A 72,089-nucleotide genomic window follows, 5' to 3' on the forward strand; every position below is an offset into this window, starting at 1 on the left:
CTAAAATTCTTCTTGTCATGTCTTTTGGTCACAGTGGTGGGAAATCTGACTAAAACACCCATATTTGTAACATTCCTTTGTCACACCTCATGGGTGTTTTGTTTTGTTTGAGGTTTATATTTGGTTGTAATGAATCAACATCATAAAACATCATTGCTCTCATAGAAACAGAGCTCTGTACACGCCAACTTTCTTTGCGGTGGTATTTTCTCACCCAGCTAGCTGTACACTCCACGCCTCTGTTCCCAGCTGTTTCGCTGATAAAATGGAGAGAAAGAGCTAGCATTAAGCCGACAGCTTGACTTCTGGCAGTGGCTGGACCTCAGAGCATAATTTCCTCCCTGGTGGGTTATCAAAATCAAATACCCTCAACTAATCAGAATTTCAAAGGAGGCTGATACCCAGTTTAAGAGGATTATTCTGAAATAGCTCTGAGTAGGACATTTGGACTTCTGGCCCCCTAACTATATGTTCAATCAGGCACCAGAAGCAGCTAAAGTCTTGAATTTTTTCCAAGAAAGAAAAGAAATTTTATTATAGTAAAAAGAGCCTCTGATGCTGCTAGACAGTCTTAGCCCCTTAGTCTGGGCTCCTTGGGCTTGATTTCCTCCTACTCTGAAAAGAAGAGGATTTGGCCAGATGACCTCTTATTGTCTTATAGCTATGAAATTCTCCAACTATGATTTCTAAGGCCTCTTTTTTACTCTCAAATTATGAAACTGAAGGAATCAGGTTTCTCTAGACCACAGACTTCAAGAATGCAAAGGAGCTCAGTACCTCAATCTGCTGTTGAAGAGGTGGCAAAGTTTGTGCTTAAATAAAGAACTCTCCATTTGCTGCTCATTGAGTGTAAACTGTCTTCTCCAAGGTCCATAGTCTCGTGCTTATTTCATGCTAGGTATTGTGAAAATGAATGTGTTCACAAAATCCCATGACTCAGAGATATAACTTTAATTCCACAAATGCAAAGTGTAAATATTAATATTATCCAATTCAATTACAGCTCTGATGTCATGTTTGATAGAATACACAGTGATCTTCTCCACGTGTCTCTGGATTAAGCCTAGTGCAAAATCCAAGGACAGAACCAGAAAGGACATGGTGAGCCTGAAAAGTTTGAATTTCCACTTAATATTTGTCCTTCTATTTTCTCTGAAGATGAACAAGGTCAAGGCAATCACTTGACTAAATTGTTGTGCTTGAACAGCTTATCTGGCATAAACACAAATCACTGAGGTTCATATCTCAGGTTACTGGAACTCTGACCCAACACCAAGAAGTATTTAATCTCTTGAATCCAGCATTAATTCTGATAGCCAAACACTGTCATGTTGCTTATCTCCTGTAAAATGCCAGGTGGTATATACCTTAAGGCAAACATCTCTTCTTCCCCATGCAAATCTAAGGCTTCTAGGCAGCCCTGAGACATGTACCTGAGGCTGAATAGTGAAGGAGAGAAAAGGGTATCTTAAATTTTTGAACACTTAATACTTGCCAAGCTCCACTCAGGCATCTTGTAGGTTATGTCAAGCAATCTTTACAGCAATCCTAAGAGATTCTTTTCCCTGTCCATTCTTTTTCTGTCTCTTTAAACTAAGGATCAGAAATGAAATGCCTTTTAGAACAAACAGGGATGCCAAGTAAAGGGAGAAAGGGGAAAAAACAATAATACTATGGTCTGAATCATTGTGTTCCTTCAAAACTCATAGAGTGAAACCTTAGCCCCCATGTGGTGGTACTAAGAGGTGAGACTTTGGGGAAGAGAAATTAGGTCATGAGGATGAATGAGGTTACCAGTCTCAGGAAAGAGGACCAAGGGAACTCGTTCACCCCTTCCTCCATGTGAGGAAGAGGCATCTTGGAGGCAAAGAGAAAGCCCTGACTAGACACTGAATTTTCTGGTAACTTAATCTTGGACTTTCTGGCCTCCAGAACAGTAAGCAGTAAATTTCTATTGTTAACAAGGTATCCAGTCCATGGTATTTTTATCTAGATGGACTAAGACAAGGAGAAACACAGCTCCAACTGATAACTCATCAGTAGAGGTCAGTCAGGAATGGCAGAAACTGATGAAATAAAAGGTATTAAACCCATCCAAAGAGCCCACCCTTTAGTTGCTTTGTGAGATTAAAGGTTCCATGGATGATCTTTTAAAATAAACTGAATTTGATGTGGTTGGGTGTGTTGGAGACTCCCCCTTCTCTGGAGGACATCATGGAATCTCTTACCCGTCCCGCTTCTCTCCAAAGGGCACCAAACTGAACAGTGCCAAATTCAAAGGTTTTCTTGACCAATCCCCACAGTACATAGTGTCCACTGGCCATTCCTGAGTCACCCTGCCAATCAGCACTCACCATGTCCCCTACATGGGACATACATGGGACATTCCCCTTCTTAAACAGAAGCTTGGAAGCTCACGCTCTCTGCCCTCTTCCTCTCTGCCCTCTGCTCTCTTTCTCTCTGCTCTCTTCCCTCTTCCTCTCTGCTCTCTTTCTCTCTGCCCTCCTCCTCTCCTCTCTCTGCTTTCTGTCTCTCCTTTCCTTTGGGCAGCCCCCCAATAAAATCTCTTGGTTGAATCTCCATCTCAGGTGAGTCACTCGCTTTTCAGATGTTAAAGACAATACTTAAATTTTTAAAATACAGCCAGGTGCCTTGATTAAAAACCAAACCAAACAACACATGCTCAGCAGAATCTGGAGCACAGGCTACCATTCTGTATCATCTGCTACCTCTGTTACCCCTGCTTCTCAGAGGATGGCTCTACCAGGCCACAGGCAGTACTCATTCCAGGTGGTGGCCCCTCACCCCTCCCACTCACACTCTACTCTGCACCTTTGCATTTTTATTCACACCTGGTCCTAAACTTTCAGAGCAGTGCTGTGACCTCTGAACCTCTGCATTCAGGTCTCCTCTCACTTCTCATTGCCCCTCTGGGACTTTGATTTCTCAGTTCTTTGCTCAGCTCACTCCCTGGCGCTGTAGTAATCCCACAGTCAAGAGGAAACTTGTTGGGTGCAGAGCAGGCTGAACTGTGTTGTCTGCAGGGCAGGCTGAACAGATGTTGGCTGCAAGATAACCTACACACTCAAACCCCCCTCTATCTGGTCCTTTATCACCTGTTTGTGTCAAGTCCCGCTCAAGGCTGAGCACTCAACCCCCCTTGGGCCAACAAGGCAGCTTGCAGACCCAGAGGCCCCATTAGATTTGGGCTATAAAAACTCCCTCCTGCCAGGCCCCCCTCTCTCTTGCTCTTTCTCTCTTGCTCTCTTTGTCTTGCTCTTTCTCTCTTGCTCTCTCTCTCTCTTGCTCTTTATCTTTCTTGCGTGCACTCTCTGTCTCTCTCTTGCTCTTGCTCTCTCCCTGGTCATCTCTTCTCTTCTTTCTCTCTCTCTCTCTCTCTCTCTCTTTCCTTCCTTCTTTTCTCTTTGTTGCACTGCTGCAATAAAGATCTTTTGGTCACTCCGAGTGTTGTGGTCACTTTCCTTTCAAAACTTCCTAGCCCACTGCTAGCCTTATAAACCCCACCCCTTAAACCTGAAAAGGGGCTTGCTGGGGATGGGGTGGGAAGCATTACCTGGACAAGAATGAAGTGATCTTTGTTTGCAAATGAGAAACCTGGGGTCTAGTTGGGTCAAAGTTTGGCTATTAAATAAGTGGATGAAATTTGGACCTAGAAAAAAAATCTTCATTTTCCACTGTGCCAGTGTCTTGACTGGGCACAAGATCAGGAGGCACTCACAGCTTTGTAGATTCAAACAGCAATCCTTTATTCCCCCACTCACACTCTGCTCTGGGCTCTGGGCTGCTCTCCCTTCTTGAGTGAGCACAGAGTCCCAGCGCGCTGGAATGGATCCCAATAAAATCCCCTTTTGCCAATTGCATGGAGCCAGTCTCTTGTGTGGTCTCTTTCTCCAACATTCCACCGGACCCTTACAACACCGGCCCTGTACAAACACGTTCTGGGGAAATTCCTAATATGCCAGTCCCCAAATCCTACTTCACAAGGCTTTTTCCAAATCCCATTTTAATCTCACGAGACCTCAACTAGGATTTTTCGTAGTTGGGTTTGGTTAAGTCCTCCTCAACCTCCTAGTATGATTGATAGAACTCCTAAAAGTAACATAAGGGTAGGGTTTATAGAAGGTGCGATTTGATAGAGATTGGAGCAATTTTTTGTCATGTTAACATGATTAGACCTGATATAAGTGGAACAAGCAGCAGGAACACCCTAATCCCAGCAGCCATAATCTTCAACCTCTAACTTCCCTAAAACTCCTATTGTCACGCCCTAAACCCAAGGACGGGGATACTTCCTTCAGGAATACACCCTAATCCTGGATCCACCCTGGTGATTGAGCAGGGTCACCTTTCTCAAACACTCAAGCAAGGTCGCAGCAAATTTCCAAGGCAAGTCCATTTAACATGGGATACACTGGCAAGGATTACGATGCGTCATACTTACTTGGTAATGGCTCTCAGCACCACTGAAATACTCTGAATTTAGCAAGTACCTCTAGGAGACCTGGGATGTCTGTTATATTTTATCATAAAATTTCACAGGTATGTTGCTTTCTATTCTGCTATATATTTGTATTTGTGTTAACACAGGTTCTGAAATGCTGTGGCCAGAAGTCCTTCAGACGTCAGCTTTTCAGATTTTGGAACACTTGCACAGACTTTATCAGTTGAGTATTCCTTATCCAAAAAATCTATGATTCAGCCAACAGCTCAAAGTTTCAGGTTTCGGATTTTGTGGTTTTGGACTGGGGATTGCCCAAGTGGTACAGTTTTTGTTTTGGTTTTGTTCTTTGACATTTAGGTAAAAAAAAAAAAATGTTGCCTCCAAAATACTTGCTACACTGCTATAAGTCTTCTAATTCTCCAGATTGAATCCATACCCTTGAGGAAACATTCACACCTGTCCCAAAGCCTGGCCCTACACACTGGTGACATCAGTCCTCCCATTTCTTCCCTACCAGCCTGCCAAACAGCCTCCTTGTCAGAAGGATTCCTAGCTGGGGACTCATGAATTTTTTCCAGAGTTCATGGTGTTGAAGAAGGTCATGGCCTCTATGTGATTTCCATGTTTTTTTTTTAATCAATGAATAAATTAGTTCATTTAAACATTTCACCTTTAAAACCCAATTGAAAGCCTCCAAATGGGAATTAAGTAAATCTTCATTCTTTTTGTTGTTGTTGTTGTTTGGGTTTGATAAATGGGCTCAAGACTCAGCTAAACAAGGAGAAAGTTGAGTACCCCTGTCCACTACACTGGACTGGACTATCACATAGTTTTACAATGTGCTCAACCTTACATATGTTTCATTTACCTCATATTTAGAATGGGCCATTGGCTGAAGAAAATGAATGCTGAGGGGCTGGGATGTGGCTCAGTGATAGCGGGGTCACTCAGCATGCCCGAGGCCCTAGGTTCAATCTCCAGCACTGCAAAAGAAAGAGATATTAAAACTTAAATCAATGTGGAGCTCCAGCATGGTATTATGACATACTAATTCAGCAAATTCATCATAAAATTCTTTTCACCAGATTTATAGGTTACATGCATCTAATCAAAATGTTTTACACTGTGTCAGATGTCTTTAGTGCTTTTTTTAAAAAATTAATATTAAAAAATAAAATGCAGCAACTATTAAAAGCCAATTTGGCTTTCAATTCAATGGAAATAAGTACCTTCCATATTTGAATGTAGTTTCAAGTCATGTTTGCAAATAACAGACTGAGACTTTCTCTCCTATTAGATAATTAAGGGAGGGAAACAAACTTATTTTAAAATTAACAAGTTAATTTTGATAGTTCAAATGTTAAGAATCTGGGCATCAAATTTTAAAAGAAAAATTTGAGTATTTTCATGTCAATGTACATTTTTTAAATGTTTTCCTTTTAAATGAAACATGTTACTTTCTAAATACTTCTTATATTCTTACTTGAAATAAAGGATATTAAATGTCTTATGTTTTTTATTCAATGTTGAGAGCCACAGTTTAGTCGGAATGACTCCTGGCATTTTGCTAGAGGAAATGGTTGAAAGGTGACCCTGCTCTGAAAATAGGGCGACTCAGGGTTAGGGCGGATCCTGCTGGGAATAGGGCAGCTCTGGGATTGGGGCCTGGGGGGCGGGGGGGGGGGGGGGGGGGGGGGGGGATTGGCGCAGGAGCCCGGTGGAGGGAGTGTGTTCCTGGAAAGTGTGTGAAGAGTGCTGGTGAGAGTTGCTGTTTGGGGGGCTGGGGATGTGGCTCAAGAGATAGCACGCTCGCCTGGCATGCGTGCAGCCCAGGTTCGATCCTCAGCACCACATACAAACAAAGATGTTGTGTCCGCCGAGAACTAAAAAATAAATATTAAAAAATTATCTCTCTCTCTCACTCTCTCTTAAAAAAAAAAAAGAGTTGCTGTTTGAACCTACAAGGCTTTTTGGAGGCTCGGTTATTTGTGCCCAGCCAGACTGTGGCAATTCAATTGTAAAAATAAAATCTATCTTTAATATTTTAAGTTATTTAAAACTAACATCAAAATACAATAAATAAGCTAGGTATGGTAGTGCATATCTGTAATCCCATAGTTCAGGAAGCTGAGGCAGGAGGATCATTAGTTCAAAGCCAGCCTCAGCAACTTAGCAAAGCCCTAAGCAACTCAGAGAGAACTTGTCTCTAAATAAAACATTAAAAAGGGCTGGGGATGTGGCTCAGTGGTTAAGTGCCCCTGGGTTCAATCCCTAGTACCAAAAAAAAAAAAAAGTAAAATAAATTTTTACTGAAAATTACTTCTTTATCATGTACTACACAAAATAATAATTTCTTTTAATTTAAAAGGAAGATATCAATATCACAAATTAATTTGAAAAGGATTTGGAACTTGAAAACATTTTCCTACTTCTTTATAAAAATTCATGTGACATTGAACATATGTCCTCTAGAAGTTTGCTATAAACTAGGTATGATGGCACATGCTTATAATCCTAGCAATTTGGGAAGCTGAAACAGGTTCAAGTTTGAGAGCAGCCTGAGCAACCTAGGAAAGCTGTCTCAAAATAAAAAATAATAAGGGCTGGGAATGTAGCTCAGTGGTAGAGTACCCTTGGATCCAATCCCCAGAATCAAAAAAAGAAAGAAAGAAAAAAGTTTGCTACATTGAAAAAAGAAAAGAATGATTCCTAAATGATAACACTCATAATAAATGTTTCTGGGCAATGAAACCCTTATTGAACAGTTTTAATCTAACTGTATTGGTGAATATCTGCTTACCCAGACATATAGATTATTATAGTTCGTAAGATGCTAACATTGAATCTTGAACTGAGGTACCTCAAGTATGAATATAAGATGCCGAAGTAAATATAACACCTCACACACACACACACACACACACATACACACACACACACACACACACAAAGAAAATTATGATATTTACAAAGCATGATGTTTAGATGCTCAGCCAGATTAAGAATGTACAAAGGTGAAAGATTTATAAAGACATTTTCTTTTCTTTATTTTTAAAGAGAGAGAGAGAGAATTTTTTAATATTTTTCTTTTTTTAGTTTTTGGTGGACACAACATCTTTATTTTTATGTGGTGCTGAGGATCGAACCCAGAGCCCCACACATGCCAGGCGAGCTCGCTACCGCTTGAGCCACATCTCCAGCCCCAAGACATTTTCTTGCAGAAAGTTATTGCAATACAGTGACTATCTACCCCCACACCCATGTTGAAGGCTGCACCATGAGACTGACAAGTCTATGAATAGGTTGTCTGTCCTTCTATGGTTGGAGGCAAGTGCTGCATGCACGCTTCCTTTGGACAAGAGTAGCCACAGGAAGCCACAGGACTATAGAGGGCTAGGAGGGATGTAGAAACAAGAAGCTGGAGGGGAAAGTTGGCTGCTTGCTGACTCCAGAAGGAATTGGTTACCCAAATGCTAAAAGAGAGGTCAGCAATTTTTTTTTTTTCTGGATAGGGCCAGATAGTAAATATTTTAGGCTTTGCAAGCTGTATGGTCTTTGTTGCAAAAACTCCACTCCTTGATTACAGCACAGAAGCATCCATAAGCAAGCAATTCCACAAACCAGTGGATGTGACTATGTTCCAGAAAAACTTCATTTACAAAACAGGTGGCAGGCCAGATGGCTGCAAGATGGCCTATGGGCTGCATTTTATTAACTTTGGTCTAGATACCTCGGTCTGGGGCGATGAAGAAGGAGGCAAGCAGAGCAGAACCCAGCTATGGAAAAAGGTGAAATCTACTTAAACATCCCAGCAGGTCAGCAGAATGCAAAGTTAACTTCCACAACAACTAATTCACTTACCACCTTCCTAGTTCCTGGCTCCGCCGAAGTTCTACCTTGGAGAGATTAGGAACTGGCCAGCACAGTAGGTCAAGAGGAGGAAAAAGAGAGGAAGAGAAGCAATGTAGAAGCAGCCAACCAGCCCACAACCTTTCCCTACCGTGAGACACCAGCCAGAATAGAGTTGGGAGAGGAGCAAATACCAGCTTCAATTCAGAGACCCTGAATGAAACATACTTATCTTTTGAATTGAGACCATATTTTCAACTTAAAATAACTATGGATAGACCCAGGTATTACCTAAAAGGCACTAGAAAAGTCACAAAGCCAGGGAACAGGAAAAAAAACAATGATACTTTCATTAAATCATATTTGTCTCTTCAAAATGATGGTTACATAAACAATTTCAGAGTCAGATATTTTCTTATCTGAAAACCCCAGCTGTAATGGAAAAAATAAATGATGATGTCATCCTTCTGTGGAATTTGGTACCCACAGCTCACTGAGAGGGCAGCTCACTGGCCTTGACGTCACCAACTCATCTGTCAGATCCAGTTTCTCCAACTATCCACAACAGGTACTTAATTATAGAGGATGACCAGGGATTCATTTGTCCTTAGAAAACAATGACTAATTTATGCCTTTCTTTCAGTAATGTGCACACACCCACACAGATGCATTTACTTTTCCAAGAGGGAGAGGCACATTTCCTTCCAAGGGCAGTCCTGCCTTCCTAAGGGTCTGTGATAATAGGAAAAAGTGAAGCATGACCCTAATGGATACCTGCACAAGACCCACATAGAGCAAATGCCTAATTATAGGACATGGTCAGTTTATAGAGGCTCTTGAACCACTGCCTGCTAAAGGTCAACTGGTTAGCAATTTCTCTTACTCTATGATGAATGAAGGCCCATGGAGAATTTTGCAGGGATCAGCTGGGAGCACTCAAATAGAAAGGTCTTATTTTTTTCTCAGTTTTAAGATCTGTCCAGCCAGCAGTATAAGAATCTATCTGGCTTCTGTTGTTGAAGATAGTTATGATTTATATATGAGGTGTTCTCCAAAAGCTCATGTGGGAGACAATGCAAGAAAGAGGTCAAATGATTGTGTTATGAGAGCTGGAACCTAATCAGTGCATTAATCCACTGGCATGGGTTAACTGGATGGTAACTGTAGGCAGGTATGGTGTTATGGAAGGAGGTAAGTCATGGGGGTACCTTGGGGTTTTCTATTTTGTCCCTATTGACTTGCTGTATCTCTGCTTCCTTGTTGCTATAACCTAAGCTGCTTTCTTCCACTATAACCTCCCACCATGATATTCTACTTCATCTCAGGCCCAGAGCAATGGATTCAGCCATCTACTGACTGAGACCTCTGAAACTGTGAGCCCCCCCAAAACTATTCCTCCTCGAAAGTTGTTCTTGTCAGGTCTTTTGGTCACAGCGATGAAAAAGTTAACTAAAACAGATGTAGAAGAAAGTTGTGTTGGTTTTGTTTTCTGTTAAAAGGGACTTGGAAGGAGTATTACAGCTTTCTATTGATCATAGAGAGTCTGTGCTATGAATGTTCCAGCATAAGTTTATCTAACTCACAACCCCCCCCCAAATGCCCTGTTTCCAACTATTATCACCCAGACATGCTTTTGTCTGGTCAGTGGTATAATTCTATTCAATTATAGCATTTGCCAGATTTTGGTGGTCATCAACAATTTAATGCTTGATCACAAGAGAATTTTCTCCTTAGCCTATTAGATTCTGCCAGGGAGAATGGAGATGTGCCTATTACTTAATTTGTGCAATTCTTAGTGTGGTATAATGCATATAATATTAACTGAATAATTTTTCTTCTTTTAAAATTCCACTGCATCCACCCTAAAATTATGATGAGAAGAAAATGAGAGAGGAGGGTTATGATTATAGAAGTTTTTATTGACTTCAAACTCCAATTATATTTTGAGTTTCAAAATTTTATAATACTAATTATTCATCTAAAGTTGGTGCAGTTAATGAGACTCTACCCCTCCTTTTTATCCCTTTTTTCTTTTCTTTTTCAACAATTCATTATTAAGAATAAAAGATTCTCTTAATCAAGGCTGGGTTTTGTCTTCAAAAGAGTGGGTTATATGGAAGATTTTTCAAAGTGCTATTCTCAGGTTTGAGTTTAAATATTATTTTTAAAGAAAGACAAAGTAGGTAAGCAGTCATCTTTCCACAACCTTCATTCTATGTGTCTTTTCTCATTTTCATTCAACAAGCACTATGGAGAGCTCGCCATGTTTAAGACAATATCCTGGACACAGAGCTTAACGATAAGAGGAAGAGGCTTGTTCTCCAGGACTTTACACCTGCAGGACAGAAACCCTCAAATGAGAATATTATCAAAGGGTGAAAAGGTGATGCAGAGATGTTAAGTGAGTTGACAGGAAATTTAGATTGGGTGACCTAGGAAAGGCCTCTCTGGCCAGGTGAATTTGTTGATAGGGATGATGACATAGGATCATGCAAAAGTCAGAAAAGCACATTCCAGATAGAGAAAGGTGTTCATCAAAGGACCTAACAAATATTAAGGTACCCTTAAGACTTATCTGAAGTCTTCTGGGTGATGTGAATATGAGAAGAAATGAGCACAGAGCAGGAGGTAAGGGACATAGGATGAAGATTTCCTAAAAAACAGGATAAGGACTTTGGATTTTATTCTAAATTTGATAGGTAGACACACATGGAGGGAGAAGTTGTGTTAGTTGGCTTTATGTCACAGTGACAAAATACCTGACATAATTGGCTTATAAGGAGGAAAGGTTTATGTGGCTCCCAACTTTAAAAGTTTAAGTCTATGGTAGGTGGACCCATTGTTTTTGGCCTGTGGAGATAAAAAACATCATGGTGGGATCATGTGGTGGAGGAAGCTTCTCATCTCATGGTGGCCAGGAAGAAAAAGAAATAGAGAAGGGTCTAGCGTCCCAATTTTCCCTTCAAGGGCATACCCTTAATGGCCTAACTTCCTTCCAAGGAAGCTCCACCTCTTAAAGCTTTTACCTCCCAATAGTGCCACAAACTGGGCTCTAAGACTTTAACACATGGACCTTGGGGAACATTTCAGATCTAAACTATACCAGGGGATAATTCAGAAGAATATCAGTTTTTAAAGAAAGACAAAGTAGATAAGCAGTTAAAAAAAAAAAAACTGTATTCTGTCTGCTCGGTGCAGAATGGAACATAAGGGGATAAAATGCAAAATCAATATAGAAACTATTATACTCCTCCAGGCAAGAGATAATGGTGTCTTGGATTAGAATAGTAGTAAAGGCAGAAAAAAAACTGAAGAATTCAAGGTAGATTTTGAAAAATGAAAGTGGAATTGAAAAGTAGACTTCTACTTTGAAAGTAGAATTCATTCTAAATAGGAGCAGAGTAGGGAGGCTGGCAAAGAATAAGACTTGTTGTAGGTATGTCAGGTTTGAGATTCCATTTGGCCATCCATGTGGAGATGTGTGGTAGGCAGACAGATTGGGAAGTCAATGCCAGGAAAAAGTATTGGGGGATTATCGTTGTAGAGATGGTATTTAAAAGCATGAGAACAGATGAAGTTACCAAGGAATTGAAGGACAGAAAGAAAAAGTGAGGAAACAATCCAAGATCAAAATCCCTAGCAGGGCATGGTGGTGCACGCCTGTTATCCCAGTGGATGTTATCCCATCCAGAGGCTGAGACAGGAGGATCGTGAGTTCAAAGCCAGCCTAAGCAACATGGAGGTGCTAAGCAACTCTGTGAGACTCTGTCTCTAAATAAAATACAATATAGGGCTGGAGATGTGGCTCAATGGAGTGATTAAGTGCCCTTGAGTTTAATTCCTGGTACCCCACCCCCCAAAAAATTTCTGGTGTATTCCAACTTTTAAAATAAGAATAAGAAAGAGGATCCATCAAAGAAGTCTGCAAAGAATCAGCTAGTGAAGTAGACGAAAAAAACTAAGCAAGGTTTGCAAGTTCACAAGGCTGACCCTGCCTGTCAATTTGGAAAAAGATCATCTGCAGATGAAAAAAAAAATGAGGCTGAAAAACAAAGAGGGACAAAGATAATTATTAAAGAGCCTTCATGATACCACTGAGGCTGAATCCCAACACACCTGAAACCTTTTATCCTAGGTTCCCAGTAATGTAAGCTAAAAACCTCCCATATGTTTAATGTAGTCTGAAATGGGTCTTGGTACCTTCAACCCAAAGAGTTCTAATTAATGCATGCAAGTTCAGAATTCTGGACCTTTAAAAAATAGATACCCATTGATGATTTAAACAAAGAGATTTTGTAAATAAATAAATAAATAAATAAAAATACAAAGGAGAATTTAGGAACACTGATTCTTGCAAACTGGTTGGGAGAGATAAGAACCTGCTGGAATGAGTCCATCTGGCTCTTAATTTAGTTCCTGGGGATAAAAAGGAGGAGAATCCCATTTCCGTGCACCCAGCTGATATGCAGTTGGCACACCCCAGTACAGCCATGCCAGTTGTTTAACGATGGCATACATTCTGTTAAGCAGCTTCCACATCTTCTGATTATTTTCTCCTGATTATCACTCCTGCTCATACCAGTGCTGCATCATATTTCCAACAAAGTGAAATTGCTTAGAAATATTTTGGAATTCTGTTTGTTGTCTGCCTATGATGTGTGACCTCAATTTCTTCCACCTTGGACTTAAAGATGCAACAGAATAAATTTGCCTGAGGCCTGGGTGAACTTGCTCCCTGTGAGAATGACCGACTTCACTCACTCTTCTTCTTTAAGCCAGTCATTGGAACAGAGCCAGGTAGAATGCAAATGAAAATAACATCCACACTGTCACAGACACAGACCCACATATGGGAAGCTGACCTCTGGCTGCAAATGCCAGAAGCAGACAGGCAGGGAAGGCACAAAGGAGAGGCCACAAGAAATGGAGACATGATAAACTATAAAAATTATACTGGCAATGCACAATGCACCTCTGACTCAACCAGTATTACCAACAACCTCCATTTCCAAACTTAGCCAGCCTCCTTTGATTGGCAAAATTAATTATGATATTGTAATTCCATTAAACTTTAGCTGTGTTACATGCCACCCCACCTCCAAGGGGGTATGGGGAAACAAATAGGTTTGGTTGAGGATATTGATGTCTTGAATAAAGTCAGTATTCTTTTCATCAGAAAGAAATAGGAATAAAGCCTGGCATGGTGGCACATGCCTACAATCCTAGCTATTTGGGAAGCTGAGGAAGGAGGATCACAATTTAAAGGACAGCCTCAGCAATTTAGCAAGACACTGTCTCAAAATAAAATTTCTAAGAAAGGTTGGAGATTTAGGAAGCCCTGCATTCAATCTCAGCACTGCTGAAGGAAGGAAAGAAGGGAGGAAAAAAAGGAAGGAAGATACGTACAACTTTCTGCATCAACCATCCAACTTACTTTCCCTTCAATATGAGATTGTTTGAGTAATGAGTGGTACGACCATATGACAGAACACTTGACAACTATCTGTTGCTATTACGGAGAACAAAGTAAATCATATGAATTTCCCAGACATTAAAAATAAAAAGAGAAAGTTGAAAAAATATGAATAATATGAGCTGTGTGTGTGCACATGTGTGTCCCATTACATGCATAGAAAATTTATGGAAGGATAAGGAAGGACACAGAAGAAAGCATTATCTATAGTTATTTCTGAAAAGTAAGACTGGGGAGCATGGCATGTACTTTTCACTTAAATCCATTGCATTTCTTTTGTAATTGAAATCAGATAATTTGTTGGAGGTTGTTGCTCAGTGGTAGAGCACTCGCCTAACACGAGCGAGGCCCTGGGTTCGATCCTCAGCACCACATAAAAAAATAAAGGTATTGTGTCTGACTACAACTAAAATAATAAATATTTAAAAAATATACCTGTTGGCTCCAAAGACTAACTTCCCCATCCCCTGAGAAGAGCCATCCAATGGTGAGTCCTGTTGGCTAACATGATCCTTACCCACCAATCATACTAGCCCTGCTGGCTCACATGATCCTTATCCACCAATCAGACTAGCCTTGCTGGCTCACATGATCCTTACCCACCAATTAGACTAGCCCTGCTGGCTCACATGATCCTTACCCACCAATCAGACTAGCCCTGCTGGCTCACATGATCCTTACCCACCAATTAGACTAGCCCTGCTGGCTCACATGATCCTTACCCACCAATCAGACTAGCCCTGCTGGCTCACATGATCCTTACCCACCAATCAGAAAGCACCCCATGCCAACTGTCAAACCCTTCAATCATTAAACTGTCATAACTGTCAAACCACCCCTGGCTCTATAAATATGCAGAGCTGTTCCTCAATAAACGGGCATTTTCTCCAATGAGCCTTATTCGTTCTTTCAATACCCAGAAGTCCTAGTTTGGTAACTTGGTGATTTGTTTCCAGATAGGTCTAAATATAACAATATTCTGGATAAATCAGCCTCAACCCTATCCTCTGAATCCTCAGCAAGAAGTCTGTTAACCATGATTCCACTAGGGCAAAGGAAACACATCAAAAGAAAGAAGCGCTGAGGCTGCTTTTCCGTGGCAGAGCACTTGCCTAATACGTGTGAGACCATGGGTTCATCCACAGCACCCCAAACAAAACAAAAGAAAAAAGCACACAACTCATCCTCCACTCTAATTCTTCAGAAAGAGCCCACAAGGAGGCTTGAGATTGACATACCAGCTACTCTCTATTAGTGTTACTTTTTTCTTGGAGATGAGGGATGTTCTCCTAAATGTCTTTAAATTCATTTTGATAATCTGATTTATTTATAATCTCCCTCAATAAAAGCCCTTCTTAAAATCCTCTTTGTAACTCATAGTTCTAGTTCTATCGAGCTGGTAGAAAGCTGGCCACCATCTTCCCTAATGTAACTAAAATCTCAAATACCTCCTGGTGGTTGAAGAATTCAAACACAGATACCCAGAACTCATAAAGCTAAGCCATAGCAGCTCAGGCAAGAGATTGACATCTCTTTTAATCCCATGTTTCATATTAACAATATATAAGGATTTTACGTTCCACTCTGTGATACAGCTAGACCTAATTCACATTTCATAATCTACACCTCCCACCAATATTTGCATTAAACTGATGCTCCAGGAAGATGTATTTTGTCTCTGCAAAGACAGCCCCCCTCAATACATATTCCCTCAGATTATTCTTCCATATGACTTCACCCCTCGGGTTTCTCTAATTTTTTTTTTTTGTTGTTGTTGCTGTTGTTGTTACCAGGGATTGAATCCAGAGGCACTTTACCACTGAGCCATATCTCAGTCCTCATTTTTTCAGACAGGCTCTCACTAAATTACTGAAGGTCTTGTTAAATTGTTGAGGCTGGCCTTGAACTTGAGGTCCTCCTACCTCAGTTTCCTGAGTTGCTGAAATTAGAGGCATATGCTGCCGTGCCTGGCATGTTACTCTACTTTTTAGTGAGCTATTTCCAGTTTCCTTAATCCAAAGGCGTGGATTCTAAGTTTTCAATCCTTTAAATGTTTGTATTATTTTCTTCCAAAGCCTATTCCAACTTTCTACTCATTAGCCTTAAAGGCCTGTTCTCAAAATTCTCTACAGGACTTTAATGAAATGCTGTTGGAAAGGGTTTCTAGTATAGTCCCAAGTTCTCTGTCCATTTATTTGTACACTCACTTATTTGTACTTCTGTGCTTCCTGGAAAAGAAAGAAAACATTTAATAGTTAAGTCAAGTAGTCTTTCCACTAAAGACTCATATGTCACTTCCTAGAGCACAGCAGGATTGATTAACATACCATCATGAAGATACTGAAAGAATAAACAAGAAAAGTACCAGGGGAATTAAAACAGGGTGTGTGAGTTAGAGAATAGAAAATGGGTTTGGAAATAGAACAGAGATTCAACAAATCTTGCAAGTGTGTACATAAAGGGAACAACCAATTGGTAAGTTTTATCTTGTTTAACATCCAACATCTGCTCAACTTTCAAGCCATTATCCTTAAGCAAGCCAACCTGCACCCCCACCTTTGGCAGCCTCAGTGAGAGGGCACACCAAGAAGCCTGCCCTATTCCCTGCCCAATGCACCATCCTGCCTGGACATGCTTCACACTTGTCTTTTCCAGCCTGTTCTAATGACTCCAGCTCTCAGCCTCTCAGCACCTGTCTCTAACTTCACCCTTCTGTCCACTACCTGCTATTATGCTTCTCTGGTACTAAATTTTGGTTCCTGGAAATTGCATTTACCCCACAAACTACATTTTCTTTGAGCTTCTCTAGAGAATATCCCAGAACATCCTCTTGAAAAAACAAGGTTGGACCTAGTTAATTAAGACTGAAGTTACTGCTGGGAGGGTCTCAGGTCCCACAGAGGAAAACTGAACAGTGGCCTAGAAACATTTCTAGTATGTTCTAAAAGAAAATGTTTTTGTTCAGGTACATAAAATTGAATTTGGATAATGCATATATATGATGATACTCCATAGTCCCAGAATAGGAAGTGTATACAAAGATCTAGAAGGTTTGGGGTAGAAGCTAGGAAATAATAAGCATAGAATAAATACAAGACATGAAATTTTCATTTGGTTTTAAAGAAAACACTTGTGATTCTCAGACCAAAATTAATAAGCATTATGGATGATTCGTATTATGAATGTCTTTCCCAGAAAAACCTTGAAATAAGTTTGTTTTTTTGTTTTGTTTTGTTTTGTTTTGTTTTGGGGGGGGGGGTTTGGGGGGTTTTTTTGTTTGTTTGTTTTGCTATCCAGAGGCCAGATGTATAGATCACTGGTCACCAAGTCTGCTTGCTAATCAAAAAGGAACCTTTTAAAGCCATATTTCAGACTTAATGAATCAGAATCACAGGAGAAAGAGCCAGGGAACCTACTTTTAAAAGCAGTAACTTAGTTCCTGGTGATTGGCCAGGTGTAAGAGGCACTGTAGAGGGTGATGCTCCATGGTACTTTCCAGAAGTGAGTAGAAGCTTATGCTCTTTGAGGCTGGTCAGTGGTTTATTTCTTCCTATATTGAACTTTGAAATAATAAATCCTGTGATCAAACCTAATGTTTACACTTTGAGGTTCAATGCATTAGGTTTGGCCTTAAAATTTCTCCATACATAATGAGCTGAAAACCCAACTTGTACAAACAGACCATAACCTCTCTTGTAGTGAGAAGCCAAGTCTCATCCAATAATCATAGCACTAGATCTCTAGCTAATCAGGGGATGAAAACTGACAAAACATGACCATGTAAGGCAAACACCAACGACTGCCAATCAAGTCATTCTGTATGAAATTTCCTGTTCTCTGATTTTAAATGCAGCCAGTATATGTTGCAAGACAGAGCATTCTGGGCCATTGTCAGTCCAGGTTGTTGCCCAACTAATTAGACATTTTTTGCTCAAATAAACTCTGTGCCCCTCAAAGACTCATGTGATGAAGGGTTGTCCCTAATGCAGCAGAGTTCAGAGGTGGGACTTTTAGGAAGTGATTGGATCATGATCTAATGACGGATCATAGCTGAATAGATTACTGAAAGGCGGTGGGAAATGAAGAAAGTGACATCTAGTTGAAGGGAGTGGTTCCTTGGGGGGCAAACTATATGACTATATCTTGTCCTAGCCCCTTCCTCTTTCTCTGCTTCCTGGCCTCCCTCAGGCAAGCAGCTTTCCTCCACCATGCCCTTCCACCATAAAGTACTTTCCATGCCACAGACCCAGAGCAAAGGAGCCAGCAGACCCTCGACTCAAACCTCTGAAATCATGAACCAAATTAAACATTTTTTTCCTAAAGTTGTTTATATCAGGTATTTTGGTCAGAGAGATGAAATCTAAAACAATCTGCTAATTTCAATTTGTCTAATAACGCAGCCTACCTTATAACCCTTCCTCCATTTCTAAAAACTTCCCAGGTTATCAGAAGTAGGCATGGCAGAAGTTTTCTACAATACAACTCAACTCTCTGGCCTCAGTTTAGTGGACTGGGAATGATGTAAGCAAACCAGAAGTCCAGTCTTCCAGAAATTTGGAATTGGTAGCAAGTAAGAGAGTTAGTTCCTCAGTGTGGCTAGACCTTGTGCACACGGAATATGCTGGCTGCCATCTTCCCGTCGACTGAGAGCAGGAAAAGCTGTTGTGCAAGAAAGGATACAGCAGATTCACAGAAAGAAGCAGACCAAGAGACCAGAGAGCACACTCCCTGGATCTCCAACAGGTATCTACTCAGCTTCTGCAACCTTCCTGTGCCCAATTGCATTCTTGCCCTTGGGTTCCATAAGTCACTCCTCTTTCTTATCATGAATGCTGTTATTTTTAAACTAGTTTAAGATATAACATGTAGTGAGCGTTGTATCTAATGTACATACTTATAAATTTGATAATGACATATTACCGAGACAAGTGGAGCTATGGGTCCGAGTGACGATTCTTTTTCCAAGTACAATTGTTCACAGACATGAATTTCCTTTTACTTTCAGATCTATGTGTATCTGTTGTATCTATACATACCAATGCAACTGAAAAAATTATTTTCTTTATTAGTATGGGGAAAAAATGTCCCAAACACAGTATGAGACAAAAATCATATGATTATTTACAACTTCCTTCTTAGAAAAACTGAACATTCCTGAGTATTTTTATGATAAACTTTAATTAGATTAAAATCTCTTCTGGTAATTTACTACCTATTTGTAAAGGAATTTAACTATATGTAAGCAGAATAGCTTTTTATAATATTGAAATGAGAATTCTTTGGCTTCTGCTTGTGGGTGGAGTCTGCGGTAGGATCTGCAAAAGCTACAGGCCTCTGCAACCAAGAAAGCCCGTTTTAGTGTTAGTAGCTGATCAAGGCAGGGGATGCCTTCCTGCATCAGCTCGGAGAGTTGCAGTTAGCAAAGCCAAATTCATCTCTACTGCCATGAAGTGGTGTGTTATAGCTCTTATTGGTGGGCTATGCCCTCCAGTGTCGCAGCAGACCCTAGCAGCTCACTGCCAATTTCTTCTTTCAGGTTATTGTCTCACAACATCCACAGACAAGGAAGAGTTTGTGTAAGAGTAGGATTTATTCAAGTGGGAAGAAAAGAGACCTAGAGCTCTCCCAGGGTAAGAGAGGACCAATATGGGTTACCCCTTGGATATGCTAGTCTAGGGGTTTATATAGCACTTTGTCAACATTATAGATCTGAATTTATGCTATTCAGGTTTTGGAAAAGTACAGATACAATTGGTCCAAACTTATGTTAATCAGGTCTTGGAAAATATCAACACTATTGGTTAGCCCTGCAATCTCCATTTGGGTCTGTCTCATTTCCATTTTCCTGATTGGTTGATGGATGTTTGGGGATTCGGGGATTGGGGGCTCAGGGATTGGATCTGCAATGCTGTGTGGAACAGGCATCACACCCAACATGGTGCAACAGGTCTGCATGACCTCTTGCCTCTGCCCTGGCCCTCTGTGCCTCAGGACCACCTGGGCATGGCAGCCTGAGGGGCTGCAACCTGTGCTTGCCACCTGCGCTCTAGGAAGCAGGATCCATCACTTGCTCTTAGCTAGTCCTATTTGCAAGGTTGCCCTTTGACTGGTATTTTGCATCCTTGAATTTCAAGTGGATTCCCACCATTCCTTAGACTATTAAGAGTGGCTCACTATGCCTCAACTCTTTATATAAAAAATGCAACTTATGCTAAACACCTGCTTCTCAGCAGGGATTAATAGGCTGGATGTATGGTTCAGCAGCCAGGGAGCCATTTCAACATCAAGTCAAATAAAGACTAATTGCAGCTAACTATTCATTTTTCCTATAAAATATCCTTTCCAAGAGTAAATGTTTAAATTGTTCAGCAAGATCTCTTTGCTTGCAGTAAGTGTGAAATAAAAATTTGACAACAGCTTGTAACAAAATTGTTTGAAATTATTTTTATCAATTTTCTGAGTCTTCGTAATTTGGGGTTGCTAATAAAGTTTCTATTAACCAATTAGTCATGAATTTTTAGACTACTCTACCCAAGTTGTTGCTTTGTTCAAAAACATCCAATTCAGTTTTGGAAATGGATTAGAATATCTGCTATCCTTTTAGAGCATATGTGTAAATCAAAATCTTGCTTGTAGGTCATCACATATGTGTAAATCAAAATCTTGCTTCTAGGTCATCTGAAATTCTCCAAAATGATGCTTAAAATTCTGCCTGTCTGCAGTTATCTCACCCACACAGTAGTTTAGCATTGAATGCAGGTTACTTACTCCTCCCAGGAAAATTCTTTTTTATCTTCTTCTCTTTTTGTCATTATTCAAATTGTGATTGTTGGGCATATTCCAAAACAACATCATTATTCTTCCTTTCATCAATTAGTGTATGTGCACGTACTTTCATTACCCAAATATTTGTTAGTATCCACCATGAGCAAAATATCCTTTACATTTCCTGTCTTCCAGGAGCGTTCATGATATCAGAGTAAGTAAAAGGAAAACAAGCTCAGCAATGCGACAAATCCAGAGTGTCTCATGTTTCTGAATTATGCTGTGATTAGATATACTCCAGATGATACCAAATAAAATTTAAAATACTAAAAAGGAATTTATAAATGTACCACATATTTCAAAGAAACACTTAACAGACACTACATTGCATGACCCAAAGCAGAGTTATTTTTCCTCAAAGTACCATTCTTCATAGGATCTGCTTCCTTCAAATCTCCTTTCTTCCTATCCTAATTCCAGGAAGCAATTGCCTCTTTCTTCATTTCTCCCCACTTCCTTCCCTTCCTCTAATACCCTGTGTTAGTCAGTTTTCCATTGCTATGAAAAATACCTGAGATAAGTTGATTTTTAAGGAATGTTTGTTGTTGCTCACAGTTTCAGAGGTTTCAGTCCATGGTTATTGGGACTGTTGCATTGGGCCTGTTGGCCACAGTACACCATGGCAAAAGTGTGTGGTGGAGGCCTGCCCACCTCATAGCAGCCAGGAAGCAAGAGAGAAAGAGGAAAGGCCAGCTTCCCAATATACCTCAAAGGCATGCCCTGATGACCTACTTGGTTCCAGTAGGCCCCATCTTCTAAACTATCTGCCATGTCCCATTTGCACTGTGGGCTAAGGATCAAGCCTTCAACATATGGACCTTTGGAGGGCCTTACAGATCCAAATTATGTCATATCCCAAACTAAATCTGTTCTTTCAGGAGTAGCTGAAGGTCCTGGCTTCCCATTCAATATTTTCATCAACCTCTAAAGCTCTATTGTCCGAATCATGAAAAGTCCAGGCCTAGAAACTGTTCCCCAACCAAAGGTCCTTCCTCTTACTTGGAGGCTGAGGGGAGTCAGCAGAACTGTTTATACCTGTGTACTAACTATGCCTCCAGTATCACCACAAAATCATGGAACATGGGATAAGGGACACATGAAGCTTCAAGGTACCAAGGGCACCCCATTTCTATTTTTTGAGGATTAATCGAGTTTCATGGGCCAATGGTGGAAATGACTCCAAGTTGAAACATGAGTCATTTACAGCCCATCAAGACTGATCATCACATATGTGTAAGAACTTAACACCAGGCCTCCCTTCCTGATATTCTACAGCCTAATGAAAGCCATTCTATCTGCACTTCTCTCCAGAAATCCCAGTTGTTTTCTAAGGTACTGAGCAAGGTCATCCTAGGTCAGCCACAGTGGTACTGCTCAAAGTATAGAAAAGTTTCTCCAGTGCTTCTGCTGTACAGTAAAACATCCTTTGCAAAAAGTCACCACATTGGTCTGAGACTGCTTACCCTTAGCTAGTCCTATTGCAAGGTTTCCCTTTGACTGGTATATGCATCCTTGAATTTCAAGAGGGTTCCCACCATTCCTTAGACTAATAAGTGGCTCACTATGCCTCAACTCTTCATATAAAAAATGCAGCTTATGCCAAGCACCTGCTTTCCTTCTGGGACTCTGGGATTTTGTCTGTGATAAGCAGAGAATGTTTATATGAGCAGCCCTCAATGAAAACCCTGGCCAGCCAGTGGTCACAACTCATTTCAAGGGAAATCAAACACATCTTGTATGATTCCACTGGGAGAAGACTCTTGGAAGCTTAGGCCTAGTTTCATCCAGACTTTGTCCTCTGTGCTTTGCTAATTTTTCCTTGACTCCTTTTGGTAAAATGAATAGTGAGCATGAGTACTGCCATGGTGAGTCCTGGCAGCCCTCCCAGTGTATAACTGCAGGTAGGAAGGGTGGGGACCTTAACATATTACCCCTTCTACTTTTAGAGTCTGATCTCATTCCACCCCACTCACTCCTTTCTATTCCTCAAACAATTCAATTTCATTCCTGCCTCAAGTCCTTTGCTTCTATTACCCACTCTGCCTGGAATGCTCTTCCCTGTCTCTTCTTACAGCTTATTCTCCAGTTCACAAACAACCTCCTCAGAAACTTTCTTCAACTATCACCAACTGAGTTTTCATCTCTCTCATCATCTGTTTATTTACCATCTGCCAATCTTCAATTTATAATTTTCTTGTTTATTACTTAAATACTATAATTAGGCTGCAGTTCCATGGAATCTGGGGCCTATTTCTTTTTCAGACGGTATCCCTAGCTTTGTGACACAAAAAGAATGCATCTGTGTGTACTGATAGATTAAATAAATGAATCCTTGCATTGAATGATCAAAATATCCAAAGTGGGGGGCTGGGGATGTGGCTCAAGCGGTAGCGCACTCGCCTGGCATGCGTGCGGCCCGGGTTCGATCCTCAGCACCACATACAAACAAAAATGTTGTGTCCGCCGAAAACTAAAAAATAGATATTAAAAAATTCTCTCTCTCTCTCTCTCTCTCTCTCTCTCTGTAAAAAAAAAAAAAATCCAAAGGGTAATATGGGAATCCTTAGAAGTCCATTCCAGCATCTTCCATCCCAACAGAAATCTATGTTATATCCATGACAGAACTTGTTGCTGTCTCTGTGTTTGTGTCCTTTCTGTGCTAATTTTAACAGTTCTCATAAGACACTGTGAACATTTTAATCCCAACTGATATTGCTGGATATAATTGACCAGAACTCATGTTTCACTGTGTGACTCAGGAGTAGCAATGATCTTTCTTACTAGTGGGAAGAACTCAGATTCTTATAAAACAACACTCTGTCAGGCTCAGAAAGTCTACTCCCAGCTGACCTTTTCTTCTTGGCATGTATTTGTAAAATATATGAATCAAATGTTTAGTGCTGTAAATAAAATTAAAAATGTCCAGGCTAGATTTTGAAATCAATTGCTTTACAAAAACACAAAATAATGTTGCCAAAATATGAAACAAAGCGAAATATGACTAGTCTTCCTAGTGATTTTTCTCTTTTCTAGTAGTTCTTGAGTCGTGCAAAGGACCTCGACTTATATTCCGATAGCTGTCATTCTTAACTTTTATTAAATTAAAACAGTGGAGAAGGACAAAGATGAGGGCTTCCTCTAAAATATACTGTCATCTGAGGAATGCCTTATGACCAGAGTGCAAAGCAAGAAAACTGTAAAACAAAAAATATACAAAGCAAGCAGAATACAATTTACAAAATGAGAAGAAGTAGTTTATTCTTAATAATAAACTAAAATGTAAACAGATTAAACATACAAATCAAAAGACATAAACTGCCTCTGCAAAAATAAAAAGCAACAAAGGACATAGATGGCTTAAATGCACAAAAAAAATAAAATAAAATACAAGACCCAATTATATGCTCCCTACAAAAAACTTGCTTCATTGATAAATATACATACACTAAAAGAGAAAGATTGGAAAAAGATACATCACATAAATGGAAATAAAAAATGATCATAAATAGTTATAGTCATATCAGATAAAGCAGACTTTAAATTAAAAACTGAAAGAGAGAGAGATATGACAGAGATCATTATATATTGTTAAAAGGGTCAATCGGGCTGAGGTTGTAGCTCAATGGTAGAGCGCTTGCCTAGCACATGTGATGCACTGGGCTCGATCCTCAGCACTACATAAAAACTGAATACATAAAATAAAGGTACTGTGTTCATTTACAACTTAAAAAAAATTTTAAACAAAATGGTCAATCCAACAGGAAGATATAACAATTATAAACATATGCGCCTAACATAGGACCACCCAAATACATAAAGCAAATATTATTAAATCTGAAGGGAGATTATATATAATACAACAATAGTGAGGGACTTTGACACTCCACCTTCCTGGGTGAACAGATCATCCAGACAGAAAATCAAGAAAGAAACATCTGAATTGAACCACATTGTAGCACAAATGTATCTATGGACATTTATACAACATTGCCTCCGACAGAAGCAGAATATACATTTTTCTCAAAGCAAGAAGACCACAGTGAAGTACTACAGTTCATCTGGCTATCCAGGATAGCACTCCAGGCAGCAAAGATAGGGGTGTGTCACAGCAATAGAAAGAGCCCAGATCTTGTCTACATGGCTGTCAGGGACAAGAAGAATCTGCTAAGTGGACTGTCCAATGTCTTTGGCCTAAATGAACCATTCTGACCTTTTAAGTTGCATATCCTCCCACTTCCAACTTCTACCTAAGCTCACATCATGTTGAAATTCTCACAATTACTTACATATGTGATATTCTCTTACATCTATAGGTCTTTGCAATAGCTCTTCCTGCATCTGTAATGTATTTCCTTTTCCCTGTCTCTTTTTACCTATAATTCAACTATTCTGAGCAAGAATCTGCTCAGGTTCTACTTCCTTGGTGGAGTCCAAATTCCCCAGGCAATCCCCTCCCTCTTTCTACTGCCCTTTGGTAAACCAAGGGATAGCATTTGGAATTTATATTTTAACTTTTTTTTTACATCTTTCTCCTTCCAGCTAGTCTGTGAGTTCTTTGAGACAACCAAGTTCCTTCATTTTTGTATCTTTACAGCTCAATAGTTTCATAAACACTGATTAAATGGCTAAAGAATCAGAATTGAGACTGCAGGCTTGACTCCAGCTACTAACATCTGGACTGTTAAAATGAAGGAAATTAAATGCAATATGTTGTGAGATGTTGGAGATTTTACCATTTACAACATTCAAAAGGCTTGTTACAAATTTTTCTATGGAAGTTCATATCCCCATCATCGATGTACCCTATTTTCCATTAAACAGAGACAGACAGTAATCTACAAAAATTAATGAAGTCCAGAATCCTAGGAGTAGAATGAAAATACATGCAGCTGCTCATCTCCATGAAGATTTACTGTCCAACCTGAAAAGACACACTGTTGTGTGACAGGAATTTATTTACAGTCTGAACCTGACCTCTTTCATGTTAAGGGAGATTGCATCTGGGGTGACCTGAGGATATATTGTCCCTGTTTAGCAGCAATGACATTTCCTGACTATGGGCTGCAGAGATCCTCCTAAACTCATGGACAGAATATCTTGACCCTGATGTCTTTCCTCTAACCAAGAGAAGATTTCTTGGGGCAAAATATCAATGGGTTTCAAGGACAGGCTTATTAGAAGAGAGGAGCCACATGGTATCAAAAGCCCACAGGCTGACTGCCACTTCCCCTAGAAATCAAAGCAGATCAGTTCAAGCAGACTAGGAGCTCTGCAGTGTGAAAAGCTTATGGCAGATGCAAGGATGTGAACCCTCGGGGAAATAAAATAGGGCTGCTCTTCCCCCTGCCCCTTCCTTTGGCATCTCCCTGTTCCATATCTAGGTCACAGCATCACATTGTCTAAACCAGAAAAACAAGTCTTACCATGGTTTCTGCAAACCTGCTCTAATAGCTGATAATCTTCAGGTACTCACTGCATAAAGTACCAAGCAGCTCTGTATATCTTAGATATACTATAAATTTTCTTTTGCTAAAAACTTCCTTTTTCTTTTTTTCCTCTACCCTCACCATTTCTACAAACGTTGAGGTTATTTTTTTTTAATATTGTTGTCTACAGATCTTTCCAAACAAATGTATAAAAATTTTAAAAGTCAGACTAAAAGAGCTGTATGTATTGGTAAGTATTGTTAATTGTGATCACCAAAACCAAATGTTCCCAATGAAATCAGATAGTGAAATTGCTTCAAGATAGGGACATGTTTACTGAGAAAACTGTTTAAAGGCACCAAATTCACCAAACAGCCTGTTTGGCACCATTAGATTCACAGAGACAAATATCATCTATAGTAATTAGTCAAGAGAATGTCAATTTAACTATTAAGTTACCTTACTCCATTTGCAGCATACACCATTAACCAGAGTCATATGTAAAACCTAAAGACACAAATGGACAAGAATTTGTCTGTGTTCCTCTACAGGCATTCATTTTTTTAAATCATTTTTATTCACATTGCAGGTTTTATCTATGGCTCCAAAGTATATAATTAAAACACTGGAAGATAACCTAGATATTGTCTTGGACTGAGTTTGCCAACATTTTTTTTTCTTTGCTTCTTTAAGCAGACAATCCTCCCCCATCAAAAAGAAAAAGGAAATCCTAATATATAAAACAAAAACAGTTTCTGATTCATGGTGGAGTTCTGAAAACCCATTTCTTTCTTTGGGGCCTCCCTGCTTCCTGCTGTGATTCAGGTCTCCAGGCCAAGAGCTTCTAGGGCTTCAAGATATAAAACTGATGCATTTTGACTCAGGACAGTTTGAAAGCTGCTAATTTTGAAAGAACTTCTTATTCTGTGGTCAAGAAAAACAAATCCAGGAGAGGTTAAATCACCTTTTAAAACTGACACAAGCTGGTAGCTAATCTGACCCAACTATTTACAATGACCCAACCGTTTCCAATCAGTGCCCAGGTCTCCTACAGAGCACAGTGCTGTAAAGCTCACCTGCATTTACAAAGATGTAATCAGTTGCCTCTTCTAAACCCAAGATGAAAGTTGCTTTTTATTACCTAATTTGATAACAGCTGCTAATGAACATCTATTACCTACAATCACGACATTCATGGAGTTTCTCCCGTTAAAAATGGCACCCATTTTTAATCAAGTACCACACTTTAGTTGTCCAGTTTGATTGTTTTTTTTTTTTTTTTTTTTTTTTTTTTTTGGTGCCAAGAATTGAACCCAGGAGTGCCTAACCACTGAGCCACATCCCAGCCCTTTTATTTATTTTTTTTTATTTTGAGTCAAGCACTCACTTAGCCTTGCTAAGCTGCTAAGAGGCTCGCTTTGAATTTGCAATTCTCCTAGCTCAGCCTCCCTGAGCTGGTTGTCAAATTTGAAACAAAAATAACTAATATTGATGGCAAAGCGTTTTTAAAAATATAAGTGCTGAATAATTTACAAATAAAAATACAAAGTTATTCTCTGTAAACAAGAACATGAATACCTCTCTCAGGACATCATGGATGCAATGTCAAAGATAAAACAGGGCAGCAATGACACAAAGAAGAAAACATGATCCAAAACTGAAGTAGCCTAGTTAGAGGCTCAAGATGCCTGAGCCGCTAGATGCCTGAGCATCTTGTTTGTTTTCTACATTAACCTTCTTTTTCTCTCCATTTACATTCTTTTTCTCTCCATTTACATCTTTTTCTCTCCATTTACCTGAATTTAAGGTAACTATTTCCTGGTATTGTTAAATGTTCTTGTTCCTAGGGAAAAGAAAAGAGACAAGTAATTTGCAGGATAGTAGAATGTGATCCTGGGTAATTAAATGCAGTAAGAATAACTGATGGATTAGCCTTTCATCCCATTAGCCCACAGCATAAACCAAAGTCATAAACATTTAGTAAGTTCTTTGTCATTTATTTTAATGCTTTTTAAATGTGCTAAGGAGAAAAAAAATTGTGATGTGTTTCTACAGCATTCTGGTTATGAAGGTCCTATTCATCAATAACTAATTTATTTCTATAATGGAACACTAGTTTACAAAGGATGCTTCCTATAATAAATATGAGAAATTAATGCAGAACTCTCTAATTATTGAACAATATAGGCAAGAATATAAGTGGTTGCTGAAAAAAAGATCCCACATATCAACTCTGAAAAAAAAAAAGAAATGTAAAGTGGAAAAATGTTTTAAGTACTCTACGGAGAAAAAAGATCACACAAATTAAAAATTTTAACCAAAGAAAAGCTCAGTTTACTACTTAGTTATTAAACATTTTAATTCCAATCCAAAGACCCTCCCATCCTGCTTACCAAGCTCACTGTCATAGGACTTAAAGGACTATTAAAATATATCTATTATGCAAAAACAACCAACTCCAGAGCACACTTTCTGGAGGGTTTACCTTAGTAAACATATCAAACGAAATGAGTTCACTTAAGTCTAACCCTTATAGCCCCAATAAATCTCAATATCACCAGTAATTTGCCAAAATTGGTACCTTAACCTGGCTTTTAATTATAAAGTACCTTAATAGAAGTAAAAATTGAATAATTTAAAATAATTCATCTGCTTTCCATGCTTACATTACTTCAGCTTGTCTCAGCTGAGCTTCACTGGATATTATGTTATAAAACCTTTTTTGTAATTATAAGGAAGTTTAAACTGATGAACATTTTTCTTTCTTTCTTTTTTTTTTTTTTTTGAGAGAGAGAGAGAGAGAGAATTTTGAGTATTTATTTCTTTTAGTTCTTGGAGGACACAACATCTTTGTATGTGGTGCTGAGGATGGAAGCCGGGTCGCATGCATGCCAGGCGAGCACGCTACTGCTTGAGCCACATCACCAGCCCATGAACGTTTTTCTTCTTAGTCACAAAAGATGATGTTATAACTGCTCACAAATTTTTTTTGCTATAACCATCTAATTCACTATTTTAGATATTTTAACACATTTATTTTGAAATAATTTTCAATTTAGAAATAAGTTCCAAAATAGTACAGAGTTTCTATGCATCCTTTGTCTACTTTTTCCTAATTTTTAAAATTCTTTTTAGATATACATGACAGTAGATTGTATTTTGATATATTATGTATACATAGAGCATAACTTATTCTAATTAGGATCCTATTCCTGTGGTTGTATGGGATATGGAATTTCATAGTAATGTATTCATATATGAACACAGGAAAGTTATGTCCAATTCATTCTACTGTTTTTCCTATTCTCATCCCTTCTCCCTCCTCTTCATTCCCCTTTGTCTAATCCAATAAACTTCTGCTCTTCCCTCCTTCTCTATTTTTATGTGTTAGCATCCACATATCAGAGAGAACATTTGGCCTTTGGTTTTGGGGGGATTAGCTTATATTTCACTTAGCATAATAGTCTCCAGTTCCATCCATTAACTGGCAAATGCCATATTTCATTCTTATTTATAGCTAAGTAATATTCCATTGTGTGTGTATGTATGTGTGTGTGTGTATATATATATATATATATATATATATATATATAAACATTTTCTTTATCCATTAATCTGTTGAAGGACACATGGATTGGTTCCACAGCTTGAATATTGTGAATTGAGTTGCTATAAACATTGATGTGTCTATATTCTTATAGTATGCTGATTTTAGATCTTTGGGATTTATACCAAGAAGTGGGATAGGTGAATCATATGGTGGTTCCATTCCTAGTTTTCTAAGAAATCACCATACTGTTTTCCAGAGTGGTTGTACCAATTTGCAGTCCTACCAGCAATGTATGAGTGAATCAACCCAATCAATAAACGGGCACTATAACTGAATAGGCACTTCACAGAAGAAATACAAATGTTCAAAAAATACATGAAAAAAAATGTTTAACATCTCTAGCAATTAGAGAAATGCAAATTAAAAGTACATTGAAATTCTATCTCACTTGTCAGAATGGCAATTATCAAGAATACAGGTAACAATAAATGTTGGCAGGAATGTGGTGGGAAAGGTTCATAAAATTCACTTTTATCTCAATGTATCCTGACCAAAATCCAAAATCTGAAATCCTCCAACTTATTTTGGATTTTGAATTTTCATATTAGGGATGTCAACCTGTATATTAAAGGCAAGTTGTGTACTAAGGTGTTCCACTTATACATACACTAAATGCTCAACAAACTGTAAACTTTCTTCTTATTATATAATTATGTTATACTAATGGCAATCCAGAAATGTTTCTCTGTCGACAACAAGTTTTTGGTTCAAAAGACAGCTTTGAATTTGCTTCCCGTTTGTCTTTTTTAAAATTTATACTGGCAAATATAAAACATATAGAAAAAAACAGAGAACACTAGACATAACAAGAGGTGAAAGATAAGCAAATATTGAGGTGTGGTGTTACCATTGGGATGTCCAGTTAAGTCCAGGTCCTTGGTGTCCTGAACAAAGAATTGAGCAAGAAGTAACAGAGTACGGCTTTTGTGAAGGTGAAGATAGCATTCCGTTAGGTAGATAAGAGTGGGCCAAACAAGAAAAGAGGCTCAAGGCCCCAGTGACTAGAAATTAGTATCTTATATGCTAAACTGTGGGGTGTTCTCTTCCATATGTGGACCTGATTGAAAATCTTACCTCATTTTCTCCCTTTGGTTATATTATGATAGCTGATTAGAATATTTTCCCCCATTTCCAATTTCCCCAAATTAGTTACTTTAGAAAACCTAATAAGATGGAAAACTACTTAGCCACAAAGAAGAATGACTTTAAGACATTTGCTAGTAAATAGATGGGTCTGGAGACTATCATACTGAAAGGTTAATAAAATAGGTACTTGTCACTCCATTTTTCTATGTGCTTAACAAAACACTGTTGAAATCTTAAGAACTGTTTGCTAATCTTGTTCCCAGAATGTGCTGTCCTCAACTGCCAAACTGCAAAATGTAACTTCCCTCCCTGCCCTCTCCAAGGACAGTATATAAGCTCTGCTTAAGCTGTTCTCAGTGCTCTATCTCTCTTTGCTCTATTCAAGTGAGCTCTGAGCCCCAGCATGCTGGTCCCCAAATAAACCCTTTGCTGTTGCATGAGACAGTCTCTTGGTGGTCTCTTTCTCCAACTCTCGCCCGACCTTTACAATACTAAGTGAAATAAACCAATCCCAAAATTCAAAAGGTCAAATGTTTTCACTGATATATGGAAGCTAAAACACAATAAAGGGGAGTAGGGGGGAAGAAGAAAAGTTCAGAAGATTAGACAAAGTGGTACAAAAGGAAGTGGGGCTAGGAATAGGAAAGACAGTTGAATATATCTAGCATAATTTTCCTATGTACACTTATGAAATTAAGTGAATCCCACCATCATGCCACAAGAATAGGGTCTTAATTAGAATAAGATCATTCCATACATGTATAATTTTATCAAAATAGATTCTATTGTCATGCATAACTTAGAAAAGAACTGATTTTTTAAAAAACTAATTTAAATACTGCCCACTTTACCTCCTATTTGTCATTTTACAATTAGAACCTGTGGCCCAAGTAGTCATGGTGATAAGTCCTCAGTGGCGGGAGTTGTCATGGTAATGAAATTTATTGTAAACAGGAACAGGATTCCTCTCCTGTTCTAGTCCTCCAGTGGCTTCTTTTTTAGAGTTTTTGTTGTTGTTGTTGTTTGTTTGTTTGTTTGTTTACTGTCAACTTCAGCCTTTATTGAGAACATACTTTCTGTAATAATTAAAATTAACATGAACACAGTCAAATGTAGTCTGTGTTGTGAGGTTTTAAAATGTGTCAAATAAACTACCCAGAGGGAGTGTGGGGGAGGCAGATTAAATGGTTTGGGCTAGCAGTTTCTGCATTCTGTCCTTTTTAACCTCAATCTTATTTTTCGTCATAATGTTCTTCCTAAATTGGCAAGCTCTAAAAGGCTTTTTAAAAAATATATTTACAGTGACAAGCTGTAATCTAACCTAAAAACGTCATGTTTTTCTTTTCTCTCTAGGTGTTTCTCTCCTATGCCTTTCTGAGAAAATGTTTTGAATATTTCATCAAATGTGAGAGAAAATTCTATAAATATGAGCATATTTTTATTACAAACATCTTGTTATGCAACTGTTATTGAATTCTTCTAATCAAGCAAGGACCTTAGTGACTGGCTTTCACTGTCCTAAGATCTTTTGTGACTGTGGTTTTCATAAGCCTCCTGTTTCCACAACCTCCCATAGGAAGAACTTTGGCTTCTCAAAGTCCCCGTGGCTGAATTCACAGGGTTGGAAGGCACAGAGGCATCTCTCCTCAGGAGGCAACTGCCAGTTTCCTAAGTGACTCTTCGACCATCTGATTTCTCTTTGTCATAAATCTTTCAGATACGAAGTATTTTTTATTCTTGCAACTGACTTTGCCTTAAGCAAATTCCCTAACCCTCTCTGAGTCTGTTTGCTCACCTGTAATAAGAGAATAATAATACCACTTTATGGGTCATCCTGGGGATGGATTACACTGCCTTAAGTAAGTCAATATATGACGCCTATTATTACAAACATTTGCCTCAAACTTACCTGCCTAACCTACTTCACTAAACAAAGGAGGTGCTATCACAATACCTGGTCAGGAGCCTGAGTTACCCCACCTCTAGGGCCTCCAGATGAACTTATCCTTTAGGCTGGAATGGCACATCTCTTCCCAGCTTCCTTAGTACCTGCAGGATGACTTAGAGGGGGTTGGGGGATATGGACTTGTGTCAGAGGAAGTATACCTGAGTGAGCCTGTACTCACAGCATGGGTAGAGGCTGGAATTTCACAGTTAGCTTTGACACTTATTAACCACGCAAAGGCAACAGTGAGGATTACCTAACCTCAGTTTCTTCATTTATAAACTGGAAGTGGATTGTCATAGTATCCACTTCCCAGAATTATTGCAAGGATCAAATGCAACAGTGTAATAAAGCATGGAGCAGAATTCAGTAATTTCTCAGTGCATGGTTTACTGGGAATTAGGACCCCAGTCATATAAACCAAAAGCCGTATGGATTCCTTCCTTTTATTCTTGACAATTGCACCCATCCCCTTAGGGGTCAAGAAATCCCACCATAGCTTTTTTTTTCTGTTTTGAATGGTAAAATATTCCTATATCAAGGCCACATAAATTAGAATTCTCCTCTGGCTAACTGTCTAATATGACAGTTGTTCTTTCTGGTGTTAACACACAAATCTTTATGATATAAGCACTGAATAGATGGGCTTATACTATAATAATAAGAGCAAAGACTTACCTAGAGTTCACCATGTCCATCCTTTGTCCTGCATTATATTTTAATTTTTGACATTAATCCTTTGAAGTACTATTCTCATTTTACAGATAAACAAACAGCTCAGAGAGACAAATTTACTTAGGTTGACAAAACTGTACTATCTTGCAGTTGTGCTCGGTCAATAGAACAGATAGCTCAAAGACCAAGGAAGACACCAGGAGGAAGGATAGGCGATAAAGGGTTAATTGGGAAGTGCTTATGGGGGAGGTCTTGTGATAGGGCTGGGCAGGTATATCCCTCCTTCACATGATGCCTCACTAGAAAACAGGGCTTCCTATCCCTCTCCACCCCTTTATCCAGTGTGGCCAATGCTGACTAACCACAGAGAGAGGGTGTATGTGGTCATTTTACAGATAACACAAACTTGCCCTAATTCCCAGCATACAAACAAGAAAGACAGTGTCCTTCAAGATAACATGTATCTGGACATTCCAGCCTGACTTGCTCTTTGTTCCTTTAACTTGGCTAGGTATTTGGGAACAGAAAGGGACATTTAGGGACATGATGTTGTATGGTCCCTCTTTTCTTTAAGGACGAAACAAAAGCTAATAAAAGCCCTACACATATGAACACAATTTTAAATCAAAACTTAGACTATAATGTGCTTCCTTCCGAAGGCTTCATGCTTTAAATCACATATTAAATACTTTACAGATATAACCAACCACCATGCATGCTGTGACTAGTCCCTGGCTAGTGCTGTTGTTAGTTGCCTACTGGTGCTTTGTGGTCACTGTCACAGACCTCTGGGATACACCTTAGACAGGACCAAGTCCTCCACTGCCATTGACTGTTCTGAATCTCTGAACAAGGCTAAATCAAGGCCATTTTTCACAAAATTCTTTCCATGGATTCCTGCAAAGAAAGCCAAGAGGCAATACTAAAATCTCAATAGTAATATAAAGTTTACAGCCTATTTAGGGCATGGGGTATTCTATCCAGCAAACATTAGAAGTTAAGTCAGAAGTTTTGATGTATGTATGGAACATTGGATTCCAGTTTTCAAGGAATATGCATATAATTCCTAACATCCAAACTGGGCACAATTTCATCTTCTTTGACAGTTCAGAAGTCATGATTGTGTCTGAGCCCTTTATCAGGAATACCAATCACTACATTGTTAAACTACCAGTGAAGGAGAGAAGTGCAATTTATTTTTTTTATAGAAATACTTTTTTGCACACTATCTTTATTTTGTTTATTCATTTTTATGTGGTGCTTAAAAAATGTGCCTCACACGTATGAGGCAAGCACTCTGCTACTGAGCCACAACCTCAGCCCGAGAAGTGCAATTTCAATGGGATTGACTAGACAAGAGAGAGTATATTGTATTTGTCTATGGACTGAAAGGTTTTATTTACTTTTTTTTGTTCTACTTAAACCAAAATCCATCGAGCACTCAATTAAGTTAAAACCATGCAATTTTTTATTTGTTCAGAATAGTGTAGGTCACATTCATTTGTAAATATGCTATTTCTATGTTTTGATATGTTGAACAGTTGTACATTCTGAGTATGAATTCAAGGAAGGGAATTGTGAATACCGAGATGGGAAATGGAAAAGTTAATGGAATCTGTATTTTAAAAAAATGGCTAGGGAGTTCAAGGGAGCATTGGAGAAAACTCCTACCTATCAGGGTCCCCTGTCTGCTATTCTTGCTAAGCCCAGAGAAACTCTTCCACTCCTAATACTGGGAGCTTTTCCCTGAAACCCTATTTCTTCACCTCCCTTGAGGTTGAACAACTTGTCAGGTGACCTGTGGTCTAGCCATCAGTTCTGCCTCCCCACTGCCACTTCATCTCTGATTATAGGCTGCATCGAATGAGGGACTTAGGCCTTAGAGATAAGAAGAATACCTCTGGGATACTGGCCCTCAGGGCAGTATTGCTAAACAGAGAAGGATTATCTTTGGATTCACCCATAAGTCACATATCTAATGAAAAGACAACAGAAAACTGATTCTTCATGTCAGTAAATGTATAAGTTTCATTTGGCTAACATATTAAAACCAGTTACTATATATATGTATGTGTGTGTATATATATATATATATATATATATATATATATATATATATATATACTGACCATATAGTTTATTGTTCAGATAATGGTCTTCTTGCAAATTAACAATATTAAAGGCAGTAATGGTATAAAATTCACAGTCAAAACTTGCTATCCACCCCACTCTGGCCAGAGTTCCCAATGGTAGCTTTTGCTATATTCATCTCTGAGCCAAACAGAATTCTTAAGATGTCCCTCCCAAGATTATTTCACCAAAGAGCAATCCAGGTATCACTGTGAAGAAATCTTGCAGATATAATTAAGGTCACAGATCTTAAAATAGGGAGATGTGCCCAATCTAGTCATGTGTGGTCCTTAAAACAGAGGCATTTCTCTGGTTACAGTCAAGAGACATCCAGCAGCAACAGAGGTGTTATAAGATGAGGCAGGAAGGAAAGGGAGCTGGGGGCATATGAAGTGAGATAAGCACCTGACTGACCCAGGTTGGCTTTGCAGATGGAGAAAGCAGCCAGAGACAGGAAATGTGAGCTTCTGAAAGCTGAAAACAGGGCCCTGGGCACAGCCAACTCTTTGAGGAGAACCACAGTTCGAAGCCCAGAGGAGCTGACCTAGAGGATGGGATTCTTTCACAGAAGCCTCCAGTAAGGAACACAGCCCTGCCCACACCTTTGTTTCCATCTCACAGATCCAAAACTGAGTCTTACCAGACCTCTAGCCTAGAAAACTGTCAGAAAATAAGTGGATGTTGCTTTAAGCTGCTCTCACAGTGGTAACTTGTTACAGTATCACTAGGAAAATAATACAATTTCCCAAATAAACACATCTTAATCGCCAATGAGATCTTTATTTTTTTTTTCCTCAAATCTTGTACCTTCTTTGGTTTTCTTACAAAATTATCTTTTACTTACTCATCTTTTCACTCCCTTTTGCTAGGATGTAAAAGTGAATCTGAAAAGTCCCTATTTGTTCTAAAACAGAAATCTGTATTTATGGGTTACATTAAGGGTTACATTGAGCTTCTAGATGTGTGAAGTTTTTCTGTCATTCACAGTGTCAGAGTATGTAAAGGCATTGTGTGAGAGAAATGCCTGCTCATTTAACATGAAGCAATCAGTTTAGTGAGACAAAAGAAACATTTTAAAATCCTATCAAATGGAGTTAGCTTCCAGATTAGGCCTAGCTTTTAAGGTAAAGAAACCCAGTTTTACAAGTGACTTAGTTTTTGAATGTTGAAAAGCCTCAAATGCCTTGTAAAAATCTCAGGAGTAGATGTGGTATCACTGTATCTAAAAAAAAAAAAAAAAAAAAAAATCTTGCAGTGGAAACAGTAAATTCAGTCAGACATAGCAACTGACAGTTACGGTAGACCTTTAGGAAGCCACGGCTTATTTCCTTCAGTCATGGGGACCCCATTTTTAACAAGCATGATGACAGCATAATGTTGCTTTAGTATCTCTCAACTATAGTTAGTAAGTACAATTTGAAAAAGCTGATCCAACAGTAACTTTTTTTTTTTTTTTTGGTGCTAGGGACTAAGCCCAGGGCCTCATGCTAAGCACATGCTCTCTCACAGAGCCACACCTCCAGCCCTGCAGTAACATAACTTAACTCCTGATAACATCAGGAGCAGCAAGCACAGGGGCTAGAGCAACCATGGCTGGCAGCCTTATCCCTCAGACAGGTGAAAGATCAGGAAGACAGGAGGAACTGGAACTGGGTATAGTTTCATTTCCCACTGGGCATAGTCTAATTTCTCTTTATGATCAGATCAGTGACCATTGATAGGAAGATTTCCTGGGCTCTGATGCACCCTCTGTGTGGTACCTGGGTGTTGATAGTAGGGCAGGGACAGATCAGAAGGGAACTAGGCGCTGGGTTGGAACATTCTGTATTTCTGTCCACCAGAGTAGTTCACCAAATACAGTTTTCATTTTGTGTCCAGTTTTTAAAAATAATCCTGCTGGAACTTGTTTTACTTCAAATCCTATTTTCTGAAATAGTAAAAAAGCAAGCTGATTCCAAAGAAGCAAAATACGCCAATCAGCTTCAATGAATCGAGACTAAAATCTGATTCCAGTCCCCATGAACAAGTCACAGGTTGGGGACCTGAGCTTAGACTCTCTTACCATTCAATGACAAGGGGCTTGAGGACATGGACTTCCAAGTCAGCAGACCTGGCTTCCTGCAGAGCTACAACTCTTGGTAACTGTATGACTTTGCATTGCTTAACCACCCCAAATTTCACCTTCTTTACTTTTAAAATGTGTATGATCCTGTCTGTCTCATAACGAAATACCATGAGTTTCACACAGCGCCTTGCACGTAGTGAGCACTCATTATTTCAATTGCTATGCAGCAGTTGAACTGTTAAATAGCATGGCAGATGCCTTCCGATAATATATGCAATAAGTCTTCCTCGGGCAGTCCTAATTCTTATTTATCTGTAGGTTTACATCATCTGAACTAAATGACTGCCATATTAATTACTTTATGTAATCTATTTTTTTAAAAAAAAGTAAATCTCATTGGTCACACACATTCTACCTCCACAACTTTGCATTCCTGACATGCCCTAACCTGTGCAGTGGCCCCTCACTTTATGAATTCAAATGGCACTGCTTTATGAAGAAAAGAAACAGAGAGAAAGAATAGTGACAACGTAAGCAGGAAGCTGTTAGTACAGGGCCACGCAGACACACAGAGGGCAAACCAACCACATTTGTCTCTGTCATCACCACCTGGCCCCATTTCCAAAGCTTAGAGACCATTTTTGTAAATTCAGTATATTTACTGGGTTTCTGTCACCTACAAAGTCCAGCACTGTCAATCTGGGGCCAGGGTTGCGCCTTGCAGTCTTGATGCTTACCCTAGGAGGAAGCTCCCTAAGCCAACAGCAGCCACAGTCAGGAAGGCTATAAGATGTCACTGAAAGGTGGCAGTCCCTACCAGTGCCCTGTGAAGGAAGGTCTGATACCTATTCCCAGAGGACCAAGGGTTCTGCATTCTTCTTGAATCTCTGAAGAAACTGCAGATAAAATAAACTTACTACATAGAAATATCAAAAGAGTGGGATTGCCACATCTGTATTTGGCACTATGGGGATATGATTTCACCCACATTTTGACAACGACTAGACTAGACATAAATATGAACTAGTTATATGCACCTTTGAGTCACAAAATATAGGTTTGGTCTCTGGCTCTTTCTGGCCAATTAAACTGCTTTGAGTCTTATTCTCCATATCTCTAAAATGATACAATGTGCACACGCCCGTGTACACACACACACACACACACACACAGACACACACACACAGTGGTAAATCTGAGATCACATAGGAAATCTCCTGGTTTATTTTCATGTCCTTCTTTGTGTCCCACACTGATCTCTACCAACTCTGGATTATTCATCAATCAATTCAATTAATTATGTTGGTCAAGGTTTACACGAACCTTTTTTTCTCCTTTTTTTTTTTTTTTTGGTATTCTTTTAGGATTCACTTAGATCAAAAACAGAAGAGAGATGGGATAAGATTTTAGCAGCAAGATCATTTTGGGTAACTGATGCCATTTCAGAATAATTATTTTTAAGAAATATTTTCATGAAACCTGAATTTCTTTTTTTTTTAACCTTTCCTAAAACACTGTAATAACAAAATTTTCCTTCTAGTTCCATGGCCTTGATAGTTATTCAAATAACATTGTAGCTCACAATGAGAGAATGAAATGGCTTCTGTCCAAGAGAGATATTATTCTAGTTAATTATTAGCATTAAAATTCCAATTTAGTGTTGAATATACTAATAGACAGATGCTGCCAGCGCTACGGGTCAATGCTTTTGTAAAAGACAATCTCATACTAGTCAGGTATGAAATTATGTTGAAAGGCTGAATGAGCTAATGGCACCCTCTGTGCCATGGGCATGTGCTCAGAACGCCTAGCATGGAATGAGGTCCACAGAGGTTGTATGCAGTAAGTTGAGGACTTTGGAAAATGAAGTTCATTTAGACTCTGCAAATGGTGTCTATGGAGAAAACATTGTAAAGGGTACTCTGGAGGCTTTCAAAAGAAATAGAAGACCTCTGGCTCCAAGGAGGCAGTCAGAGCATAGAAATATAAATCAAGGGAAAAACAGATTTACAGAGCATCATATCAATAGGCCCAAGTCAAAGTTGTTCTTCTGCATTCATGAGAGTTTAGAGGGCTCCAGGTAAAAAGAAGGGAACAGAGAGCAGTTGATCTTATCAGGAAAGTCTTTTAGGATTGAGGAAAACTGAGAAGGACTATTTATTTCAGAAGCAGTAATGGCAGTTACTGACTCAAGTATAATATTTGAGTCAAAAAACAGTGACTTGGAATGAAGAGAAAGTAATTATATACCTGGCTGCTATGGAAGGTTTATCTGAGATTAATACCAAAAGGAGTTTTCTCAAAACATTTGAGGCAATTTCCTATATCTTGACTGTAAGGATGGCTATTCAGGTATATGCATTTGTCAAAAGCTCATTAAAATATAAACATTAAAAGATGCCTCAGTAAAGAAGAGTTTTTAAAGGATGAATTTTTTTAAATAGAGAAGCTGATCAACACTAGACTAATTTCTTCAAGATTTTTTTTCTTTTTTCTTTTTTTATTGTTGTTGAATTTGAAATATAACAAGAAGTTGCTGACAGATATGCTTTTTTTAAATAGACACTCATAAAAATCATGTTTTAAAATTGGATGCTGTTTGATTTAACTATGTATACCTTTTAAAATATTTTTTTAATTTTTTAGGTATAGGTGTTATTTGGTTTCAATTTTTATGTGGTGCTGAGGATTGAACCCAGTGCCTCACATGTGCGAGGCAAGCACTCTGCCACTGAGCCACAACTCCAGCCCTCCATTTACTTTTTTAGAATTTAGAATAGTTTTTGTTCTCAGTATCTGAGTAAATGAAGAAGATATCTTCATGAATACTTCCCAGTATAGGCTAAACCTTCAGTTGTAGATTAATATAAACATTTACAGAATCCAAGCAAGTGTATTGTCTTTTCTGAATCACACTTTCATGAAAGTGAATTTGTGGGTCTTGGATCACTAGCATAAGCACCATTAAAGGTAAAATGGGATGGAATAGGCATCCAGAGCCATCAGTCCCACTGTGACAACTACAGGAAAGCAAATTGCAAAAATTTTATCCAAGATATCAGAGATCTCTGAATAATGGACGGGTGGTCAGTAGAGTAGATAAGGAGACTAGGAGAAGGAGGAGGAGAGAGAAAGAGGAAACACTGGGGACTGAAGTAAAGCTAATTATTTTCCACTCAGGTGTGATTATGCCAAAATGACCCCCACTATTATGTATAACTACAATGTACTAATAAAAGCATTTTTTAAAGTATACACAATTAAATCAAATAGTATTTTGGAATTTTACATCAATTTCAAAATCCAGGGTGGTAAATATTTTCGAGGTGAAGTTTCCAAATAAACAAACTTATTCCAGATTCGTAAAACCACAACCCCATAGGTACCTCCCCTCCCCCAGGTTGGGGCACTTGACACTGCTAAGAGGACAATGGCTGAGGTTGGCCCAGAAATGAGACCAGCAGACCTTTCAGTGTCCACTCAGATCTGAAATATTGAAAACTTGGAGGAGATTCTGATACAAGATTGATTTTTGCCTCTGATTGTTTGCTGGGTTCTGGAATTTTGGGGGGTGCTGGGGTTTTGGGAATGGTAAAAAATCCAAGTGAAATTTTCTACAGAGTCTTGTTGCCTAGAAGATAAAAACTGAAATAAGAAAAGACAGGACACCTGATATTGACCTGTAGATGGGACCAAATCCAGTAAGTGCCAAATCTGGATAATAAATACATAAGCTTCTTATTCTATTCCTTACAGGGTCCTACGTGTATATACAGTATCAAAACAAAAAGTTTTAAAAATACTATTCGTCATTCATATTCCACTATGAATAAATAAAGGCCAACAAAGGCACCGTAGAAAGGACAGCGGATGTAAAGTCACAGCAGTAGCGTCCAAGATTGAGATCTACTACCTCAGGAAAGTCCGAATCTCAGTAGGAACACCATACTCGAGCCACGCAGTAGAGATAAATAGTTCCTGACCCATCTTAAGTCCCTGGGCTATTGCAATTTCAAATGCAATTGTGTATATATAAGTGCACATTAAAATAAAAGCATTGAGGACTATGTTGGGGCAATAGTTACTTAGTCAGAGGCATCATGAGCTACAGTGTGCCTTTGTGTAGAACAGGAAAGAAGGCTCTTCCAGGTGGATGAATACTTAAGAGGCCCCTGTGGGGGTGACACAGTCCTTAGGGGGTGCTGGCTGAAAGCACTGGGGCTTCTAGGTAGAGAAGGGCAGGGTGCAGCGGGTGAATCATTTCCGCTCACTCCTCCCAGACTGGGTGCTTTTGGTCAGTCCACAAATTCTTACCCTTCTGTGTGATTCTAGAGATAATGCAGTGTTTTCCTCCTAAAGGAGTGAACACAGCCTATCCAAGTCAAAAAGGGTTTGAATAGAGTAGAAGAAAGGAGGAAGAAAAGGAGGAGGAAGAGGACAGTAAATGCATTTGTGCCTGGGGTGTCCTGAAGCGCAGTGATTGGCAAACTCAAAGATCCTGAAGGGCCGGGCCACTTGTTAAGCAGATGAGAGTGAGCACAAGGCGAGGAGAAGGGCCCAGCAACATAGCCACACCTCCTTCCTTCAGCCCTGACTCGGGCTGACCCAAGCTCTGACCCTGCTCATGCAGAGCTGCCTGGTATTCAGAAGGTGACGAAACCATGTGAGCTCACAGACTGAGCTAGAAGAAACAGCCCTGGGTAGTTTGTTTCCCATTCTAAATGAACTTACTTCAAATTACTAAACCAAAGGCCATTATCTCAACATCATAAACCTTATTTCCAATTAAGATGATCTATGTCTCTTTCAGACTCCTGCATTCCAATTAGCAGAGAATAAGGTTATTCCTATTGTGCCCTGGCATGCTAAAGTTATCATGGAAAAAGTAAAAAATTACTTCAGTTACATGGAAGTATTAGTCTTCTGTCAGGATCTTCCTGAGATATAGGTTCTTCATATTCCACTGAGTGGATACAGCTTCATTAAATATATGTTTGTTAAAAATATCCATTCTTCAACATTTGAACAAAATGCCCCTCAATGTTTTTAAATAGCAGTGTCTGTATGTCAACTATGAGTTCTGTAATCTCTCATATCCATGCAAATGTTATTTGCATCTAAAAAACTTCTTGTGACCTTATTACAGAAGATTATTTTACTCAAGGGAGGCATATGATACCTGGCATCAGATTTTCTTTGACATTTCCCCATCTTGTAATTACTCAGCTTTTTTTTTTCAAAGTGCTAAGTATTCTGCAGAAAGATGATCTCCTTTATACCACAATATCAGCTCTCTTCTAGACACACCAACTACAAAAATGGTGTCAAAAGACAAAGCTATAACAAAATTCAGTCAAAGATCTTAATTGGCTTTTACTTGCAATTCTAGAATTGGGAAACACTTCATTCCAATACAGGGACCATGAAAACCAGGTAGAACTAGATTTGAATCCCAACTCTGCTACTCCCTGCCTAGTCACTTAACCTTTCTGCATTTAGGTTTTTTCACTTCAAAAACAAGTTGATGAGAAAAATCAAACTAAATGAGGGAAGCAAAACTCATGTCACGTAACAGGTGCTCAGTAAATGTCAATATCACCTGACTCAATATTCAGCCCATGATAACGGCTTAATCAAGATTCATTCAATTAATTGGAAATAGAGTTCCGAAGATGTTTTCACTAGTTCTGCAAATCAAGGATAATCTTTTTAGAAGTAAAGTTTGATCAGCAACTAGATACCTTCTGGGAAAAATTCCCAAAGGCAATGTTGGTCCTAGAGCTTTCATGCAGCTTGCATGTATCTTGCTTGGTACTTTCTCCCATGCCAGCAAGGCTCCAGAAGAAGGCCTAGAGTCTCCAGTAAGCAATCAGCTCACCCAATTCTTCTACGGCACTGAATGCTTAACGCACCCAGAAGTATCTGGTATTTAAAAGGAAAGGATTCCTTAAATTAGTGCATTTAGATGGCCTGTGGAGGGCTTTTGGAACCAATGGCAAAGTGTTCACTCCTGAGTGTGGTTTCTTCTAAAAAAGGATAAGTTTTACTCTCTAAGATTTCTTTCTTCTGGGAAACTTCCAGTTGTATAGTCATTGCTACATAATGTTTTGGTCAACGATGGACCACATATGCAAAGGTGGTCTAGTAAGGTTAAATAGAGCTCAAAAATTCCTGTGACCCAGAAATTTTGTGACATCAGAGTGCAACATGTTACTCACAAGTCCAAAGTGTTGCTGCTTGTAAACACACTGTGTTGCCAGTCATAAAAAGTATAGCCCAGGTAATTATGTCAAATATGTAACACTTGGTCATGATAATCAGCAACATGTTACCAGTTTATGTATTTACTAGATTATATTTTTCATTGTTATTATAGAGTGTGCTCCTTCTGCTTATATAGAGATCTACTGTAGAACATGATGCTGTGCTACCTACAGCAGCTTCAAGAGTCTCATGTTTCTGCATCTCTTGATCACATCAAGAGGCCACATGGAGTGATTGATCTCCACCATCTAGGTTTGCACGAGTGCACTGTCATGTTTGCACAAGGACAAAACCACCGAGTGAGGCATTTCTCAGAATGTGTCCCTGTCATTAAGTAATGTGTGGCTGTACTTATTAGTTTCCCCACACTATTACTCTAAGAAACCTCAGTTGGAAGTGCCAAAATCAAAATTTCATCTCAGAAAAATTTAAATGACATTTTTTTTCTCTTAAAGTGAGAATCTGTGATAAAAAAAAAAAAAAAGATGTTTTTTTTTTTCCTCAGGTCAGAAATTATTGAATTACAGAAGCAGTTTAACTTCCTGAAACTGTGAATGTTTGTATTTTGATCACAGGTGCTTATGGATGATGGAGAACCTGGAATGATAAAATCCACAAATGATCTCTGGATTTTACTTTTTGTCTTTTTTTTTTTTTACAACCTGTCTTGTTGCAAGTATTTTATCAAAGACATTAATAATGAAGAAAGCCAACCAGCTTTACAGATACCAGCTCATAATGCCATCCCCTGAGTGCATTATTAGAGTGCTAACACTGGTGGAGAGATTAATGAGAAAAGGAAAAGTATAAATAGAGAAAGGAAGACATCAAATGACCTAGATAATCTATTCACTGGCTGATTTCTGAGTGATTAACAATCTACACCTTTTCCCTAAAATAAAATTTTTGATCTTGGCTTCTACAGTGCAGGAGACGGTATTTGCACATTAATGCTGTTAAAGTTCTATTATCATTTATAAATCTATCATTCCCATTTGTTTTTCTTGTCTGTAATAAGTTTCTCTTTCATTTTTACAGCTCAGAGCAAAAACTACCAGAAATTCCCTCAAAAGTACCAGAAGACCTTTGCTTGCTCCCACTCATCATCCCTTCAGATGAGGTTAGGTGAGGGTAGCAGGGCAAACCAGGACCTTTTCTCACACTCTAGCATTTTTTCTTGAAATGAAACTAAGTGCTAACTCCTCTAAAGCACTGAGATTTTTCTCCACAGAGCTTCTTCACACTCTGTCTCCATTACAGCCTCACCGATGCCCTTTGGGAAAACATGTCTTGGAGGAATGAGAATTGCCAACACCAAAGGCGCCATGGGCAATGCTGGCACCAGACCCCCACAAGGATTGAACCGCAAGAATGGCCTTCCAGGGAGTGTGATCTAGAAACGTGAATAAACGTCTCCTTCTCCTTGAACTTCGGATCACCTAAAGGGACTGAGTCCAAACTCTCATCTCTCTGGGGATAGAGATTTGGCCAGAGTCTTCTCCCTACCTGGGGACTGAGCAGCCTCTGCCAGGTCACACCCGGTTGGCTGCTGTTTCCCTCCCCATATAAGCCAAATCTTACATGGACTCTCATTTCTTTTATCAAACTCCTTTATTCCGCTAATACTTGCATTCTCTGTTTCTTGGTACTTGCAAACAAGTACTCTAGAGAAATCCTGAGCAGTTGGGTTGCAAACCTCCCGTGTAGGTGCTGGTGAGGCCTGGGAGTGGTGGGGGCTTCTTGCCTTTGTTACCTCAAGGCTGCTCACACTCCCCCTTGTTTACTTTTCCAATGGAAAACTAATTTCCATAACGACTACCCTTTTTTTCCTGGCCTGGATTCTGTTTTCATATTGGACCTTGATCATGTAAATAAGACTCAACAATGCTTGTTGGAGTGTTCTCCAAAAAGGTTTTTTTCTGGTGTTTGAAGAATGAATAGTGTCTTAGTAGGTTCCTGCTGCTATGACAAAATTGCCTTACACTGGGCAATTGATAAAAACAGAAATTGATTACTCACTGTTCGGGAGCCAGGGAAGTCCAAGATGAAAGCTCCAGTAGATTCAGAGTCTGATAGAGACTTGCTCTCTGCTTCAAAGATGTTGACTCTTCTGTGTCCTCACATGGTGGAAGGGACAAACAGCTCCCTCCCATCTCTTTTATAAGGGCACTATTCTATTCATAAGGGCTCCACCTTTATGACTTAATCATCTCTGAAGCAGACTCACCTTTGAGGGGACAAGATCTCACTTATGTTGCCCAGCTGGTCTCAAACACACAGGATCAAGTGATCCTCCAAATTCAGCATCCGGAGTGTCTGGGACTACAGACATTCCACTGTACATGATTGTTTTTGTTTTGTTTTGTATGCAGTACCAGGGATTGAACCAGGGCCTCACCCATACATGCTAGACACTTGCCTGCAACTGAGTGAGGTACATCCTCTTTCCTGAGCCCCCCCCCATTTGAATACTGTATTCACTATTAAGTTTCAACATATGAATTTTGGGAAGACATGAACATTCAGGCCATATCAGAAGATGATGCAGAAGAGCACATACCATCTCAAAACATGAATAGAGCGAACCAGAATACACCACCTTAAAATGTGTCCTTTTTGCACATTGGTTATTTTGGAGTTGGTCGTTTTGAGAAACTTTTAGACACGGAAACTCTCATAAGTTACCCCTTTTCAAGAGAAATTTATATCTAAATCACTAGCTATTCTAAGTAAATGAAGAAGGCATCAACTTAAATCTGCATGGTAAACTCTAACTTTGCTTTATGGGCCTTTTCCTGACCACCTTGTATCAACCAGGCCTCTCTCCTCAGGCTCCCATTTGCCTCTCCTACTCCCAGAAGCCCATAGCTTTTCTGTGGTCCATGAGAATATATAAGCCGCAGTCATCTGACCATTTCTTTGTGTCTCATTTTTCTCCAATATGGGAAAGTTTAAGTGTGGGACTCAAACTGTGGAACTCCTGTGCACATGTGAAGATGCAGGTGAAGATTAGGGTGATATGGCAAAAGCCAAGGAACCCCAAAGACTGTCAGCAAACTCCAAAAAGACAGGAGAGAGGCATGGAACAAATTCACCTTCCCAGTCCTCACGAGAACCAACCCTGCCCACACCTTGGTCTCAGACTAGTCTCCAGAATTATGACAACATACATATCCACTCTGGCATTGATCATGGCAGCCCTAAAACACACTCAATCTGAATTTAGATTTCAGGCTCTTCTTTCTCATACTGCTTCCTTTGCGATACTTATTGAATTTGTAAATATTTTTTCCTGTATATTGGGCTATGAATGTTTGTAGTCCCATTTTTGTTCGAGTTCAATGAGACATCAGTGTCTGTTTTGTCCACTCCTCTGTACACTCCTGACATCTCAAAAAGCAGATATTTTCACTTGAGATCATTCTGAAAGGTAGCTAATCCTAGACAGGAAGCCATTGATGATAGTGATTCGGATAGCTTCCTCTCTCTTCCCTAAGGAAACCAGAAATCATTTGGAAGGTAAACAAGCAAGATACTAAATTCCCATTCCCTAAACAAAGTCCTGTGAAATTGTTTCTTAGTGAATGTCTTTTTGCTTCTTTTTCTCAACCTTATCCTTCAGCAGGGATACTGCCAAATACCAACTTGAAGAACACCATATAAAACACTCAACATAAAAAGTCAGGAATAGCAGGGAGTATTTTAAAAAATCAGTCTCTGGATGGTTCTTGGGTACAGAGGAGCAGTAGGCTGGGGGATATAACTTCAAATGTTCAACAAGACAACAATGAGTGACAACAATTATTTGAATATTTCAAAACAGCTAGCAGAGAGGATTTTGAATGTTCCCAACACAAAGAAATGATTAGTATCTGAAGCAATAGGTATCAATCATTGCATATTGTGTACATGCCCCCCAATAGCTACAATTATTATGTGTCAATTAAAGTATATTTAAAAATAAAAAATAAAAATCATTCTCCAATAGAGCCTATAGTACCTCTGGAAAACAGAGTAGCTGCCATCCTGGTTTATGGAAAAAGAAATAATTCTAGGTTCAAAAGCCTCATCAGCAATAGAGGAAGTAAATCCCAGCACCTTTCAACAGGAGGCCAACCTATTTAATATTTCCAACATTCAACAGCATAAATGCAGAAAATAGGATGCTAAGTGGAAAAAGAAGAGAGCAACTGAACTGAAAATCCTTTTCTTCACACATGATGTGGAAATCAAATATTGCAAAAGAAGAGCTTAGCCATGGCTCACAGCCTGAAGAGTAACCCACACTGGTCCTGGGCTCTACGGTGGGAGCCCTTGAGGGGCAAAACACTTACATTGTATACTTTGATATTTATGATGTTCTATCGCCATCTCCTGGAGGAAGAGACCCAGAATGCAGGAGGGGTGCTTGGATTTCAGACTTCAAGCAAAAACACTTTTCCTCAATTCTCAAGAAAGATAAAACACATTCCATAGCTACTGAAAATACATTTTTGACTCACATCCCACATAAATTAGCATTATGTTGGGCAAATAGGAAAGCTAAAAGGCAAATGTGCCCAACTCCAGCATCAGTTATTTAAGAGCAAATGATAGCATCAAACCTGAGTAATGAGCCTTTAAAGTTGCTAATCCCCAGAGAAGGGCTGAGTCCTCATTAGTAAAGAGATATGTGATTCCCATCTTTTAAGAGTCAATAACACTGCAGGAGCTCAGTGAGATACCAAAAGAATAATTTCCACACTCTGGCTCTGAAAAATAACCATCCTTATCTTTGCATTTAAAGCCTCAGCACTTGGCAATTGAATTCTAAGGATTTTAAAACATTAGCAACAAGACTAAGGATTTTCCCTGATTAATTCTTGTTTTCCCGACTAGCTTGTTGGAGTTGTTTACACAAATGGCACAAACAAAACCAAAGGAATCTGAGTATTTGGCTTTCCATACACCAAGGCCCATCTTTGTTTCTTGAGGTTTGGTTCATGTAACAAAAAAGGTATGCAATGCAACACTTTAAAATATTTTAAGACACACTTTTATTTTAATAATTGTGTCTTTTCCATCAGTATCCTTATGCTACAAGTGAAAAAAAAATTTTAGAACTTCATTGCATTTGATCACTTCACATTCCCACATCACAAACTCTTTGTTCGTAGGCACAGAAATCCCTAAACTCAACTCCCACCAATCCTCCAGGCACCCTCTGAACCATCTATTCTCTCTAACATTTCCCCTGCTCCTGCCCCACTATCCTGACTTTTGGAATTTTTAGAGCTTAAACAACTCTCCGATATCCTGAAGTAGGCTAGGATTGCAGATTTCCTTTCTAAATAGTGACTGTGCTTAATTTATAAAGCACAAAACATGAAATATAAAATTTAGGAATTTAGAAGGAATCTTTTATAACTGATAAAAAAAATGGTTAGTAGCATGTGATAGCCACCTGCCCACCTTTTTTTAAATTCAATTACTCTTTTTCTTTGTAGATTTTTTTTTTTTTTTTTTTTTTTTTTTTTTTAGTGAGAGAGGAGAGACAGAGAGAGAGAGAATTTTTTTTTAATATTTATTTTTTAGTTCTTGGCGGACACAACATCTTTGTTGGTATGTGGTGCTGAGGATCGAACCCGGGCCGCACGCATGCCAGGCGAGCGCGCTACCGCTGAGCCACATCTCCAGCCCATTAAATTCAGTTACTCTTGAGGGTCTAGCTTATAAGAAGCATTGCAAGAAAATCTAAAAGACACAATTCTTACTCTGCTAAATTCCTATAGGTTTTGAATTTGACTTCCCAAGCTAGACAGACTAAAAGGAAAAGCATGAGGGTCAAGTAGGGATATTTGTGTCTAAACCCAAGCTCCCTCTTCCCTGGGCTCCATCTCTTTACCATGATACTTAGGTGGAGTTACTTAATAAGTTAACCTGGGAACATTTTCTGGTATCTGGGAAAGCAAATCTGCTACTGCCAATCCTCTTCTTGAGGCAGAACACTGCCCACACAACAGCAAAACATTACTTCAGCATCCCAACCTCCTACCAAATCCACATTTGGAGTCAGAAACTGAGTTTTCATAAGTAGCCAGGAACCTGAATTGCCTCCACTAACCCACAACCAAATTCTTGCCATCTGTCACCTTCATCCTGTCCTTCCTTGCAGGCTGCTTCCTCCCTCACCATAGAACCTCACCTGCTCGGTCACTTGGGGTCTCAGACACCTTCTTGTTGATCATCCAGCTATTTGCCAGCTGAACATTTCCATTGTTTATGCTACATGATAAACACATGTAGCTGAGGCACTTGACCAAGATGTACAAGACTTTAATACCACCAATGGAGCAACTGTCTTAAAGCCTCTGCAAGTCTCTCGTTGAAATGAGAGTAAAACTGTGAAGACTGTGAGTAAGACTACTCAAAAGTAAACTGAGCCATTTGATACAGAATAGATTTTCACTGAGACACCATTTTTTCATGAATTAAATGTAAAGGGTTTAAAAAATGTGTCTAATCCCTTCCCTGTAGAGTTCATCAGTCTCTAATGAGTTGATTTTTGGTAAATTCTCAGCAAGTGTACTTTGTACTCCCAACACAAACTCAAACTCCAGCACCCAGTACTACTTGAAAGGTTCCCTAAGTGAGCCAGGCTCTCTCCATCTGCTCACTGAACATGTGCTCTTGCTTCTATGTCAAATTCCTTCCCTTTGATAGTCTGGGTAATGCCTACTTGTCCTTAAATGGCAGCTCAGTTGCCCCTGTCCTGTCTCCTCCTGAGGAGCAGTCTGCAGTCCCTTGCTTTTCTAGGCCCTCACCCCAGTGACCAGCACATGTTAATAAAATTGCCACAGGTTCATTCTGAGAAGAGATTAGGTATGGGACTCCATAACCCAGCACTCGGGACTGTCTAACACATGACAAGCACTCTGTAGATGTGTGCCAGATGGATGGCCATTCTTGTTGGTTGACACAGTAAGGAAGGGGATATTCTCCAGAGGCACACAGCACCATGAACAACCAGAATGATGCTTCCTAGCCAATCCACAAGGAGACAAAGATATGCCCACTTGCTTTCCTCCCCACCTGTCCTAAGAACTCTGTCTAGACAGACCCATCTCCTCATGGGCCAAAGTTTTGCACCCATCAAGAAAAAACCTTTAATGAATGAACCAGCTTACAACTCCTCAGCCATTCCTTGCCTCTCTGGAGAATGGCTGACTCTCTCTGAAGTCAGAAGTAAACAGGCTATCAATGCCCATGAGACCAGTATCTATAACATCTAGGAGAATAGCCCTACCCCAGGCCTACAGCTGAACTCTTGTATTGCATAAACCTAATGTTTCAGGCACAGCCTGAGCACAGACACAAGAACTTGACCTCTTCTCCCTACTATCAACCTAGGCTTTGTTATTTTTTCTCCTAAAGTCAACTTGGTTAAAGAGTTCTGCTTCTGGTGAGGACATTAATAATCACTTCATGTTTTAAACTCATCACTGATTCAATAAGACATCATTACTAGATACAGAGAAAATGAATACTGGGCAGGTTCTGACTTCTAAAGCTCATGGGCAAATTCAAACAACAGCTTCCAAATAATGTGCTTTGGTGTCTGTCTCAGAAAGAAAACTAGATTGGTTAGAATAAGGATTTGATGTGGAGTTCCCAATATTGCTTATCATCTGAAGATTCCAGATTATGAATTGTCAGTTTACCCCTATAATTAATTTTGATGATCTGCAGAGACTTGAGATATACAAAGGTCAGAATATGCATATTTATCATATTTAAAATGCCAAATTTTTTCTACTTTTCTTTCAACATTTTGTTCAAACATCTGTGTTCCAGAAGCTTTCACTTTTAAGCTTCTAAGTACTAATTTCACTCTCTATTCTCTCAGTACTAGCCTTTGCCAGACTGTGATATAGGATAATATTTCAATACTGAACCACACATTTTTCCATCTCCATTTATCCTTCCCCCTCCCCAACTGCCTCTCCTAGTCCCACATGCCACCACACCAGCCGCAGCAGGAGTTATCTTTAAGTGCTGTCCTCGATCACAAAGGCCATGGCTTTCCACAGTAAGAATCAGGAAATTGAGAAATAATGGCTTTTTGTTTCATGTTTTTGGATAGAGGGGAGTTGTTTGGGGTTTTTTTGTTGTTGTTCTAAAATCAGAAACTTGAATATCATGAACCAAATGCTGTGGGGCCTGGTATATAGGTTTTAAAATAATAAACTCTACAGTGATGTGAACTGCTTTATTACTCCCCAAATAAAATTAGAATAGAAAAGGAAGAATCCGGGGGATGAGACCAGTGTAAATACATTGGAAGGTCCCTGGAAAAAGGCCCAGCATTCCAGTTCCCAGACAGATTGCTGGGAGCAAGGAGGTAGCAGGAATACAGAAACTGCAACCCAACCCCAGAAAAGCCTAAGGGGAATCTCAGATGGTGAGAACAGTGCCTCCTTCTCAGTGTGGTCCAGGAGGGGAGGAGACTTAGGGAGAAACCCCACATTAAATCTGGCAGCCACAGACAGGGAAGATGTGTAGGCTGCTGCCTGGGGTTTGTACCCTAAGCTCTCACTCTCTGCATTCCCACATTTCCTGAGTATAGAATGACTGAGAAAGGCTGGCAGCCTCCAAGAGCCTCTGGTGGATGCAGAGTCACCTGAGTGGCTGTGACAACCTGATGACTCAGTTAGAAGTAAACCAGCATAAGTAATGGCTGTAAGGGCCAAAACCATTCAGGCCACAGAATGGCTGTGAATCCCAGTGTCAAAAGAATGTAACAGCTTTGGGTGGTTGAGTGCCTGAGCTACCCTCCGAGGAGAAGGGATCCCAAATGTGAAAGACATTGAGATTTAAATCAGAACAGTTACTTTGAATTGGAAGAATTTCCTGATGGTGAGTAGTGGCGGTGGTGGAAGAAATGGGGATTGAACCAAGGGGAAACTCTACCACTGAACTATATCCCTGGCCTTTTTTAAAATTTAGAGACAGGGTTTCACAAAATTTTTGAGGCTGGCCTCCAAATTCGATTCTTCCTGCCTCAGCCACCTGGGCCACTAGTATTACCGGTGTGCAGCAGAATACCATACATTAATGCCCCTGTGCACCACTTAGTGTGGCAGTCAGTAAGTAGAACCTTGGTTCATGGCACATTCTTCAAAATCCAGGCAGCACCAGCCCAGCGTCTGGCAGAGTAAGTAACATGCTAAATTATGTTTAGGGAGAGAAAAGATATAAGAAATAGAAGCTGAGCAGTTCTTCCAAAGACCTTTGATGTGATGGTGTTGTCATTTATTGTGCATTATAAATTCACAGCTCTTTTATTACTTGATAGTGTTTTTTTTATTTTGCAATAAATCTTTTCAGCAACAATGAATTCAGAAAGTGGGAGGTGGGAGACACCCAGGTATAATGTGATAAGAAGTACTGAATTTTCACTTCTCAAATAGTTGATGATGAGCACATACCAGCACAAGGTGTTTTTTGACACTTCCCACCCATTGTGGAAACCACCAGAAGGTGCCTCTCTGCCTAGGAAACATCAGCATGCCCTTTAGGAGTGAATATTTTAATGATGTGGTGCCAGACAAAGCCAACACATGCTAATGCAGAAGAAGCTTTGACACAGCACTTTGTGAAGCACTAACTTTTCATTTAGATAAAAGCATTGTTATTCCAATTAGAATGTTGCCTATTTTTAATTCCAAGTCTTCTTATGCACATATATGAGAAGCTAAGCAACATTCTCTCTATATTGGCAAAAGAAATTCACAAACAGTTAAATAATATTAGTTTTAAATCATGACATCAAAGGTTTCAAATACAATTCCAATGTTGCTTTAATTTCATTTCATTCAAGGAATAAAACTAAATCCTGTAGAAGTTCATGCAGTAAAAGATAAAACATCATTTTTCATTATTCATGAATGCTATTACCAAAAGAGTTCAACAGGTACTTCTTTAACGTTTTATAATAATTATACTACTGAAAATAATCATATACAGATACAATTTTTTTGTGGAACATAGCATAAAAACCTAAACAAAGAACCCCATAGAGAACAAATATGGAATTCACACATAAAATATAAATCTTTTCAAAATAAGTTTTCCTAAATCTGTACATATACACAGATACATGTATATAGACATAAGTATACATGCACATACACACATATGTAGTTAAAATAACTGAACTAGGAAATTGTTTTGATGAAGCTGATATTGAATGAAAATAGAATTCCTGTGCTTTTGTTTTTGTTTTCTGTTTTGCTGCCTGTAGTCAGTTGGATTTTTGATGTTTGACTTTTTAAAATAAATTACTTTTCAAGTCAACCTAAATAGCATACAATAGTATTAGAACATTTTGTACATAAATTTTCTAAATTTAGGTTGCATTTTATTAACAAGTTTTGGAATCTTTAATTAAAGCATTCAAAAAAGGATGACCAAGGAACTGCAGCTTGCAAAGCTTTTAAGGGAATTACAGTTATTGAAAATGAAATTTACAAACTGAGTAGTGGTAAAATTTGTCTCCACAATAGAAGGAAGTGGCCAAATAAAAAAATAAGGCCTTAAATAGTATAGAGAATTTAATTTGTAATTACTCTTTAGAGTGACTTAGGGACCATCTTTTGATGGAGCTCCTTTTTTTTTTTTTTGATTGAATGAACTGCACTCTTGTTGAGAATAGAATGGAATAGAGTTGAGAAGTCTACACTTTTGCAAAATCTAAATTTGGTGAAACATTCCAAATAATCATAAAGAAAGACAACATTTTAAAACTACTTTTGTGATAAAATGCATGCCAAAGAAAGGTACAATGGATTTTTTAATCCAATAAAAATATCTGGGCCAAATATTTTTTACCCATTTTAATATTTTTCAAAACAGAATTGAAAATATCTTTCATTTTGCAAAATTTGCTCTGAGCTTACTAATGACCTCAGCACACATTCTCATTAAAAATAAGGTCTTTAGAGAAAAGTCAATTAAAGATATTAAAATTTTCTACTTTATAGATCATAAAATCCAATTTTTAAAATTATAAGCAATTTTATGAGAACCATATATCCTCAAATGCATTATTTACTTAAAGAAAAAGAAGCAAGTGGAAGAAGGAGGAGGAGGAGGAAGCAAAGAGGGAAAGAAACACAGGGTCATAGTCAAAGAGACACATTTCAACTAAGAAAGTTATTTAAGCATAGTAATAGGTTTCAGGAATAATTATTACACTTGTGTTTTTTAAATATTCAGATAACATCTTTAGAGAGACTTTTAAAAACATAGTTTTGAATAGAACTATTTTTTATGACCAGCACTAATATAAAAATAGTTTGTTGATCAATAAGTAAATATTTTAAAAATCATATGATTTTAAAATTTTAATATCTCTTTTTATTCTCAAAAATTTCCCAGTTTGGTTAATAAACCAAAAATCTAGAAAATATGACTGTGGGCAATGAAAAGTTTGGAAAGAATTTTAAGCAGGGGAGTAATGATCAGGTTTACATTTTTAAAAGTCACTCTGACAACAGGAGAGAAGATGAATATTTACAAAAAATAAACACTGGAGTTTGTGGACTTAGCACATGCATATAGGAGTTTACTGCACAAAGATGTAATGTGTAAGAAAGCCAAAGAAAAAACATGTCTCCAAGGTCTCTTGTACACGGAACTGCACAATGAATTATGATTAGAATTTCATAAAAGTGCTGTTTCTTTACCTAATTTGATTTCAATTATAATTCAAGAACTATATTATATAATGATGTTTAATTTTTGACATGATTCCTGGATATACTGAATTAAATGTTAACTATCTGGGTACTCATAACACAAATTTTTCTAGAATTTTGTTTCTTTTTGTTTTGCTTTGCCTTCTTAAAGTTGTCATTTCTCCTTTCTTTTGGAAGAACTGAATCTAAATCATAAGTGATAACCGTCATGGTTGTTAACATTACAGAGTTCTTACATGTACCAGACAATGTTCTGAACTTATTTAATCCCCATCAAACTAAATATGAAACTACTGTAGGCTCTGGGTTAGTAAATTTATTTATAACAGGTGACACCAGAGAATGTCTATTTCCCTTTATAACCAGTCTAAGCTTAACCAACAATTTCTGTGTTTAACTGAACAGCAACACTGAATACTGTAGAAATGCACTTTGCTCAGTAATACTTGAATTGTTGCAATATTTGATTATCCATTTGGTTGTTACAGAAAAATTCTTAACTATAATTGATGGTTGTTGCCGTAATAGTATATTGCCTGTATTTCTACCTCTAGTAATGGCCTTTATGTGCTAGATTTTAATATCCTTGAGCCTGGGCAAGTGCACAAGTCTTTTTAAAAGAAACATGATTTACTTTCACAAAACTGATCAGTTTTGAGAGATTGTTAATGCCCTTGAAGTGGTTTTTGTGGGTGTGAAACAAATGGTGAGAAGTTAAATTGATCCCTCTTATTATAGTATTGAAATTAAGTCTACTTAATTTATCAAGTCATGTTCATGCCCTGATTTTATAAACTTGTATCTATCAATAAACATTGTGATACTTGAAAAAAAAAACTCATCAAGAATTGGGGCTGGGGTTATGGCTTAGCCATAGTGCACTTGCCTGGCATGTGTGCGGCATTGGGTTCGAGTCTCAGCACCACATATAAATAAATAAAATTAAGGTCTATCAACAACTAAAAATAAATAAAATAAAAAACTCATCAAGCATTGAAATAGACAATTTAAAAAATATAAACTCCACAAACTAAATATCAAATCATTAAAAGTCACCTCTTTGATCTTCCACTCTCTCCTATGTATAATGCATATAAAAATAATGATACACAATAGGGTTGTAGCAGGTTCCAACAAGAAAACACATACTCATGTTGAAAAACTTTAAGGTGATAAATAAATGTGAGTTACTGCTATTCTGAAAAAGAGTCAATAAAGATTACTTGGGATAAATATACCACAATGAATTTCACCTTAATGTATATCTGTAAAGCACCAATAAGAAAAACAACAAAATAAGTGATTAAGAAAGACCAGTAGCAGATGAGGAATGGGAGGAGGGGAGGGAACCAGGTGTCACTGGAGACTAAAATGGAACAAACTAAATTCCATGCACATATGATTATGTCAAAATGAACCCAACTATTATGTATAACCATAATGCAATAGTAAAAGCTTTCTTAAAAAACAAAAAGAAAAGATTCTTTGTTACCACCTCACATTTCTAACACAATCCGTTGGTAAGCCAAGTCTTCAAGAAAGGTCCAGAATTTGACTTTTGAATTTGACTTCAGGATTTCCATTGCCCTGTGCCAGGACACATCATCTCTCACCAGCAACTTTGGCCACAGCCTCCAGAAATGCTTCAAACTCTTCTCTGACTCCCCACAGCAATCAAGAGAACAATATTTTTAAACGCAACACAGATCATGTCACTCCTCTCCTCAAAACCCTCAAGGGCAGGGAAAATAATGACCCTTCAAAAAATATCCTAATCCCTGACCCTTAATCCCCACAATGTGTGAATATGCTACCTTATATGGGAAAAGAGCAGATGTGACTAAGTTAAGGATCTTGAGATGGGGATAATCTTGAGATTCTCTTTGGTGTTCCAGGTGTATTAACAAGGGTCTTTATAAAAAGGAGGCAACAGAGTCACAATCAGAGAGAAAGACATGGCAATGGAAGGGCAGGCTGTAGTGCCACCAGGGTGGGACAGAGGCGTGAACCTAGGAATGTGAGTGGCCTCCAGAAAGTGGAAGAGCCAAGGAGACTTGTTTCCCCCAGAGTCCCCATCAGCAATGCAGCCTTGCCATCGCCTCGATTCCAACCTGTATGTTAAGAGTGAATTTTGTTCTCCTCCCCCCAAAAAGAAAAAAGTTGGAGTCCTAAGCCCCAGTGCCACAGACTCTGATCTTATTTGGAAATCAGGTCTCTACAGAGATCATCAATTTTACCTGAGGTCATTAGGGTAGGTTCTGATTTAATATGATAGATATTATCTGTATAAAAAAAAAGGGAGGATTTGGACACAGACACACAAGAGCCACCTGTGAAGATAAAAAGCACCAATGAAGGCAAGATTGCCAAAAGCTACCAGAAGCTAAAGGTGAGATAGGAAGAAGATGATTCCTCCTTACCCCTACTCACACCTTGACCTCAGCCTAGAGTCTCCAGAACTATAAACTGATGAATCTTTGTGGTTTAAGTCACTCGGTTTGTACATTGTTGTGGAAGCCCTAACAAACTAGCACACCCTACAAGTCATTTTGGATTTTTTGAGCTCCTAGTTAAGGTAATTAAGTTGTATTTTACTAAGCTACACACTTGTGAAAGTTAGTTATTGCAGCAAGAGGAAATGAAGATGCTCTCCAAAGTTTTCCATCTGAAGTTCTAGCCCTGAACTCTGAAGTCCTCTTTAGCCCAACACTTCTCTGACTTGATCTCCCCAACCTTTCCCCTCATCCCCTCCATTTGGCTCCACTGGCCTCTTTGCTGTTTGTTGAATGTCCTTTCTCTCTCTCTCTCTCTCTCTCTCTCTCTCTCTCTCTCTCTCTCTCTCTCTCTCTTTCTCTCTCTCTCTCCCCCTAGGGCTTTTGTACTTACTGCATCCTCTGAAGGAAATGTTCTTCCTCCTCACATGCCACCCACTTTCTTCAGGTGCCTGATCATTTGTCACCTTATCATAGAGGCCTTCTCTCAAAATCCTGGATGAAATGTACTGTTTTCTTCTCCCCTGCTTTAGCATGTATCCCCACTTGATACACATTTAGCTTGTGATTATCATCTCCCTTTATCCCCATATAAACATATGCTTTTGGTGGGGGGGTTACTGGTAATTGAACCCAGGGGTGCTTAATCACTGAGCCACATCCCCAGCCCTTTTTTGTGTGTGTTTTATGTAGAGACAGGGTCTCACTGAGCTGCTTAGGGCCTCACTAAGTTGCTGAGGCTGGCTTTGAACTCACCATCCTCTAACCTCAGTCTCCCATGATCCTGGGATTACAGGCATGCACCACAATGCCCGGTAAGCATATGCTTCTTGAGAGAAGGTTGTTGTTTGGTCCACTCCTTTGTCTCCACTTTCTATAAGGTGCCAAGCACTCAGGAAGGACTCAATGCATTTTTGTCAATTGAATGAATTATTCTAAATTATTACTATATTTCTGTCTTTCAAATTCTTTCCACTTAAACTCTTTTCGCTATCTTTGTATTTGAGCATATTAAAAATGAGATCAGTAGGCTTTGGGGTCATAAATCTAATAGACTCACAGATATGACCCCCATCAAAATAAATTGGAAAGAGATAAACCACCTTGAGGGCAGCGGTACAGATTTCCCTAAGAACTTCTGAACAGTTCACGGGAGAAAGTCAAGAGCACAGGAAGAACTGGTTCTGAGGCAGACTGCTCCCAACCAGAGAAACCAGTCTGAAACGTAATGACAGCTTGGGACTTATAATTAATCTCAAAAGGCTGGCTGGGCAATTAAGCCTGAGTATGCAACTAGATATTAACATATTTTTAAAGCACTCTCACTTAGAAGTAATAAAAGGGGGAAAGGGTTTGGCTGTTTATAAGGAATTCAAAATTAATCATAGTTTTCAAAAGCTCTCTGGTTTCTCACTTTAAAATGTAACTAATAGAAGTGACTTCGGGTGACAACATAAGCAGCCTCACAATAGGATTATAATGTAGCTAGACAGGCTGGAGGGCGCCCCCTGGAAGGAGACTGCCTTTCAATCCCATGCTCTGTTGTGGCTTTTTTTTTTTTTTTTTTCTTCCCCTTCAACTTGGAAGTCAGATCACATTCCAAATCTTCAGCTGAGGACAGAAGTGGCTTTTAGTTTGATTTTGTTTTAACCATAAAATCATTATCCTTTGTTTATTTCTACCTCATGACCATAGACTTAGGGCTTATAAAATTTAACATAAGCAAAGGGAAACATGAATGTGTCCATTCTGGAACCAGCTTCAATGATGTGTCTTTAGATGCTGCTGGGTATACATCCGTGCAATAAATAATAAGAATAGATTCACCTTATATCTTTGGAGTTGTTTTCAGACTCTCAAACCCCTAAATCTGAAATTACCACTTTAAAAGGAAGATTGCTCATACTCTCCTAGGTATCTCAAGGGAGGAGAGCTCATGTGATCAGCTGGAATCCAAGATAATGACTCAGACATGTTTATTAGTTGTGTGTTATGTAGACATTTTCCTTGCATAGATCCTTAACTGCTGTTTATTCTCCACATCAGGAATAGTCACTGAGTCAAGGCTACCTCCAGGGCCCAGCAGCCTGAACACATGCCTGAACCTGTTGGCCACTGATGAAAGCTACTCTGCCAGGAGGCCAAGTGGAGGTGGTAATAGATTCTGAATTTAGGACATAGGCTTGAGGACTCGCAAGTTCCATTTAGACCTCAGACCTAAGCTGAGAGACCCCTTCATTCATATCAATGGGACATTGGCCTCATCTCTCATGATAGAATGGCTTCTTGTTTCTCATCTACTATTGGTCCTTATGTTCAGGTACCTTAAGCCTTCCCGGATCCTTCAAGCCAAATATCATTAAAACTCTACCCTTTTCTTTACTATACCATATAATTTCTACCATAGTGCAAAGGAAAACATTTAAAATCTGAAATGATCCCTTGGGTTTGTTTAATGAGCATCAGAGCATTCATAGCCATTAGCTGAGAACTACCTGGCCATCAGCCTGGGTCCCTCGCTAGTTGCCCTACCCCTTCAAATTTAAATGACATGAAATTATACTACAACAAAATCACATGGACCTACAGGACTGCTTGGAACTAGTCAAAATCATACACAGGAGAGCTGAGGGTAGCTCAGTGGTAGAGAACTTGGCTAGCATGCAAGTTTGAGCACTAGCACTGAAAATAAATATGTGAAATGTAAAATACAAGAATGCTAAAGGTCCACTTTTATTTTCAATAATGTTGACATCGTAAATCACTGCAGATAGTATAACATAGTTGTTAAATGTACAGGCTAAAGAGGTAGGCAGCCTGGGATAAAATTCTGGATCTACCATTCACAAGGTATATGATTTTGAGCAAACTCCTGGACTTTAAGAAGAAAGTAATAAAAAGAATATTTATTTGGTAGCACTTTGTGAGAACTCAAAAAAAAAAAAAACATTTTGCACAATGCTTACCATATAGCATCTACTAAGTAATTATTAGGAGTGACTGATATTATTGCTATTATTTTGATATGAAAAAATCTCAGCAAATATGGCAGTGAGGAAGAGTTAATAATGTTCTTTACTATTAACATAATTTAGAAATGCATGAAAAATATAAGCACTGATTTTCCATGGGGAAATAGCATACATAGTAAATAAAATAACCAAATAATCATTACAGAGTGTAACTTCTTGGCCATTTCATATCCAAAAGTCTCAAAAAGGAAAAAAAAAGCAATATATTGCAATGTAATAGAATATGAAGCATGTCAGACCTATGTTTTAGTTTTCTGTTGCTGTATAATTAATTGCCAAAATTTAGCAGCTTAAAACTACTAAGTTGAGATTGCACTAAATCACCAAGTCAATCTTAAAGCAGTAGACAGAATCTTTATTTACCAGTTTGTGGTCTGGATCCACCAGCTGGCAGGCCAAGGGGCAAGCTGCAAGTCTATAACCTTCAACCCCCCTCCTGAAGTTTCAGTATACATTTTATAGGCCAAAACCATATTAATCATAAGTGGCTGTTGCTATGATTTAAAACCATAAACAAATATCATGAGATCTAAAATCATAAGCAGAAGGGGGAGTGGGTCAAAATGTCCCTAGTTGAGTACAAGTTAAAGAATGGTTACTAATATCTGGACAATAAATCTCTGACAGGGTACATTGTCCAAGAAAAATGGGAACCAAAGAGAGAACAATTTTACATTGCTTAAGAATTGCCATTTTGTGTTGCCAAACATGCTATGCTAAGCCACTATTGATGGGTAGAGAGGCGGGGCTTTCTCATGAGAGAAGCCGATTTTACATGATGTAGAGTCCCAGGGTAAGATGGAGTCTGTTTGGTCATTTCTTATATAGCCGGGCCCATAACAAAACAATATAAATTTATTATCTCACAGTTTCCATGGGTTACATGTCCTAGTGTTGGTTAACTGGGCACTCTCCTCAGGCTGAAATGTCATTAACAGTTGTGATCTCATTTGAAGCTTAGTTCAACTCAGTTTGAAGTTCACCATTCTTGGTTGAATAGTTTTCTCTCAATTGCAAGCTTTTCCTCTAACACAAGAAACAAGACAAGGATGTACATTATCACCACTTCTAATCAATATAGTAATGGAAGTCCTGGCCATGGTGATAAGTAGACAATAAAAAGAAATAAAAGACATCTGAATTGGGAAAGAAGAAATAAAATTGTCTCTGCTTACAGATGACCTGACTATATAGAAAACCTTAAAGATTTCACCAAAAACCTGTGAGAACTAATAATCAAATTCAGTGAAGATATGGATACACATAACCAGCATACAAAAATCAGCAGCATTTCTATACACTAACAATTAACTGTCTGAAAAAGAAATCAAGAAAACTATTTCATTTCCAATAGCATCAGAAAATTGAAATACTAAGGAATGAATTTAACCAAGGAGACAAAAGATCTCTGAAAAACCATCAAATATTGTTAAAAAGAAAATTATAGAAAATACAAAAATGGGCTGGAAGAATTAATATTACTAAAATGTCTATAATACCCCAAATTATCTACAGATTCAACACAAACCCTATCAAAATTCCAGCAACATTTTTCACAGAAATAAAAATCCCAAAACTTCTGTTGAACAACAAAAGACTGCAAATAGCCAAAGTAATCTTGAACAATAGAAAAAAGCTAGAGGCATCACACTGCTGATTCATAATATACTGCAAAATTATAGCCATAAAAGCAGCATGGTACTTTCATAAAAACAGATATATAGACCAATGAAATACAGAAATTTTAGAAATAAGTTGTCATATTTATGGTTAATATACCTTTACAGGAGGTGTCAAGAACTCACAAAGGGAAAAAGTGGCTTCAACAAATGATGTTGAGAAAACCGTGCAGAGAATAAAATTAGACTCTTACCTCACATCATATACAAAGATCCACTTAAAACAGGTTAAAGACTTAAACATAAGATCTGAAAATGTAGAAGGATTAAAACAAAACTTAGGAGAAAGCCTTTTTCACAATTGATCTGGGCAATGATTTTTTTCATTTTTGATATGATCCCAAAATAATAGGCAAGAAAAAAATGACAAAGGAGATCATCAAACGTCTGCACTGCAAAACAAAACAAACAAAAACTATCAATAAAATGAAAAGTCAATAAACATATTGGGATAAAACATTTGCAAAACAAATATCTGAGAAGGGGCTAATATCCAAAATATATAAGGAACTCAAACAACTCAATGACAAGAAAACAACTCAAATTACAAAATGAACAAAGGATTTATGTTATTCAGCTTTGTGTCACTGTGACTAAAATGCCTGACAAGAACAGTATAGAGGAGAAAAAGTTTATTTTGGCTCACAGTTTCAGGGATGCCACTCCATGGTCACAGACTCTATTATTTTAGGCCTCAGGTGAAGCAGAACATCGTGGCAGAATTGCCTGATCACAGAGGAAAGATGCTCAGTTTATGGCAGCTGGGAAGCAGAGAGCAGGAGGAGCCAGGGAAAACCTAAGTGTTCATTGATAAGATGAATGGATAAAGACAATGTGGCTTATATGTACACTGTGGAATACTATTCAGACTAAACAAAATTCTTTGGAGATCCTGTCATTTGCACCAGTGTGGGTAAACCCAGAAGTTATTATGCTAGGTTATTAGACAGATGCAGAAAGGCAAATACTTCATGATATTACTTAAACATCGATTCTTAGAAAGTTAAAACAAGAGGGTAGAATGGTGGTTACCAATAGGTAGGGGAGGTGGGCTTGGGAGGAATGAAGAGATACTGATCAAAGAGTATAAAGTCTTGGGACAAGTGAGTTTTGGAGTGCAGTTATATAGCATAGTGTTATATAGCATAGCAATGTAGTTAATAATAATGTATACTTAAAAATTGCTGAGAATAGATATTTAAAATTCTCATAACAAAAATGGTAAGGATACAGAGTATGGATATGTTAATTGGCTATAAGTAGACATCCATTTCACAAAGTATCCATATATCAAAATACCAAGTTGTATACCATAAATATATAAAATTTTTATTCATCAACTATGCCTTATTAAATGGAGTGGGAGAAGTTTATAGGCATTCTGTAAAAACATTCAATATTCTAGCTTTTGAAAAAAACAAATCATATAATTATAATGTTCTGGAATTCCAATATTTAGAAAACACTCCTTTATATTCTTTTAAATACCAGCTATATCACATTAAATAACATAATTTTTCCACTGTCATAACTATGAAATCAAATAAATCCTAAGAGTTTAATATCATATTGGGTGGCATAAACTATGTCAGATGTTTATTTCTAGAGAAAATTCTTTCATTCCCATTAATCACTTGTTACTCCACAGTTAATGAGAATTGTTTAATTATTTGTTCTTATATTCCCATACCTAAGACTATCATTACCATCACCAATAAAAAATGCTGACAAGTTGATTTTTATAAGTTATTTATTTTTGTGTACTGAGGATTTCAGAGTCAAAATAACTCAATGAACATCAAATGCTCATATTTCTTTTCTCTCAAGGACATCAAATCCAGAGGGGCAAAAGTATCTATAGGAAAACTAGAATAAAAACAGTAAAAAATAATTTAATAATTTAATTTGCATCACAACTCCTTACCACCAAAAATATATAATAACACTCAAGTCTATAGATTAAGAAACTTAACCTAAAAATATAGTCTATTATTCTTTTCTCATGTTTTGACTGCTAGGCTTAGAAGGAATAAGTAAAGGAGAAATTAGAGAAAGAAGTCCCAGGAGGTTGTAGTGGAGGGTAAGGACAAGGTGGGGTGGGTAGGAGAACAGTTTGGTAAAGAGGGAAAGAGAAAAATAAAAGGATAGAAAGACACAGATCTGGTTTATGTCATCAAGACATAAAAGATTTAAAATGGCACTATAAAATAGGTCATTTTGACACAGACATTTTGACACATCTGAATCAAAGTGGATGTATCAAAAACGTATACATATCTAGGTTTCCAATTTTTATTTCCAAATAACAATGTACAAAAAAAAAAGATTTACTGTGCATCCATCAACCTAAGCTGGATTACAGGAGACCTATATTTTCTGTAAGTCCTATGTATTTGGATTTTTTTTCAGAGTATGTTATTACTGCTACTAATTATATTTTTAGGTCTGCTAAAACTGTGTAAGCCTCTAAGGATGTCCCAGTTCTATCTCCCAAAACATTGTAAAGGAGTTTTGAATATTAACTATAATATGTTTGTAGCTCTGAGAAATACAATAATTATTACATATTTAATTTTGAAAACTGCCTGTATCACCCAAACCTGAGAATAAGGATCATCTTGTGGCCCAGATGTCTACCACCCCACCCCTATCTTCTTGTTCTCAGGATATAGGAAGGTCAACAACTGCACAGCCTGACTCCAAAGATCTCCAGTCCATCTCATTGTCTTCAGACTGAAAACGGAAGGTTTCATTAAGGAGTGACTTATTAATCAAAATTGGATTAATACCTTAATAATTACATATTAATATATATATTTCCTATTTATTAGTATTAATTCAATATATGGTGTGGATACACACACACTTATATATATCCCAAACCATTCAAGATACAGAGGATTATGAGAAAATGGGGTGTCATGTGGCTTGCTTGCAGGATGGGTCAAACCTCCCTGATGAGGCAGGTCAGACAGTTTTAGCACTGGAAGGCAGAGTAGAGTACAGCAAGGAAGTTTAGTGACAGAGAAACCACAGAGACCATCTGATCCACCTTATCCTGGTTTCTCATCCTAGGAATTGTAGTTGATGATGTCAGGCTCAATATATTGTAAATTATAATATTTTAGTGTAGCCAAAACAATCCAAAAAGAACATTTAAAAATTACTTACTAATTTAAAAAAATTGGAACCTAGATATGTTTTCTTTTTCTTTGGTTTATTTTGGCAACTTCAAAATGTCTTCATTTTTAATATTGACTGCAGTGTTGCTTGAAATAACAATATGTTGGAAACAGCATCAATAAAGAAGTGGCTGTGTAAATAATGGGAAATCTATACTATGGATTAGAATACCTTAACAGAATTAAGTATGTTTATGTGTATTTCTACTAATATGCAAGATTATCCAAGCTACCCTGTTAAATTCAAAATTAATTTTAAAAAGAGTAAGGGGAAGAAGTATGGTGCTGTTTGGGTAAAAGAGAATATCTACAAATATGTGTGTATATGTTTAAAAAATTTCTGGAATGACACATAAGAAAGTTAAGAGCAAAGCATTAAGAGCAAGAGGAGAAATTAGGAGATAAAGATAGAAGAGAGATTTGCTTTTCATAATATACCCTTTGTAAAATATTTTGAATTTTCTGCTGTGCATATATATTACTGATTCAAAGGAATAATTAATTTTTTGCCCATGTAAAAACAGTAGTCTCAAAAAAAGCTGTCACATTGTTCTGGCATTAAAATGACTCCATCAAAATAATCACATCCATACGTAGCCATATAACCAATGTGATTCTGCAACCTGTACACTTGGAAAAATGAGAAATTATACCCCATTTGATTCAAATGTATGATATGTCAAGATCATTGTATTGTCATGAGCAACTAATAAAAAAATCACATCCAAAGATCACATAGCTTGGTACTACAATCTGGAATATACAGAAACATGGAATTTAATTATTTATTTATTCACTCATTCATTCATTCAATAAATATTTATTGAGCATATATCATGGGCTTCTTAGTAATCTAATAACAATTCAATTGGTAAAATCCTTGCCTGTTTGGAGCTTAAGTTCTATGGGGATGAGTTAAGAAACATACAATACTTAGGTAATATTGCACATTTGAAGGTGATAAAGGCTACTGTATGGAATAAAAGGGATAATGGGGATTGCGGACAGCATTGGTAATATTTGGACAAACATTCAAAAAAGAAGAAGGAATGAGCTACATAGATACCTGGCAGAAGCAGAGCTCTTCAGAGACAGTGTTGTAGGCAGAAGGAAGAGCCAATGCAAATGGCCTAGGAATGTACCTGGTATGAGAAAGCACCAGCAAGGCAGATAGGCAAACTGCAGCAGAGTGAACAGGAGATAGCTGAAGTAAGAGGGGTAAAAGTCTATATCTGGAAATTTTCTTAGTAAAATGGAAAGCCAGTGGAGGATTTGGGGTTATAAAAGGCATAATTAGATTTACTTTCTAACAGGACCACTCAGACTGTTCTATTAAGACTAAACTATAGAAGAATACATGAGAAAGCATCAAGGTAGTTGGGAGGCCAACCAGGTAGAATGGTGATTATTGTAAACTGGTAGCATTTGATGCCAAGGAGTGATCAGAACCATGGCTGACTTTTAGAATAAAGCAAATAAGATTTCCTCACAAATTATATATGTGAGAAAAAGGAGGAATCAAGACTGACTTGAAGTCTCTGGACTTCAATAATTAGAAGGATTTGACAATGACTATTGAAAGATACTGACTATAGTTATGAGGTGGACAGTCAGGAGTTCAGTTCTGGATCTGTCAAGCCTGAGAAACTTACTAGATGTCCAACTAGGGAGGGCAAGGAGGCAGTTGGATATATCAGGTTCAAGTTCGGGGGAAAAGTTCTGACTAGAGACATTTATTTTGGAGTTGTCAGCATACATATTTAAATTCTTAAGAGTTAATGAGCCTATCTGGGGAGTGAAAGTAGGTAAGAAATCCAAAGTCATAGTCCCAGGTATCTCCAAGTTACCAGGACAAAGAGGAACAATGAGAAGCATGAGAAGGGTACTGACGGTGTCCTCATTGCTGACCAGAGTGAAGGCCTGGATATACCCACTCTTTGGTAATTCACTGTGAGCTATATACTTATGACTTATACCATTTGCTCTAAATATGTTATTCTTCAATAACTTTTAGCTCCCCATTCTTAGCCCCTTACTTTCTTGCTATTTCTCCCTGGAATTATAAAGAAATTAACCTTTTTAGCAAATTTTAACAAGGCTGCAATTTCTTTCTCTTTAATGCTGAAACTTCTTTCAAATGCGTGGAATATACTGAGGAAATTTAAGGATGTTGAAATTTGCTTTAAATAAAGCAAAGCCTATCTCAGAACTCCACTACTCAAAGTGGCATGAAATTCATTCTCAATCTTTTTCATGACAGTGGGACAGGAAAGTCTTGGGACCAAGGATTAAGATAAGAGGCCTCTGTTCTTCACCACTGAGACACTAATTTTCCCAGCTTGTTGTCCATTCTCCTGAAGAATTGGAGTCTTTTTTCAAGACTTGTAAGCCAGAGAACTCATAGCAGACAGCAATCCTATTCAAAATCTTGGGACCTATGTAGGAACAGGTCTCTTCCTCATTAACTGTGGATATATGCTCCACTTTTATTTTCTCTAGTCACAGAAAGTTCCATTCTTGTTTTTCCTACTCCCTACTGAGTTTTCTCCAAGTACTCCTATATCCCCTTCTCTTACCTCTCTCATTTGCTAAACATTCTCTGTCCAAACAAAAACTGGGTGTTTGTCTTCTGGATCCATGGTAGTGCCCGCTTTCAGTCATGAAACACAAACCTTATAACTGAGGTAAGAAAACTCAGATTCAGAACACAAGGACTTGGTTGACTTTGGGGGGTGAAAGAGGCAACTATTCCCACAACTTCTTAGCTTTGGAGGTGTTTGGGTCTGTAGGTTTGTGTTCCCCTGTGAGGATAAGACTTTTTCTCTAGAAATGAGTACTGAAGAGACAACATCAGGCCTTTGTTTATACTTCATCTACTGAGTTTAGAGGACCCAGAAGGTTATCAATACTAGAATGAAGAGCTCTAGGTACCAGCTCCTCTTGTTGTAATCTACTAAGAAAGGGATTCTTCTAGAAAATGATTCTTACTTTAGAATCCTTAGCAATTTTCTCTTTTTTATTTTTTGAAAACCTCCAAGACAAATATATTCAATGTAGTGCTAATGTGAAATGGTAGGGACCATTGTTTCGGCAGTGGTTTCTTTAGAAGACTTAGGAATGAAAGTTTTCTGGTTACCCCAATGCAGTGGTTTTCAAAATGTGGTCTTTGGAGATAGCATCAAGACCCAGAACTTACTAGAAATGTGAATTATTGGGTAACATTACCATGTACTGAATCAGAACCTATGGGGATAGGGCCCAGCAATCTATTTTAACAAGCTCTCCAGGGGATTGTGATGCACACTCATTTGAAAACCATTTTTCTAATAACTCATTTCTCAAGACATTTCATCTCCTCTATGAACTTTAGAGTTCATACTTGTTGTGAGTAGAATTCTGTGGTGCCCCCTACATCAATCTTCACAAGGTAATCAGCAAGCTTCCTGATATCTCTTACCTGTCTTTCTTGCTCCAACAGCTCTGATAAAAGTGCATAATAAATAGCTTGCTGAAGGAGCACAAAAACAGTAATTAAGAGGCCTTAATTGTTTGCAATCAGTCTAAGGAGGAAATAAGGTCTTGAACCAAGAGTTGTGGGGATGAGCACAATGGATATTTGGGAAATAAAATAGGCAGAGGAAGAAGTTAACAACTGCATAGTACTTAGTATGTATCAGATCCTGTTTTAAATAATTTACAAATATTTTTATTTAATTCTCAAAATAACATTAGAAGGTAGCTACTTATTTTCCCCCATATTCTAGACCAGGAATTTGAGGATAAGCGATTCATTCAAGTCAGCCAAGATTCAAACTAATGCGATAGCTGACAGTACAGTCCTTGTTCTTATTCTATTCTGCCTCCAAAAAGTGCAGCTCTCAGATTTTTAGCTTGAATGGATGGGTAGGTAAATAGGGTATCAGCAGTAGAGAGGAAAAACTAAGGAAAAGGATGAGTTCATCTTTAGATATGCTGTGTTTAAGGAATCATTATGAAGTCTCCAGCAGGAGTCCAAAACACAGGGATATGGACTGGGCTAGTCAGTCATACAGATTACAAAGTCAACATTACGTAAACATTAAGAATGGATGAGATGACCAAAAAATGATTATATATAATATGTAGACTGAAGGAGCTAGTAAACCATATTTAGAGGCAAATGAGATGTAGTGACAACACAGGTATAAACAAATCCTCAGAAGACAATGGTGTCCTAGAAGTCAAGGTACCTTCAAGGAAGGCATAAGCAACAATATAATATGAAAGGATTCAAATTTTTTTAAAAAAGACAAAATGTAATGTTTAAGCATCTAAGAATTTACTGAGCTTGTTTTGCTATGATCATCAAAAGAGGGATGAAGGCTAGATTATAGAATAGGTTGAGAAAAGGGCAAAAAATTCAGAAAGCAAATCTAAGTTTCAACAAATAGATATTATATTAAAGAAGATGCATTTTTAATTATATATTTTAGATGAGGCTTAGCATTTTTTGAGAGTCCAGCAGATGAACTTGGTGAAAGTTATAAAGGCTTTAACTGTATTAATGAAATGAGGTTAGTGGTTGTCTGCTGAATATGGAAGCAAGGGTTAAACACTTGAAGTACAGGGAGTGGGAAAGGGAATGTCCACATTCCAATAAAAGATGAAGTAATTTTATGAAAAAGACATTTATAAAAACCAGCCAGATGGTTAGCAGAGACCTACAGAAACTGCAAGATTCTACAAGGTTAATGGAATTTTTACAGTGACTGAGGTTATGACAGAACTTGCTGGGTAGGTTGTAGTTAGAGGATACTGGAGTTTAGTTCAAACAACTCTGAATGAAAATATCTGAATTATATCTTGCAAAGTGATAGGTTGAAATAGTGGGTACAAGAGTTTTAGTTAGACAGAAATGAGTTTTTGAGAACTATTGAACAGCATAGTGACTATAGTTAATAATGATGCATTGTAAATAGGTAAGAGTTAGTTTCAAACGTTTTCAAAGTATTTGAGGTGATGCATGTGGTAATTAACTTGATTTAAAAATTCGTACTGTATGTCATTTTTGCCCCATGAATACATAAATTGTAAATTATCAATTTACTATAAAAGACATAAAATCAGGAAAAAAGATGTTTAAAAAAACAGTGGCGATCAAGGGAGATAAATGTAAACATTAAACTATTAGGGATGACTGCTGCTTTTGTTTGGGAAAAATACACTTGAAATATACTAAGAAAAAAAAGTGCTTAAGGTAAACAATTCATTTCCCACAGCCCTAGGTGCCATGGATTTAAAAGAAGAAAGAAATTATTAAATTGCTATTTTGGAAGAGGTGAAGGTGGTTTTCTAAATGGTGAAGGAAAAGTAAAGGGAGAAGGGAGAGGGGTCTGAACTTAAACTTACTGGCAGGGTGGTTGGAAAGAATTCCTGAGAATAGGAACATGGCATTTTCTAGTGGAGTATGCAATGGGTTCAATCTCTCCCTTGTTTCTCTTTAAAAAGGAATCGTTCCCCAGCTCAACTGTGAGCTTGCTGCTCCCACCAATGCCTTGTGAATGTGTATTCAGTTGTCCACCAAAAAGTGAAAAAAAGAGGTGTCATTTCAGGTGAAAGCATTCAGAGCCCTCTGCTACAAAGACCAGCAATGTTTGGAATGGCATCTTGATCATCCTGGGTCCCAGATGAGATAGAAAACAGATCTCTCCCTCCCAAGCTACCAAAAGACATATAGAATAAATCAATCTTGTTCTGAATAACCTGTTTAGAGAGCTGCTTGTATTGCAGCATGCAACTGTATACATGCTTCCAATATCCAATCACTTGCTAAATCCTGCAAAGTTTACTTCAAATGTTCTTAGCTCCGCTTCAAAACTACAATGGTTCAGAATGTTTACCACTCCTTATCTGTATTACCCTAATATGTCCTAACTCATCAATAAGGTAAGGACCTTCCTTCCTTCCTATCCTTTCTCTGCACTGCAACTTATCTCCCCAAAATACAAACCTGATCACTCTGGCTTTAAGCCTTTCTTATGGCTATTTTCCTTATAATCAAATTCAAACTACTGAAAAGGCCCTTATGCTCTGCCCTTCCCAGCCACTCATTACTCTCCCTTTTCTAAATTACAGCCACACTGAGCTCCTCAACACACCATATAGTCTTGCCTCTAG

Source organism: Urocitellus parryii, chromosome 5 (assembly GCF_045843805.1).
Source record: "Urocitellus parryii isolate mUroPar1 chromosome 5, mUroPar1.hap1, whole genome shotgun sequence".
NCBI lineage: Eukaryota > Metazoa > Chordata > Mammalia > Rodentia > Sciuridae > Urocitellus > Urocitellus parryii.